Here is a 72,089-nt window from a genome sequence, read left to right as displayed (position 1 = left end):
TATTTGTGGTGTTATGGGTCCACAGCTCACTTAGCAAAGGCTGTTATTTAAATAAATAATCACCGCACTCGTGGCGGCTTCGTGAGGGGACATAGTAGTCGTAGCAAAGGGTGATCTGCGGTGTGGATGTTTCTCACCGTGTGCACAGGTGAGGGACTGCCCACATCCGTGATTGTTCCCGTGGCTAATGTGCTGCAGCTGCTATGACCCCTCAAAATATAAAAAGAAGCTCGAGTCAGTTGGGAGAGATCAGAAAGATCAAAGAAAAAAAAATGAAACGAAAAAGACGGAGGTTACAGGGAGCGCGAGAGGAAGCAGGTCAGTGCGAGAGAGAGAGACACACGGAGTGTGTGGTGAGCGAGCGAATGAGCGCTCATGGGCAGCTGCAAGGAAGCTGGGTGTTAGGCCGACACTCAGGAGTTGGAGTTGTAGTCACTCCTGCTGAGCGATCATGTAGCGGGAGTGACCAGTGAAGGCGAAGACTGTCCGCGTAAGGCCAGGGCAGCGGCGGAAGTCGGGAGACTTGGAGTTGTAGTCCTTGGTGTGGGCGTCCTGGAGACTAAGGAGTCCAAGTCTCAGGCCTGGGATGAGTGCCAGACCGAAGCCAGGATTTGGAGGTCTCCAGACCTGTGTGTGAGTGGAAAAGGGCAGCTGCAGAGAGCGTCTTGCCTGCTGCAAAGCCTAGTCGGGAGAAGCAGGTGTGACGCTAACAGAAAAAAAGCACCAGGCTTGTCGTTGTTGTTTCTTTAAAGACTGCTTCCTAAGGAACGTTTAACCTCATTTTTAAAAGGATTGTTTTTTTTCTATTGTTTTTAACCTCCACATTTCTTTTATGGATTATTTATTTAATGAAGAATTTTGAATAAACTGCACTATTTATTGAACACTGTTTAGTTGACTATTTTTAATAAAAGCACTTTTGCACATTTGAACCATCCCCTTGCTCAGTTGTTGCCTCCACTGTCTAGCTCAACTCGGTTATATCTATCGACGGTGTTGGGTTCAAGGGCTCCTGAACAGCGATGGGAGCATGGAGTCGAACCCGCATCGTCACAGTATTCATTAGCATATACAAGTAAGAATTTGTCTGTAGTCTGTGCACATGACAATAAGGACCCTATAAACCTTTAGGAGTAGCTGGACCAGTCAGTAATATATAGAGCACATGGTGAAAGGCACAGATAACGGGAGGGGACGACCAGAGGCATGGTGAAGGGATATAAACTAGTGATAGGAAGGAGAGTCTCACATTATAATTCACCACAACAAGTGTTTAAGTGCATCACACTTTATTTGTTAATCCCTTTCATCTGATTATACAGAGAACTGGAACTTACTTGAGCAGTAACAGATGCAAGGTAAGAATTAGTGTTGAGCAAAACAGGCAGCATTTGATTTGCATGCTGTTTCATGAGACTGGCACTAAAATTTGTTTACCAGGTGATTCAGAAGTTGCAAAATGAAAAAGTCTATTCAAAGAGGGTTTTTTGGGTTGTTTGGAGAGATTTTTTTTTTTTTAAATGAGGAATACTGCTCCCTGAACTCTTTTTCACACTTTGTTGACCTGTGTGCTTCTCTGCAGCGGTGTAATGCATGAAATCTGTTACACACCAGCCAGATCAATTCTGTTTATGCCAACGAGGAGTGCATTAGGTTTTATAAAAAGGTGACATATTTCCCTCACAAAAACATACCAAAACTAACAATTGCACTCATTACTGTTTCCACCACTAAACCACTATCTGCACAGGAAGCCCCTCTATCTGCCATTACCTAGAAACCACCCCTTTCTGGTCTTTGATTCCTGCAGAAGTGGCTGAGGATATGCACACTCCAAGTGCCATAGAGTTTCAAGATACTTTTCTGTCTCTGATGCATCTTTAGGATTGTGATCACCCAGATTGTCATCATAAGTGGGAAAAATGAGGATCATGCAGCCAGATTTTTTATCACTAGATATTTTTGTTTAAAAACTAAATGAGATGCAGAGGCATGCACAATTAACACATGGAAAAGCTTCAAGACAGGATTAAATATTTTTCTTCCTGTACCAATAGCATGAATGTTGCTGAAGGTGAAACTCAATTTGTTTAATGAATTTTTGGGAGAAGTTCAGAGTCTCACTACAAACTCAGTTTTGTTCTAATACCCTAAATGAGATGTGACTCTATCAAAGGGCACACAGCTTGTTATCACACTTTGGGATTTGAAAAAATAAGCTATTTCAACAGAGAACGAATATACAAAATTCTCTGTGGCTTTAAATGACAGATTGTTTGGTTTAAATCCCCCTTTCAACTCATTGTAAGACTCTGAGCAAGTCAAGTAATTCAATGCTAGAGCAAAAAATCCACGTGAACATTTGTACTCTACCTTGACCTTCTAATTCATCTCAAATAAAGGCATTGATCACATATACAGTAATAATAAAGAGCTGAAATGGTGTCCAAATGGAATCATGCACAGTTTTATGGCAAATTATAGCTAATATAAGTAGCTTAACATAAATGTGATGAAGTAAAGGACTAACCAGGGTTCCGATGTTATTCCAGCCCAGGTCAGACTGTCACAATGATAGTTTGTGTGGTCTCTTTGTAAACTATCCAACAAGAAAATGCTTGTTTTGGTATGAAGTGAAATTAGCTGTTAAAAAGACACCAGAGTGTGCAAAGGAAAATGAGTGCTTAGATTGCTTGGTACTGAAATTAATTTGCAGTGACAGGACATTGTTGCCTTTATCATAAGATGAACTGTTTATAGAATTGTTTGAATATGCTCCTCTGTTTAAAGTGATATAATTTGTTTTTGGAAAGCAGAAATTTTTGTTTTAATGTAAATCAAATTCTCTTGGGACAGAACTTGGAGGGGTCACCCTTCAGCTGACACCGTGGTGAAATACACCAAATAACATGTTTAATATAATAAAAGGGTGATAAATCTTACGAAAAATTCCCAGCAGAGCAAAAATCCTGCACTGTTTTGGGACCTTATCTTGCCATTAGGGTCCTACCTTATTGAAGCCCCTGATCACTCTTTCCTTTCTGTTGGCCTGCCCTTTCTCTCGTTAGGTGAACTTGTGTCTCAAATGCTCCAAACTCACCTTGTTTCATTATACTTTGCTTGACATTAAAATTTCCAAAACGAATGATATTTTACTTTCCATGAAAGTAGTGTCATTGATACAGGAAGAAAGCACCTTTTTCTTTTCCTTTTCCTGTCTCGTGTTGAGATTTCATTGAGCCATCAAACCATGTGTTATGTTTCTGCTGGCAAGAGGACGTCCACTTTGCCAATTATGATGACAGTCTATTTTATCAGAATCCGATGCATTGGAGAGAGAAATGAAACTTGAAGCTCCACAGTGCATACAACATGTATGCCTTCATCTGCAGGAATCAATAGACCAGAAAAGACGATTATTATATAGGAGTAGAGAACAGGTTGGTGAATGCAAGCGGCTTTCTTTATAGTGAGATTTCCTTAGAGAAATCACAGTAATATGAACGAGGTTTGTATTTTGCAATTGTGAAAATCGACTGAAAAGCAAATTTTATCAAAAGTGAAACTTTCCTATTTCACTCATTCCTATCGATTATCTGATTGAAATACAGTGAAACCAAATAAAATTAAAAATTCATTTTACATGAAGAATAATTCCAAGAAAATGCTTCCTGATAAATTTCTGACAAGAACAAGAAAGATTGTACTGTATATTGGGCGATTTTTTTGAGCATTTTGGCTTTAACTTCTTTTTTCACCAAAGTTCGAGTATCTCCAACCCTTTTTGATTTGTTGAGTTAAGTATGGTCCTAGTGGAATATGTGCACCATGTCACATTTATAAAAAACATACTGCACCACTGCCCTGATTGAATAAGAGGTTAAAAATAGAATTGAAATTCTGTTGTGCAGCCATCTTACCTGCATTACACAGCTGTGGAAGCAAAATAGAAATATGACTGAATCTTTAGACAGCAATATTCCTTGTTTTTACCGCAAAAAAAAAAAAAATTAAAAGCCTGAAAAACTAATTTTAGACATTTTCACATTTTGCAATTGTGAAATCAGCAGTGAAATTAATTATTTGCTGTTTCGTGCATCTTTAACTAATCCAATCCTTGTAACAGAGGCAGGAGACCATTGCAGAGGTTTGGAAATAAGCCCATCTAACTGAACCACTTACATTACCGTTAACAATTGATCTTTGACCCATCTTGAAGAGTTCATCTCAGTGGTCTTCAGCAAGAGTAATTACTTAATAAATGGAGACCTGGTTCAATCTAAAAATATCTACAGATAGATAGATAGATAGATAGATAGATAGATAGATAGATAGATAGATAGATAGATAGATAGATAGATAGATAGATAGATAGATAGATAGATAGATAGATAGAAAACTTTACTTATTCCCAGGGAGAAATTTGGTGTTTAATAAAATCTCTTTAAATAAACAAAAATATAAATAGGTAAATCAATAAATAAATACATATATACACATACTTTGGTCTGAACATGCACCAGAATGACTATATAGCAAGAAAATTCAAAATAAAGAAAGGTTCTGACTTGGCTGTCACAGTCACAGTGTGACATCATGCAGGTATTTTCCCATAGGTATAAAGGAGACCCAGTAATGTTTCTTGGTACAATTCTGCTGAATTAGTAGTTGGTTGAAAGTCCTCAGTGTTAGTGTGTCAGAGAGAGGATGTGTTGCTTTGTCCATAACGGTTTTAATACTTTTTTTTTGCTTGTATCACCAGGGGCTCCAAAGTGTGTCCTATAACTGAACCTGCCCTTTATTTAGCTTGTTGGTTCGATGGGGCTCTCTTGAAGTGATGTTACCAGTCCAGCACATCACAATGCAGAAAATCACACTGGCCATCACAAAGTTAGAGAAGATGTTAAGGGAGTCACTTCCCACATTAAAGGAACACAGTCACCTAAGGAAAAAGAGTCCTTTCTGTCCTTTCTTATATGGTGCTTCTGTATGTCCAACATGTCATTAATGTAAACCCCCACCAAGAACTTGTATGAATGCATCGCCTCTAAATCCACTCCTTGAATAGTCACCGGACATAGAGGCTCTTTGGTGCGGCCCAAGTCAATAACCAGCTCCTTGGTTTTGCTGATGTTAAGTTGCAGACAATTCTCTTTGCACCAAGAAACACACTTTTCCACCTGACTGCTGTACACTGTCTCATACCCTTTATCGATACACCCCATAAGTGCAGAAGTCTCTAAGAATTTCTGCAAAACATGACTTGGTGTTATATTTAAAGTCTATGGTGTACACTATAAAAAGAGAAAATGGAGACACGTCTGTTCCTTGTGGTGCTCCAGTGTTGCTCACATTCTCATCAGAGATACTGTATAGTCCTTGAGGGTCACAAACTGCAGTTTGGCCGACAGATAGTTCATTACCCAGGACACCATTGGCTCATTCACCTTCATATATCTGAGTTGACCCCTTCACAGGGATGGCTGGATGGTACTGAAGGTGCTGGAGAAATCAAAAAACATAATCCTCGCAGAACTGCCAGCATTGTCAAGGTGAGAAAAAAGCTGTGTGGAGATGACAGATTATTGCATCCTCCACTCCAGTCTTTGTTTGACAGGCATACTGCAGTGGGTCCAGGTGGTCCATAACAAGAGGATTCATAAAGTCCAGGCCCTCAAAGGTTTTCATGATGTGAGAAATAAGTGCCATTGGCCTGTAGACATTAGATGAAGAACCCCCTGCCTTATTCTGGTACAGGAACAATGCAGGATGTTTTCCACAGCAGTGACCCTTTCTGAAGCCATAGGGACAGATTGAACATAGAGAACACCACAAAGTTGGTCACCACAGGCCTTAAGAACTGGAAGACTGACTCCATCTGGCCCTGCAGCTTTTCCTGTGTGTAGCTCACTCAGTTGTTTCCTTACTTGATCTTCAATTATGAATAGTCCACAGTGATGGTCAGAGATTAACTTGACACTGACCATTCCAGTTGATGTGGTAGAAGCTGTTGATAAAGCAGGGATGGTGTGAAGAGACTGTTCATTAGAAGAAGGTGGCAGTGCTGTGAAAATCTATTAAAAATATTTTTTTTTCAGGGTATTAGTTTTGTCCACATGTGTAAAGTGTGAGATGTGTAATAGGACATGGCAAAACAAATGCGCCATCTCACAGCTGTCTTCCCCTCACTCTGCAATACTCTATGGGCTCCTTTGTTTACCACAGCCCCTGGAAATCCCCACTATGTCTTTCTAGTTTCTTTTGGTGCCAACTGGATGTGAAACACTCCTTCAGGCAGGACGGAATTCACATTTGAAGTTTCTGAGGAGATCAGAACATCCCCCTAAAGGCTTAAAGAAATGGAAATGGTCTTGTTGTAAATTTTGATAAGGAGGCGGACGAGCTTTAGTGTAGGAGGTGCACACACTGCTGCTCTCAGGAAATAGCTTATATTATTACTGATATTCTGCCAGTGCTGCTCCAGCAGTATTTGTGCAGGTGATATGTTTTTTTGCAGAAACTGATACTTACCGTTTGCACATTGTGTATATTTTTAAGTCTTGGCAAAAGGTCCAACCAGCCTTCCAGCAGCCTGTAAAACAAATACACTTTTCGGACTGCCGTGACACTGCTCTCCAAGGGGCAGTTTTAGCTTGACTTACTGGAATTACCTTGTGGAACTTTAATTACCTCATCAAAAAGAGCCTTTCAAGAACCTGTTTGATTCTTTCAGAGTCCGTTCATACACCACACATCTTTTGGTTAAACCGGCGCAGTAGCCAGTCCTGGATATGACGCTAGTCCATCAAAAGGCTCACACTCATACTTATAGCTAACATGGTAAAAGTAAGCAATCAATGTTGCAACATGTCTGAGTGGTGGGAGGACATTCCAATTAGTAACTGAATTAAGGTTCAAATGGTGCTATAGTACAATAACTCTGTCATTCACTTAGAAAGCATATTCTTTATAAATCTTTTTAAATGCAGCTCATATTTATATATATATATATATATATATATATATATATATATATATATATATATATATATATATATATATATATATATATATATATATATATATATAGGGTATATACGAAAAAGTAGCCCGCCTCCCTGGCGAAAAAAGGCACCCTTCCATAAAGAAAGAAAGAACTTGAAATTCCAAAATCTTTACTCACTCTTTACAGAAAGTGCTGAAAATGATCTCCTTGTGCGTCAATGCATTTTTGGCCGTGCCTTAACATGTTGTCATATTCGCAACGCAACTCTGGGGCGCCAATGCTCCGAATTGCATTACGAATATTGTCTTTCAACTGGTGTAAAGTTCTCGGGTTATTAGCGTACACTTTTCCCTTCAAATTGCCCCACAGAAAGAAGTCACAAGTGCTTAAGTCCGGCGATCTCGGCAGCCACAATCCTTTGGTGACAATCCTGTCTTCTGTAAATGTCTCCCGAATTCGTGACAGTGACACGTGTGACGTGTGACAAGTCGCGCCATCCTGTTGGAAGAAGGAGTACTCGCGTTCTTCCAGCGTCAACTGTCCGTAAAATTCTCATACTCAAACGTTTGCACTACGTCTACACAGCTTTCGTGATATGAGGGTAGTCAATCGGCGCGACACTCTGGCAGGAAGGCGGGCTACTTTTCGTGGCCACCCTGTGTATATATATATATTGTGACGCTGGCCCGGACACAGGCAGATGGACAACATAGTTTCACCACACACCCTTTATTATATACAATATTTACAAACTTTGTGCACTACCAACCCCAGTGCCTCCTGCACCGATCCCCCAAAGTCCAGGCCACACAGTCCTTTTCTGGCCGCCTCCAGTCCTCACTCCAGCTCCGTCTTCCTTTCTCCCGACTCTCGCCAATGACTGGAGGGAGGCGGACCCTTTTATGGGAACCGGATGGGCTCCAGCTGCTTCCCAGCACTCCTCCATGAACCGCCCCTTGTGTGGCGGAAGTGCGGCTGCACCCGGAAGCCGTCTGGGTGTCCCCTGTCGTCTTCCCCAGCACTTCCTGGTGTGGCGGAAGTGCTGGGCTCCAGGCTGTTCAGGCAGCGGGGTGCCGCCTGGTGGTGGCCACGGGCCCCTACAGGGCTGGGCTTCTATGCCCCTTATCCGAGGCCACCAACATAACCAGGGCGGACACCCCTCATGGTCTGGTGGAGGTACAGGCCCACCTCCGGTCCTCCTGGGCGTCCCGGCCGGGCTCCTGCCTCGGCGGTTTTGGCAGATGATGGTCTGGAAGTGGGGCACCGCCTGGCGGTGACCACGGGCCCCTACAGGGCTGGGCTTCCATGCCCTCTACCGAGGCCACCAGCGTAACCAGGACGGGCCCCTAGCGGTCTGGAGGAGGTACAAGCCCTCCTCTGGTCCTCCTGGTATATATTCTGTATATATATATATATATATATATATATATATATATATATATATATATATATATATATATATATATATATATATATATATATATATATATACAGAGAGAGAGAGAGAGAGAGATTGAGTTCATGGACAGATATCCTGACATTTTCCTTTACAATTCTCTGATATAATTCAGAATTCATTGTTCCATCAATGAAGGCAAGCTATCCTGGCACAGATGCAACAAAACAGGCCCAAACTATGATACTACCACCACCATGTTTCACAGATGGGATATGGTTCTTATGCTGAAATGCAGTGTTTTCTTTTCCAAACATAAAGCTTTTCATTTAAACCAAAAGTTCTATTTTAGTCTCATCCGTCCACAACATTCTTCTAATAGCCTTCTGGTTTGTCCACGTGATCTTTAGCAAACTGCAGGCGAGCAGCAATTTTTTTGGAGAGCAGTGACTTTCTCCTTGCAACCCTGCCATGCACACCATTGTTGTTCAGTGTTGTCCTGATGGTGGACTCATGAACATGAACATTAGCCAATGTGAGAGAGGCCTTCTGTTGCTTAGAAGTCACCCTGGGGTCCTTTGTGACATCGCCGATTATTACACAACTTACTCTTGGCGTGATCATTGTTGGTCGACCACTCCTGGCAAGTTTAACAATGGTCTTGAATTTCCTCCATTTGTACGCAATCTGTCTGACTGTGCATTGGTGGAGTCCAAACTCTTTAGAGATGGTTTTGTAACCTTTTCCAGCCTGATGAGCATCAACAACTCCTTTTCTGAGGTCCTCAAATCTCCTTTATTAGTGCCATGATACACTTCCACAAACATGTGTTGTGAAGAGCAGACTTTGACCGATCCCTCTTCTTTAAATAACACAGGGTGCCCACTCACACCTGATTGTCATCCCATTGATTGAAAACACCTGACTCTAATTTCACCTTCAAACTAACTACTAATCCTAGAGGTTCACATATTTTTGCCACTCACAAATATGTAATATTCAATCATTTTCCTCAATAAATAAATGACCAATTATAATATTTTTGTCTCATTTGTTTAACTGGTTTCTCTTTATCTATTTTTAGGACTTGAGTGAAAATCTGATGATGTTTTTTAGGTCATATTTATGCAGAAATATAGAAAATTCTAAAGGGTTCACAAACTTTCAAGCACAACTGTAAGTCATAGGAGCAGTACTCTGTGTCTGAGAGGTGAGAACCAATGAATGTTCAATCCACATAATTCAGCAATGAGGAATAGGGAGCATGGCGTTTTGGACCTCACAAACAGAACAGAGGACAGTCTGTCTGATGTACCATGGTTTATATTCAATGACAGAACAGAAAAAAGAACAAAAAGGCAGAGATTATAGCTGAAGTCACCATGCCTGGAAAGCAACAGTTGCTCTGTCAGGCAATATACTACTGGCTGTCAGAAAATAGGGGTTTGCAATAAATGTGAAATAGTTCTGGAAAGTCATTAAGGATTTGTATAGCATGTCATTCCCTGCAATTCCTAGTTTTGGAATTTGACATTTTCAAGCAAAGAGACTGGCAACCACAATCACCAACTTTGACTTGCCCTTCAGCGTAAAGTCATGTAATATGATGCTGGCTCTAATTTACAAATCTTCACATGGATCTTCCATTAGACGATTCACTCTCCTACTTTACAAGTAGGCATTGACTTTGTTAGTGTTTTAACTGGGACAAATGAGCAGGATTTTCTTTACCAAATCAATACCTATTTGATATGGCACCTTGAATCCACCTACCAAGACCACTTGCATGTAACATGACAATGTAGCCTACCTTGGATCAGGCATCAAATCCTCTTTTTTAGATTGTCAAAGACCATTTCTTGGCGCACAAGATGTGATTTTTGATCATCAGTGAATGAAATATATTATGGTGTGTTTTGGAGACTTTTTCCATTCTTTGAGTATTAGCTTTATTTATTGTTTCTGATCTTTTGATATATACACAACATCATGCCATGTTTGCATTGCATTTCACATCAAGGATGCTTTTTAACTGCAGTATTTTGTTCTGCATATATAAATCAATGATTTATTAGACAGCAAAGGTCAGTAAGATTCTGCATCTTGAATTACTGTCTGGTATTGGTGTCCCTCCATCTTTCTCACTGCTTTGTATTACTTGCCTTTTTTCTCTGTTCATGTGTGGTTTTTAATTGTCATGCTTGATGAAATCACCACAACATCATTGTATTTTCTGGATGTTGACATTGTACTCTTGTCTTTCATGGCCATATTGTTTACTGTAAATATGCCCATTGCTGGTCAAATGATGTACAACTTGCATGATATTGTTGAAATTGCAAGCATACTTTGATCTGAAAAACAAACATTACAAAGCAACTTTTTCTTTAATATTAGTTAGGGGTGTTCAGTTCAGATCAGTGTTAGAACTTAGTGCTTTTTGACAGTTTTTGAGTATTGAGTTTTGACGATGGGTATTGTGACTGCTCTTTGGTGCTATGGCTTTGTTTTACTGTCTCTAACAATTACTAACCTTACTCTTGTTTTTTTATTATTCTTTCTAATTTGTCTTTGGGCATGTTGAGCCTTTAACAAATTAATAAAACCCTGTCAATACTTTACCTAAAAATAAAAAATCAGTCTTCAAAAACCTAAAAAGAACTTTTCTGTTTAAAAATTACAGGTTTCTGACAGAGCATTGGTCTCATGCAGATATTTAACTCAGTATTCTAATGGGTGTAACCTGAGCCCATTATATGTTGGAAGGGCTCCTCAAAGTCTAAACAGAATTTTAACAAATTCAAACAAGCCGTCATCTGTGGAGAAACAAGTCATTTCACAACTGAATTCTTCAGAGAAGACATGCCAGTATCCTGTTAAGTAAGTGTGGTATTGTAATACAAGAGGCTTGTCCCAATGTTGTCAATGATAAAACCTCTACATTAAATTTACAGACATTATTTGGTTATTTTAATTGAGTCAGTTATATTAGGGCAGCGTTGTGATGCACAGCCGTCTGGTTATAGCACCAGATTACACTCTTAACCTTTTGAATGTATGATTACTTCTAGACAACTTCATGCTTGTGTCGTTCTCTATGGACTAATACGTACTTTTGCTGTAACAGAAACCATTAGTATGATTTTCCTTTAAACCTGAGGAAGATTTTGTTGTAAAAACACACACCATTTGAAAAAAACAGTGTAAAAGCTCCATTTGTTAGACGTTTTTGTATTATGAATGAGTGATCTTTATCATTCTTATTATGGGTTTTATAAGTATTCTAAAGCCATTGATGATATAAAATGTATTTAAATTAGTTAAAATATTTTCACATCTTTTTCAGCGTCATTTTGCCTATGGTTGCGATAACATCATTAGAGAAATGACCTGGAAGTGTACAACTTATGACATCAGCTTTGTGATGGGAAAATTTGGTCAACACCATTTTCTTCGTCATCTGAGAGTGTGGAAAACCCTTTGCAACTTTTTGTGTGAGATTTTCTTTGGTTCTGTATTTTTAAATAGACTTTCTGGCTACAGTTGTGCTCTTACAGTTTCTTTACATTTATTTTTATTACTTCATCATTCTCTTGATATGTATTTGTAAACAAGGACATTTGGGGCTTAAAAATAGACAAGCTCCTAGGTTTTATTTAGCATTTAAGTTATTACTTTTTTCCTTCTCTCTTTTTCATCTGGCAGAGGAATTGGCGTCATGATCTTTGAAACATAGAAACACTGTAAGATGAAGTGTGATGATGAGAGATGAGTGACAGGGATGCTATTTTAAATCATTGGTCAGAATTGTAGTTTTATCATTCTAGTGATTTCAAATTATTACCACCCTTATTTTTTGTTTTAGGTTTTGACATTATGTTCAGAGTGGGTTCTATATTTTTGTCTCTAATGTCATTTTGTTTTTGGTATTTAGATAAACTGCTTCCATCTTGTTTACATTGGTAACAACTGTTGTTGCCATCCCATGACAGATATGTATCTGTATCTGTGTGTTTTCTCCAGTTATTTCAGGTTTTTTCCATTATCCCAAAACACATGTTAGGTTAATTTCAGTTTGCCTTACAATGGACTTGTCACATGATTCTGTCAGGATGGATTCTGCCCTGAAACCCCAAACTCATGAATGGATGGGTATACTATGCTGTGAAAAGTAAGTAAACCCCTTAAAATTACATAAATCTAACTTGGATTGAACAACAATATATAACAGATTTCAATTTGTTATTAATTATTCACTGTGGTGGGCTGGCACCCTGCCCAGGGTTTGTTTCCTGCCCTGCACCCTGTGTTGGCTGGGATTGGCTTCAGCAGACCCTGTGACCCTGTAGATAGGATATAGCTGGTTGGATAATTGATGGATGGATGGATGGATTATTTATTCAAAAGAAAATAAATCAGTTACATTTATTGAATAACTTTAATGCAGATTTGGGGATGTCTGTGTGTATGCTTGAGTACATGTGTTTACTCAGTGACCACTTTGTGAGGTGATCTATTTAGCACCAGGTGTGACACGGTTTGAAACCTGAAAAGCCTAAATTCTCTGATACTTGGATTCAACAAGGTGCCAGAAGTATTCTCTTGGGATTTGGTCCATGCTGACTTGACAGTATCAGACCATTCCTACATATTTTTGCCGTACATTTGCACTGTTGGCGTCCATGTTATGTTTCAGTTGGGGTCCATTTCCTATTTCCTTCAATTATTATTTTCATTTATTTTGATTTCATATTGTTATGTTATACTAGGAGGTTCTCCCCTGCTCGCTTACACCAACCCCTGGCATGCGCTCGCTCAGCCACTTCTCATCTCTGCCACTCGTTTTGTGAAGAGGGGGCTGAATGCACCCAAGGAAAAGTGGTCACTCCTCCGAATCCCTCTCTTAAATGGTGATACAATGGGAAACAAATACAGATTTTCTTTTACCTCCTTTTTCATTCGATCAGCTACTGGCTTGCTGCTGCTGCCATGCCATGTGATCTGCATCTCGCACTGCTCTTGAACATTTGAAAGCCAGTACAGCAGCTGTCCTACTCTTTCTGTTTTATCTCTGGCCACAGGGGTGGTTAAATCTATTGGCACAAAGTCTCGTATCACAGGTCGTGTGTTCTTGATATAGCTTAGTTTATAACTTATAAATGGAATAAAACTATGAAACTCTAACAATGTCACACTAAAATTCGATAAATTCTGAAAAGAATGATATCAAACATGTATATGTAGGTTTTAAAATAAGCTTGATTTAAAGCGTGACAAAAATGTGACATAAAATCATTGCACAAAATCGTTGCATTTTCAGGCTTAGGATTTTATATATATATATATATATATATATATATATATATATATATATATATATATATATATATATATATAATTGTCTTTCAACTGGTGTAAAGTTCTCGGGTTATTAGCGTACACTTTTCCCTTCAAATTGCCCCACAGAAAGAAGTCACAAGTGCTTAAGTCCGCGATCTCGGCAGCCACAATCCTTTGGTGACAATCCTGTCTTCTGTAAATGTCTCCCGATTCAAGGACAGTGACACGTGTGACGTGTGACAAGTCGCGCCATCCTGTTGGAAGAAGGAGTACTCGCGTTCTTCCAGCGTCAACTGTCCGTAAAATTCTCATACTCAAACGTTTGCACTACGTCTACACAGCTTTCGTGATATGAGGGTAGTCAATCGGCGCGCCACTCTGGCAGGAAGGCGGGCTACTTTTTCGTGGGCCACCCTGTGTATATATATATATTGTGAACGCTGGCCCGGACACAGGCAGATGGACAACATAGTTTCACCACACACCCTTTATTATATACAATATTTACAAACTTTGTGCACTACCAACCCCAGTGCCTCCTGCACCGATCCCCCAAAGTCCAGGCCACACAGTCCTTGAGAGAGAGAGAGAGAGAGATGATATATATATATATAGCTAGATAGAAAGAGAGTATATATATAGCTGTATATATACAGTATATATATATACTGTATATATATATATATACCGTATAACAACAATAGCAGAAATTACATAAAAAATTGAAAGATTATTATTAAAAAATAGCAAGAATAAAAATTAACAGCCTGGTGGGAAGCCTGTTTCAAAGACATACCAGTGAAGCTCTGGGGCCTGTTCATATTTCTTTGCCATTTTGTGTTGGATATCACATAATGCCTGTTGCATCTCATCCTCTATTAGACTACAATCAGAGGATGCTGTAGAGAATTAGAATAAAATGAAGTTTCCATCATGTTTTGGAACCAACTTGAGCTTAGTGTATGGTGTATTCTCCTGTTTTAAGTATCGACTTTAAAGGGTAGCTAAGAGTATAAAAGAAGGCAAATGCCTTTTTCCAATCTGAAATGTGTCATTATTACAGGAGGTAGCAGCCTGCATTAATATTGCAGTGTAAGCTGGTGACTTGGACTTTTTACACTACATTGTGTGTGTTGCTACTGAAGTGGACATTCATCACACAAGGTGACATTTTCCCAGTCTTCAATCATTTCACTGATTGGGTCCTCAGGGTTGCCACACCTTCCTGTTCTTAACTAACAGCAGTGTAACTTCACAATGTCTGCATCAAGGTTGGATGTGTTGTGAGTTCAGGGAAATGTCCTTCAGCATGCCACAGAACTGTTATTTGAGTGTTGGTAGCCTTTCTGTTAGTCTGAATGACTGTGGCCATTCTCTGACTCCCTCATTAACTTCCACTCACTGAACCTTGAAACACATGGGAGTGCAGCTGTTTCTGAGATCCTGGAACCCCCACATTTGGCACTATCTGTCATACCACTGCCAAAAACACTTGGATCGAACACTTGACCTTTCCGTTTGATTGAGTAAAAATGTGTAGTCCATGACCGTGTGTCTGCATACTAAATATACTGAGTCACAGCTCTATGATTGGCTGCTTGAAGCAACAGGCCATTGAAAATTCAAGTGTTGTCACGTGTGCAGAGTACAATGAAATTCTGACTTTCATGTCTGACCAACATGCAGCAAATAACCACTGCTTGGCAACACAAATTTGTGTGAATAAACACGAACAACTAATAAAGTGACTTCTGAGTGAATATATATGAAACATTACAAGAGATTTTCACTTAAACTTTTCAAAATTGCATCTATTATTTTATTATTTATTTATTTTTGTTTTTTTCTAAAACTAAAGCACTTCACATTTCTGTCTTCTAGAACTAAATGCTGATACTGTATATATTATTTTTTTAAGGCATACACTTCTTCACCTAATGGCTTCAGACCAGTGGTACTTACATCTCACATCATGACATTTGACAGACTGGTCCTGGACTATATGAGTCCTTTTGTTGTAGATCACCTGGACTCCCTGCAGTCTGCCTATTGGACAAAGATTAGTGTGGAGAATGAAATTATTTATCTGCTCCTCACGGCTTATTCTCACCTGGACAAAAATGGCAGCACTGTTAAGGGGTAAACTCAGATATATACAGGTGGATGAGCCTGTGGAGTCCTGGGTAAAGTAAAATCTGTAGAGCAGTTACAGTTATAGTCATTGCTACAATTTGTGACACTCAAGGACTGTGTTTCTGATACAGGTATGAGAAACAAACACTGTGTAGTATATGTACAAAAAAAATTAAGGAAATACTTAATCATCACAGTCTAACACCAAGTCAATTAAGCTTCACAGCTATCAGTCTGTCCAATTAGGAAGCATAAGCAATTGTGAATCAGCTTCACCTGCTTTGGTGCAAATGAAAGTGACAACAGGTACTGGAGAGGCAACAGCAAGACAACCCCGAAACAGGAATGGATTTAAAGGTGGTGGCCATAGACAATTACTCTCTCCTTTTCCTTTCTGACTGATTCTTCTCTATTTTCGCATTTACCAGTTTATCCTTGTCTCTAATTCATTCATATGTGCCATCACATAAAGTTTTGTTGTGTCTCCCAGCACAGTCTCAAGAACATAGAGGAGATACCAGGAGATGGGTCGTTACATGAGGAGAGATGGACAGGGCTATAGAAGGACTGTCATTTGCTCCTTTGTGTGAGGAGGAACAGCCCTACAAAATGACCTCCAGCTGGCTACTGGTGTGCATCTTTCTGACCAAACTGTCAGAGACAGACTCCTTGAGGGTGGTATGAGGGCCCTACGTCCTCTAGTGGGACCTATGCTCACTGCCCATCACCATGCAGCTCAATTGGCATTCACTAGAGAATAACACAATTGGCAGCTCTGCTATTGGCACCCCATTCTCTCCACAGATGAAAGCAGGTTCACACTGAGCTCATGTGACAGATATAAAAGATACTGGAGATGCCATGGTGAATGTTATGCAGCCTGCAATATCATCAATCATGACTGGTTTGGCGGTGGGTCATTGATGTTCTGGGGAAGTATATCCTTGGAGGGTTGCACAGAAATCCACATATTAGACAACTGTACCTTGAGTGCTGTTAATTACCAGGATGAAATCCTCCGAACCACTGTCTGACCGTATGCTGCTGCATTGGGCCCTGGGTTCCTCCTTGTGCAGCACAATGACCAGCCTCATGTGACCAGAGCATGATGACAAAAGCATTGATGCCATTCACTGGCTAGCATGTTCCCCAGACCTGAATTCAATGGAGAACCTCTGGAACCTCAGTCCATCTAATATTACCAAGTAGCATCACAGATTGTCCAGGAGCACACTGATGCCCTGGTCCAGGTCTGGGAAGAGATCTCCCAGGACACCATGCACAGCCTCATCAGGAGCATGCCCAGGTGTTGCTGGGAATACATACAGACACATGGGGGCCACACACACTAGTGAGTTACATTATAAGTTGCTGTGATGAAATTCACACAAGTTGGATCAGTCTGTGATTTCAATTTTTGACTTTGATTTTCAGTGTGATTTTGAATCCAGCCTCCAATGGTTTGGTGATTTTGATTTCCATTGTTACATGATTTTGTTCTCAATGAATTACATAGCATTACTCAGAAAACATTTTCCATTTGAATATTTCACTCATCGAGATCCAATGTGTGATTTAAATATTCACTTAATTTTTGATCAGTAATTTTTAGCCAATTTTCGTCCAATTTCCCAACTGCCATTTCTGGCTAAAATTCTAGAAAGAATTATTTATAATCAATTGTTTGATCACCTTAACTCCAATAATTTATTTGAGCTCTACCAATCTGGCTTTAGGCGTTATCATGGTGTTGAAACGGCAGTCCTTGTCCTCCTTGACCATGAGATATTGCTGTTGCGGCTTGAACATCTTGTTATTCTTAAAGGGGCTGTCCTTAACTGGTTCAGGTCTTATTTAACTGGTAGACACTTTTCAGTTACTTAAAATTCCTCTCTTTCGTCTACTGCTCCTCTTAAATATGGTGTTCCTCAGGGATCCATTTTAGGTCCTGTTTTATTCTCTATATACCTTCATCCCATTGGAGCTATTTTTTGGAAATTTAACATTTCTTTTCACTACTATGCTGCTGATACTCAGGTTTATATTCCTGTCTGCAACTCTGCAACAAAACAACTCCACAACTGTCTTTCTGAACTAAGATCCTGGATGGCTAATAATTTTCTTGATCTGAATCAAAATAAAATGGAGGTGTTTATAGTGGGTCCATCAGCTAAAGCCCAAATTGGTCTTGGACTTCTCTGCTCTTTCTCTGTCTTTTCCAAACCTCAAGACCACAATCTTGGTGTTACCTTTGATAGTAACCTCTCTTTTAAGAAACAAGTAAATTCTGTAGTCAAGAGTTGCTTTTTCCAACTTCGTCTATTAGGTAAGATAAAGCCTTTTTTATCTTCTAGGGATCTTGAGAAAGCTACTAATGCTTTTATTTTTACCCACCTCGATTACTGCAACTTGCTGTATTCTAGGATTAACAATAGTGATGAGCATGCATGCTCGGCGGAACATGTGTTCGGCTCGAGCATCGCTATGCTCAGAACATGGCGCTACTCGGACGAGCACCACATGTTCTTGCGTGCCATGCTCGAGTCTCCGCCCCGCACATTTCGCGGGTTGGAGACAGCCAATCAAGGGGCAGGTAAGTACTGTCCTCACTGTAATGCCAGTAGCCATGTCAGGTGCTGGCATTACAGTGATTGGCTGGCCGGAACACGTCATCGGGTGCTATATATGCAGGCACTGTCATATAATGTATTAGAGCGTCAGCTCACCTGCAGGCACTGGCATATAATGTTTTAGAGCGTCATTTTTCCTGTAAAATTGATTTTGTTTGGGGTGTTTTGGGCGTGTTTTTGTCAGTCTGTAAATGTGGCGTACAACTCGGACAAACTGGTTCCCAGAAGCGACTTGGGAGTCCAAGATGCATCCAGACATCGTCCCCATGCTGTTGCCGGTCCATTTGGGTAGTGTTTCTGTCACTTTCTGACCTTTTCCTATGGACCAGGCACCCTCTCCTCTTCAGAGCAGGGGGTGCCTGATTGTCTTCCATTGACTTACATTATACTCGCTGCTCGGTAGAGCACACAAACATTGCGATGTGTTCGGACGGAACACCCGAACACTTTGGTGCTCGCTCATCACAAATGAACAAATTTCTGATACAAAGGTTACAGTTGGTCCAAAATGCTGTCGCTCGCTTTCTGGTTGGGGCAAGAAAGTATGACTCTGTTTCTCCTATTTTAGCTTCTTTACACTGGCTGCCTGTCAGTTTTCGAATTGATTTTAAAATCTTGTTGCTAGTTTTTAAATCTTTACATGGGCTTGCTCCTGCCTATTATTCTGAATTGTGTGCTTACATCAGCCATCCAGAGTGCTTAGATCTTCTGGTCAGTTGTCTCTTGTTGTCCCTCATATCAAGTGTAAAACTAAAGGGACAGACAGGGCTTTTACAACTGCTGCCCCTCGCCTGTGGAACTCTGTACCTCATCACATAAAGGAGTCGTCTACAATTAAACGGTTCAAAACAAGATTAAAGACTCATTTCTATTCACTTGCATGACCTTCAGTAATACTGATTGTTTCGTCTTTGTGATTATATAACTTTATTTCTATTTATTATGTATTATCTTATTTTATGTTCATATTTTATTTCTATTTATGTTTTTATGTTAAATGTTTTGTTTTTCTTTTATTCTATTATTGTAAAGCACTTTGGCCATAGCATTACTATGTTGTTTTAAAAGTGCTATATGAAAATAAATTGGCATTGACATGACATTGACATATAGGGCTACCTCTATATATAATCTTTATTTGGATCTTGATCTTTGTTTGTCCGCGAATGAATTAGAAGAAGAAGCACTAGATGGCAGTAGAGAGACAGCTAAAACATAGGCATAGCATTAAGAATCTCCTCCAGGCTTATACCACTTAAGACTGTAGTACTCCAGTCACACCTCAAAACACAGACATTCAAACTAAACAAATTGTTGTGCTTTAAATTAACTAAAGAGATCTTCATTTAGATCTTGATCTTTGTTTGTCTGCGAATTCCACGCATGCGTAGACCACCTTCCAGTTTAGTACATTGTTGTTACTCACGGATGTCAACAATGTGCCGGAATAACGAAAGGGGTGGTGAACAGTGTTACGCTGGTTAGCTCCTGAGGCCTGGTTAGAGAATGAGATTGCTGAAGATAAAATGTACATGCCTACGTAACATATGAATGAAAGAAAGACAGTGGGTAAAATGAATGACAACGCAACAGCACATTCCGGAAATTATTATTGTTACGTTGTAGCCGGCGAGTGCTACGCGTCTTATAGCTGTACCGTGGCTTGCTCAAATGTCAGTGAAGTGATCCCTATTTATGCTTTAAAGAACCTGGATACCTATGTGTCCCCCTTTTATAACCATTTCTCCGTGTATATTGCCTTACTCTTTGGATTGCCACAAAGCAACCTGCGAGATTGGAGAAAGGTTGAGAAGAAATCGTGAGAGGAAACGACAGCGTCGTGAAAACGAGACAGACTGTGAATGGACAGAAGCAGAAATGCTGCTACACCACCACATAATTACGGTTCGGACAGTGATTCTGAGTAGGCTGTTCCTATCCAATTAATATCCAAGGGTTTTCTTTTGTAATTTTGTTTCCCTTGTAAAAAATCATAATGCGGTGCGACGAAGGGCCCAGTTCACGACTGGCAGCCACGTTTAAACAGGGAGCACTTCACAGACAACTTTAACACGCACAACGTAGTTAGGCGAACATGGTTAGCATACAATAAAACTACAAGGAAGAGTCCTGATTCTTTTTCCCTCTCCTCTGTACACGTCAGACTCTAAATGAAACATTATGTAATGTCACTTGCAGAAATTCTCTGATGACTCCGTACTACTGGGGTTGATTGACAAGGGAGACAGAATATACTACTCATGTGGAGAACTTTGTTTCTTAGAGTGGAAAGAATTTCTTGAAATTTAACATCATCAAAACCAAGGAACTGGTCATTAACCAAATGGCTACCATGTCCGATCTTTGTTTTTCAGTGAGTGGATGCCCTGCTGCAAGTACTTGGGGGTCCACATCAAGGACCGGCTGGACTGGTCTCGTAACACAGAGGAACAGTATAAGAAAGGGAAGAGCAGACTTTTGTTTAATCAGGAGACGTCACAGTTATGGGATGTACTCTTGACTTGTTGGAGAAGAAAATGAAGACAAAACTGAGTATCGTTAATGACCAATGCTGTACATCTTCTCTATAGCATTGATGACTTTAACCTTTTCAACTCAGCCTCATATTTGTCTGTTTGATTTAATTGGCTAGAACTTTAGCACACTTCACTCAATATTCATGTTCTACCCTTCAAAAGAAAGGTCAGACATTTATGTCAGAATTGTTATGCATGGAGAAATAGTAATTTTGTGCATATATGTTGCTGCAGAATAAGTTGCAAAATTCAGTAACATTTTTACAAAAAAAAAAAACCCACTTTGAAGGTTATTTATATTTCCAGAGTTGTTGGAAAAAGGTTCCCAAACATTATAAATGTGTCAGAAACACCCAGAAAAAAATATCTACAATTAATATGTCTAATTTTACCCTTTTGAAACAGTACAAAGAATAGAATTCTTTTTATCCATTTTTACTGTTTTCAAATAAATATCCATAGCTAAATATACATTATTGAAGAGTCACGACCATCATTCTGAAGGGCAGATCTTTCTCTGTCAGAATATAAGCTTTTGTTAAAAAATGATACTGTCTATCCAAATTACAACAGCAATAGTTGCAAGATTCAAAAATGTCTTTATTAAAAAAAATTCAGAAACATAGGAAATGAAAAAAATAGAAAGTGAAATATGATGTCATGTGAAAGCTGAAACACTTCTCTCATTTAGTAGATAATAGTCTGTCTGTCAAATTGTACACAATTGAATTAGGGCGTACAAGAAAGCCTTGGGGCGAAGGCTGTGGCAGGTGTTGCTATGGTACTGCAATTTGGCCATCTTTGAGGGAAGCAAGCAAAATATTACAATGTAGTATCAGAACGTGTGATATATAGCAAGAAATGCTGTACTTTAATTATAACATGAGGAACTGAATGATTTAAAACAAAAACACATTATTGTTTGGTCCCACTGGTGGCTCCAAAGCAATGGGTCTGAATTTAGAGGGTAAGCCAATGAAGTTCCTTCATACCTATGAAAATATGTCTGCGTAATGCCACAATGTGAGTGTGACTGGCTAGTAAAAATGTTTTTTTCTTTGCAATTATTCTGGTATGTATTTGACAGGGGTTTGTTATTTTTTATAATATAATAATAATAATAATAATAATAATAATAATAATAATAATAATAATAATAATGGCAGTAAAAACCTCAGACAAGTAGGTGCAAATCAGAACTGCACAATGTTCAGGAGGAATTTTAAACAATTCATCCTTACAGAACTGTTTTAGCTTAGCCATAGTCTTGGGATGTCTGGTGTGAAGGCTTGCTTGATTTAATTCCATGGAATCTGCACTGGGTTACGGTCTGGGCTCCAAAATGAGGATTTTCATTTTCTGAAGCCATTCTGTAGTAGATTTACTTAAGATATTTAGGGTTATTGTTTTGCTACATCATCCATCTTCTGCTGAACTTCAGTTGCTTGACAGTCATCCTGACATTATCCTGCAGGGTACCTTGATTTTCTCCTCAGTGATGGTGAGGTGTTCAGGCCCGAGTCAGTGAAGCAGCCTCAAATCATGATGCTCCCTTCATAGTACTTCACCATTGGGATGTCTCTATGTTGGTATGCTGTGCCCTTTTCATGCCATATGTATGGCTGCATATTCTTCCTGAACAATTCAAAGCAGCACTCCTGGGTTCAGATTCCAGGCCAGGCATTGCCCACTTAGAGTTAGGCTACTTGGTGAATTTACAGCGGGGAAAATAAATATTGAACGTGTCAACGTTTTTTTCAGTAAATATGTTTCTAATGGGGCTATTGCCATGAAATTTTTACCAGATGTTGGTAACAGCCCAAGTAATTCACACATACAAAGAAATCAAAACAAATAAGTCCATAAATTAAGTTATGTGTAATAAAGTGGAATGATAGAGAATAAGTATTAACACACTTACAGAAATGTATTTAATACTTAGTATTGGGTCATTCTAGCAGCTTTATTTTCGTTCTCTGAAACCAGTTGAGAGTTTCCTTGGCTGTGTGTTTGGGATCAGTGTCTTGCTGAAATGTCCACCCTCCTTTCATCTTCAGCATCCTGGTAGATGGCACCAGATTCTTATCAAGAATGTCCCGGTACATTTCTCCATTTATCCTTCCTTCAATTATACTGTATGTTGTTGGTATGGCGTTTTGGGGGTGATGTGCAGTGCCATTTCTCCTCCAAACATGGTGTATGCAATGACATCCTAAGAGTTCAATTTTGGTCTCATCTGATCAGACTATATTCTCCCAGTATTTTATTGGCTTGTCCACATGTTGCGCAGCAAACTTTAAACAAGCTTCAACGTGCTGTTTCTTCAGTAGTGGAGTCTTGCAAGATGAGCGTGCACAGAGGCCATGACAGTTGAGTGCATTACTTATTGTTTTCTTTGAAACAACTGTACCTGCTAATTCCAGGTCTTTCTGAAGCTCTCTGTGAATGGTCCTTGGCTCTTAGACAACTCTTCTGATTATTCTTTTGACTCCTTTCTCAGAAATCTTGTGAGGAGCACCTGGTCATGGCCGGTTTATGGAGAAATTATGTTCTTTCCACTTCCAGATTACGGCCCCAACGGTGCTCAATGGAACATTCAGAAGTTTAGAAATATGTCTGTCACCAATGCCATCAGTATGTTTTGCAATAATAAGGTTGTGAAGATCATGAGAGAACTCTTTGCTTTTACCCATCATGAGATGCTTCTTGTGTGACACCTCGGTAATGAGAAACCTTTTTATAGGCCATCAATTAGGACTAAACCAGCTGATATTAATTTGCACTGATAGGAGGCTATCAGGATTGCTTTCTAAATACTGACAGATTTCAGTTGGTTTCTTGGCTTTCCATGCCTTTTTGCACCTCCTTTTCTTCATGTGTTCAATACTTTTTCCATGTCATTCCACTTTATTACGCATAACTTACTTTATAGACTTGTTTTCTTTGTATGTGTGAATTACTTGGGTTGTTACTGACCTTCCATGTCAATAGCCCCATTGGAAATATATTTTCTTAGAAAAATGTTGACGTATTCAAAACTTCTTTTCCCTGCTGTATCTCTGTACCTAATTCCAGGCTAAATAGTCCCTGGCTACTTCATCCATTCACACCCCTTTCTGGCAGAGGGCATCCTGACAAGTTCTGCAGTTCTCAGTTGAGCTCAAGGTGCTGGTGTCACTTGGTCACTTGTCCTTCACCATAGACACTGGAATGCTTCTGGCCAAATGCATGGCTTAAAGGAGACTGGTGTCTCCTCAAGGTTTACATTTATCCTGGTTTTGCCAGGGTTTAGCAGCACTGGCATTGGGAAAGACTCCTGTTCAGGGTATTAACCAGTACATCTTCTCTTCACATATGAGGTTATCCAATGCTCATCGTGTCAGCCTATTTGCATTTTACCACTGGCATACCATTTGCCAGAAGTGCATCCAATTATTTTATATCCAGAATGTTTATGGAAATGTAAAACTGCTCTGAATTATGGTTACAAGTTGTGTAATTTGACATACCCTGAGATTTCTAGATGTGACATATTCAGGTGATGACATCAGCAACTCCGTGGTTACATCTGTCCAACAACTCCCACTGACTAGAACTTGTGTATTATGACATCAGCTTTACTGAAAAAAGTGACTTCTACATTGTAAAGAGACTCTAAAGGTAAGCACGCAGGCCCAGTCCTAGGGCTCATCCTACCATTAGATAATATTTAGTGTTAAGTGTGCTACCTCCTTGCACGAAATCTTGGTAGCCACATTCAGGGAGTACAAAATGTGTCTACCCTCCAAATATTGGAAAGCAGAAATGATCCTAACCCAACTACTCCCACTGAAGCACTTAATGAGAAATTAAATATCAGTATTATGATTTGTTACAAGAAAACCACTTCTCAGACAAAATTAAAATCACTTAAAAAAAGAATTTTAATATTAAGTAATAGAACATAGTAGAATGCATCAATATGAATACAATATGTACAGAACAGAACAGAACATGTCTTCAGAAGACAATCCAGCTCAACTGTGCACTGCCACATGCAGCAGTCAAGTACTGGGGAAGGAATCCACTATTTACATTAGCTTTTTTAAAAAGACAACTCAAGCTTTAACATGGAGGATTAAAACCTTGTAAAAGATTTTTTTGCAAAGAAACAAAGATGGCAGACCTGGGTATACCACAAAAGTACTGCAAGAAAGGAAAAAAAAAGGGAAAACAGAACAAGCCTTTAGAATGTGGTATAATCTTCAAGTCAACCACTTGAAAAAACGCTTTAGCTTATTTGACTCAAAAGTGAAATCACTGGCACAGGCTCCTTAATTTAATCCTGATAATAAGCACACTTTTGCATCTGAGATGAATAAATAAAAATTACTAGAATGGTCTCCATAAAACTGCCTTGAGATCTCAATGAAGCGAGAAGCAGTCTGCCTCACAACTGTGATTTTCTGGTACAAGTACTGAAACATACTGCTTCTTTAAACCCATTCTTTAAGGGGTCAATATGCCATGGACACTATGCTCCACAAGTGCTTTATGTTTACACAATCCTTTTTAGTATTAATCAAGGTGAAACAACGGAACACTACTGGCTTCCCATTAGCTGGACATGATGGGCATGTTCTCTGATCAAAAGAGAGAAATGTTTAACTGGGGGACGTGCATCTCACCTTGCATTTTTCAGATGGTAACCATGCTAATCATACAGTAACCCATCTGCACACACAAAACAGTCATCAGAGTAGAGGCAGGAACCCGATACAATAATTTTGGTATTCATTTTATTTACATGTACTGTAAGCTGTATCTAAAAAAGATACAATAACCACCATTTTTGGTTAACTTACTCAAGAGCTGCAGCCAAGCATTAAAAATAAAAACAAATCTGATACTGTATAGATTGTGCACAAGTACGTTTACAATGACTTGTAAAACACAAATGCTATGAACTGCTTTTTCAATAACATAAGCATTTAGGCCTAACAGATAATCTGCACTGCTGGCAATGTGAGATGGTCCCAGGCCAATAGCTCTATAACAGAAATATGTAAACTGAAAATACTGCAAGGAGTTTTGAGAAATAAGGTAACCAAAACAACTGCTCAAAAACTATGGTCTGCCAGAAGTTTGATTTCAGTAAAATGTCCATATATGTTGGTACCTACAGCAAATCTTATTCTTATCAACAACAGCCAAGACAGACATCTTGGTGTTTTTCTGAAATTTCCATGAACAATAAAAAACCAGACTATGTTCACCAAATAAAGGAATTCAAATTACCGTTTGTCTAACATGCAGCCTTAAACCAAATAAACTGGAAAAAATATTTCAAGGAAGATTCTGAAATTCACCTTCTCTAAAACAGCATATAAGTTATAAAATGAGATGGCACAGATCTCAAAATGTGCTTATAGGTTTGTTATTCACATTACACGCAATACCCTCCATACACCTTCTAAAAAGTGATGTAAAAGTATATTATGCTTAAATGAGAACTTATTTTATGGAAGAAAAAAAAGAACACCGTGTGTACGACCTGGTAAACCTGAGATATCTGAATCATGATTAAAAAAACTAAAATCAGAATGAACTCTTAATCAAACTGAATTCACACATTAAATGTCAGCTTAATGTTAAGCGCTTTGAGTAGTGAGAAATGCACTACACAAATGTAAAGAATTATTATTAATAATGTGAAAAAACAAAAATAACTGAAGTTACATCAATTTCAATCCCCTCCAAGTACAAAAATGCACAAGTAAATCAAGACTTGTTCTGCCACCCTGAATTGCATTAACCTTGACCCCAATAAACCTTTCTGAAATTATGCTCAATGTAACACATTTTAAAATAAATAAAATGAATTAATTTATGTATTTTCAACAAAAGCAGCAGATTATTTTCGATTTTCTTTTTGACATCTGAGGAATGGTGTCTCATATCAAAACGTACTATGGAATTTTAATTTGCCTTTTACAAAACATAAATATTTCTGTGAACAGTAAGATCTACAAAGAAATATAGAAACTCTTACAATATAAAACTCATTATAAAACTATGCTTTTGAAAACAAATAATAATCAACTAGAGTATATAAAATTCCAACACATATACAACAGTCTGAAAATTGGGATAAACTCCCAAACCTGAACAGATAAAGCAATATAATATTTGATAGTTAAATTAACAAAAAGAAAATTTCTACAAAACTTAAAAAAATAGCTATAAAATTATTTACTTATGCTTCATTCCTTATTGAAAACATCTGAGCTATGCCAGGGTCAATGTGTGTGATATAAACGTATAAACTGGCCAAGTCTCTCCCACTCCCCACCCCCAAGTTCATAAATACATTTCAGTGAATATTGCCCTTTACACTTAACTACAATAAGCCACTAAAAGCAATGCATTTTGGCATCTTAGACATTTGGTATGTACTGTGTGTATGTGCACATTATACACACAGACACACACATTTATAGATAGATAGATAGATAGATAGATAGATAGATAGATAGATAGATAGATAGATAGATAGATAGATAGATAGATAGATAGATAGATAGATAGATAGATAGATAGATAGATAGATAGATAGATAGATAGATAGATAGATAGATAGATAGATAGAGAGAGAGAGAGAGTTTACATACGTAACTATAAATATAAAAGTCAATAGAGGCGAAGATACACTGCAATATCAGTTCATCTGAACAGCACCTCTTATGGTCCACCCCCCTAGGGGATAATGTAGCACTTGTCTCACCATCTCTAGCACCAGCATTAACCCTAATCTAAACACTGGTCTGTGTTAAATGCAAGCAAGAGTTCTGTACACTCTTGGTTGGATATCTGAGGTGCATGGAGGGGAGAGGGCATTTGTCATTTTAGTGTTATGGCCAAAATTGCCCAAGGACCCAGGTTTGGGATACTCATTAGCATTCAGAGTGACAGTTAACACTTTTTCTTTTTGAACCTATCATAAATGCTACTGCCTATACTCTTTTGGCAAAAGAAAACCAAAAAAAACCAAAAAACCAGAAAAGCAAGAAACGAAAACCAAGATGATTCTATATAGATCTCTGTGGTCCAAAAGGGCTATTTTATTTCCAGTTTCTTACTGTTATTTCTGTTAAAAACATACTCAGTCTTCTGTTAAACTCAACTTAGGGTGTGTATGTGCATATATGTTGTTATATATATTTGTATCTTTACATACTGTATATAGAGAGACAGAGAGAGCGTGTGTGTAATAAAGTCTTTCCCAAAACAAACTTTGTTTTCCCCAACAGGAAAATCATTTTAAGCACATTTTCTTTCACGCATAGATCTCAGTCGTGGGAGCCTTTGTGTAGATAGGCTTTCTCCCTAGGTCATAGCTGCCTTCATCTTTTTTCTTCATGCGATATATGAGCAACAGGATGAGAAGGCTGGCAAAAAGCAGTCCTACGGCACCACCAGCAATCAGAGCTGCAAGAAACAGAGTTTGGTATTAGAGCCACAGTATGTCAAGTACAAATCATATAAAAAAGTAGAATATGGAAAATAAAGTAAAACTAACATTTGTAAATATAATGCAATACTCCTGACCATGCATGATAGGCACAACTCTTTAATCCAACCATCTACCCAAACCAACTTATCCTGAACAGGGTTTTGGGGAATCTAGAGCATATCCCACCTAAATAAATACAAAACAGGTAAAATACTGTTTTGAGTTGTCACTTTGATTTATGTTTGTAGTCTGAACAACAATCCTTGAAAGAAACATTAGAGTAAGTTCTAAAACCAGAACATGGTAAGCAATGCTTTAATCCAGTGGCATAGCCTCAAGGGTTATGGGCTAGATCCAGTTCCTGGACCTTCATTCCAGTATTTAATACATTTTACATATGGTCCGTGATGACTGCTAGTATTCTATGCAGCACAACACAGTTGTTACCCTGTAGTTATAATGGAAACTGGATGTCTAGAATGACCCAAAAGGAAAAAGCAAAAAGATGACATACAGTATCACAATGCTGTAAAGAACTTCTAAGCATAGTGCCAAGGATGCAACACTCTCATGAAAGAGATGGTAGCTTGACTTCACACACACCACTGCTGCCACTCGCCAATACAGCATTAAAAAGTGAGGTGTCAGGGCTGGCCAACCTTCTAGCAGCTTACATGACAGCTGCCAATGTCCTACACAATTATTTTGTCTTTTCTGTAGACTTCAAAGTTTTATGTGGATAGAAGATGCATTTGCGTTAAATATGATTGCTACTCTTTTTTTCACTTTCTGCTTTGGTTCCCGTAGTTGTTGGTAGCTTTCCTAACCTGCTGCAATGCTCAAGAAAAGAAACACTGATATAAAAGGAAGATAGTATGAAAAGAGATGAGAGGCAGAATATACACATTTGTTACGAGTAAGCAGGTATCATGTGTGTGTGTGTCTTGTTTTTAAAGAAAATGTGCAGTAGCAGTTTATCGATATATTCCGGCTCAAACTGGGAAGTGTCATATCTACCCAATATAGAATAGTTCAACACCCCTGTTTTAGTCTCATGTACAGGATATATTGAGCTAAAAATCTACTCAGCTGTTTTGGAAACTAGTTACCTGCAAGGACTTCTGTTTTTTCAAAAATGTTCTCAGTGGCAACTTGGGAAATTGGCATGACTTTATTAGAAGATACATCCACATCTTGAAAACCTGGTGGTACCACTTCATTATTTTCTACAGTACTCTCCTGATTGGCATCGTCAACATCCGTGATTACATTCTCTTCTGGAATGTCATTGCTGTCCGAGTCAGGCTTTAACAAACAAGTAGAAGAACAACAAAAATGTTTATTTCAAATAGAAATAAAAATATGGTGAAATACCACTAATAAAAGCATTAGGCAATTCTGTTATTAAGAACATAATGGGGTTAAAAAGCTAAAAATATTAGGAAAAAAATACCTGATTAACCTTTGTGATCTCTGCTGAATTGTCATCATCATAATTATCATCATCTTCTTCATCAACTGAAAAATTAAGCAGCAAAAACAAGGTAAATTAATATAAATACATATGAGACAGCACTATTAAATAAATGAGGAAATGGGTCCTGTTCCTCAAAAAAGGTTCAGCCAATATTAATTGTGACATCCCAATGAAAAGTCCATCTGCTTCAATATGTATACTTAATTAACAGGTATTAGTGTCCTACTGTCTCTTTAGTCATGCGACTCAAAAGGAAACAATTTACCATTTAAAAAAAAAAATAGAAAAGTAGCATAACTTCCAAAGCAGTTTGAATATACAAAGTATTAGAGCCAAGTTGTAAAACATGTTGTGGTAAAGTACAACCAATCATATAAAATAAACACACATCCATTGATCTATCAACACGCACACCATCTTATGTTTCCACCATTACAGTCTAGTTTTGGTGCATTCACTTATAACATTTAGCTTATTAAAATGTCTCTTTTCCACAATGTTAAATCTAGTGTACCTGGACTACCTTCTCCAGAACCGGAGATGCCATATTCATCACTGTCATCATCATCATCATCATAATCTTCACTGTCTAATGTATTTCCTCCCTGGAAGGAAAAGTCTTTGTCATCAGGGAAACCTCCAGATCCCTCAAACTTTGAAGATGGACTTGATCCTGGTGGCACCCAGGTTTCTGTCTCCCTCACCTGCTGATCAAAAGAAAGAGATAAAAAGAATTAATACAATTTCAGGACTTTGTAATGTTACATAATAATGCTAAAGGGAATGCCACAAAAGCCTTTCTCACAAGGTGATAGCAGAAGCTAGTGACTGCCTAGTCACTTTGATGTGATACTATATTGCAACAGTGCTCAACACAGGTTCAGACAATGGTCAAAAGAGGCTTCATAAGAGGAAGACCCATTGCATAGAAGTAAAAAAAATAGCCATAAAATAAAACATGGCTCTTTCCAGAAGCAAATGGAAAACACACACACAAGACCAAGAGAATAAATCTTTGCTGACGCAAAATAGCACCTGAGAAGTGAAACATGGGATAAACAGACTACAAACATTCCAACTATATGAGTGTGTGAATAGTTTTTTTTTACCTTTTAATTAACTCATTTTTTTAGGAAATGCCTAAATTATTTTAGAGAGTAAACAAGCTAATATTCTCAAAAGCGTGTTCTTGTCTTTTCCTTTAAATTCTAACAGCCTATCCACAGTTTAATTAAAAAATAGAGAAGACGGTAGGAGAAAATGTCTATCTGCAAAAAGAAAAGAAAAAATGCTTACAGGAGAGGGTCACTGAAATACAAAGTAAGTTCATTTGGTGTTTGTTACTAGCATATGTGTACTCTGTTAAGCTCCCAGGGGACATTCATGAAGGCCTATTTGATAGGAAAATTGGAAGGTATAGCACACCACAAGCATTCTATAGTCATGCAGGTATATCTAATAAATAAAGAGGAGGTGGTCAATAAATTAAGTGCAAACCTATCCATAGGTTGTAACATTTTTTGTATATATTTTCAAGATCAAAATATGTTAGTCATTTTATTTCTTTTCTTTTCGAAAACAAATTTCTTCTTGTTTTGAAATACCCTACAACAGCTGAAACCGGTTGAAAAACCTTTATGCGAAAAGTTAAGAAAACACATTAAACAATAAACAAAGATGTATTGTTTGCTTACAAATGAGCTGTCAAAGTTGAGCAAAAGCCTCAGCACTTGAAATAAGATAGGATCTTGACTTGGTAATTAGGGCAGGTGCAAGTCATGACTGCACTGTACTGTATCAAGAAATAGTGCACCTGCCTAGGTCTAGAAACTTCGGCCTACACACTCATTAATAGAAAAGCAACCACGAATTTTCCTGTTTTCGCATCAGCTGGGCTCAATTTAAAGAATATAATAGAAAAAAAAAAATTATAACCTCTCTGATGCCATCCCACAGTAAGGAAACAGAAACACATGTTATTTTTTTTAATGAAATAATCAAGTGATCTTAAGAAAGCCTTAATGTTGTGCAGTTTGTTGGAAAAAGACACTATATATGCTTTAAAAATCTGAACAGTAGATTTTTACTGAGATACACTCGTACACTGCTTTGAAGCTCTTTTCATACAACTGTCACCCTGATATGGCTGGTTTAGAGCTGCCTAACAATAACTATTCTACCACTGGCACAAGGCCCTAATGCACAGTGCTGGAATTAATCATGACCCAAGTAAAGTGGTTTAGTTATCATCCCATCTCCTTTGCCATCACAGTAGTGTAAAAAAAGTGAGAAAAGAAACAGGTTACCATACCATACCATACCATATTTATTTGTTGAGCGCTTAAAAACACAGCATTACAACTGACCAAAGCGCTGTACAGTTACAACAAGCAGGACTAAAAGCAAAATATTAATAATAAACATTAAGAGAGAATTAAAACAGAGATACTAAAAACAGGTCAAGGGACCAAATAAAATAGAGAAAATAGCAAAAGACAAGTGGAAAATGAAACAGGTTAAGAATTAAAAGCCAATGTGAAGAAGTGCGTTTTTAGGCGAGATTTGAATGTGGCGACTGAAGCGGCTTGCCTAACCACTAAGGGCAGGGAGTTCCAGAGCCTGGGTGCACAGACGGAGAAAGCCCTTTCACCACGAGCTTTAAAACGTGCCTTGGGAACGGTTAGGAGCAGCTGATCTGTGGATCTAAGAACACGAGGGGGATTGTGACAATGGAGCAAGACACTCAAATAGGCGGGGGCTAGACCGTTTAATGCCTTATAGGTTAGGAGGAGAATCTTAAAATCGATTCTGAATCTAACCGGCAGCCAGTGAAGGGTTTTCAAAATTGGTGAAATGTGTTGGATTCTGCTACTACCAGTTAGAAGCCTTGCAGCCGCATTTTGAGCCAGTTGGAGTCTAGAAAGTGTGGCTTTACTGATACCAAAAAGGCAGGAATTAGAGTAGTCAAGCCGGGACGTAATGAATGCATGAATTACTGATTCCAGGAGGTGGTTAGAAAGAATAGGCTTGAGTTTGGCGATTCGCCTTAGATGGAAAAAGCAGGATTTTACTGTGCTGTTGACTTGAGCATCCATTTTCAGGAACGTATCCATTTTGATTCCAAGATTGGAGACAGACGAAGTTACTGGAATGGGAAGAGAAACAAGGCCAAGGGGTGGAGCCTGTTTGCAGTCGGGACTAAAAACAATGACCTCGGTTTTTGAATCGTTCAGGTGAAGGAAGTTTACAGCCAGCCAGTCCTTAATGTCAGATAGGCAGTCGAGGAGAGGTTTGGTGGAGTCAGTTGGCTTGAGGGAGAAATAAATTTGGCAGTCTAGTTAGAACTAAGTGACTGCATCACAATGCAGACTCAAAACAAATGCAAAAAGTATGTTTCTGACACACACATACAACAGCCACAGGACAGGCTTCGTATGCGAGTAGCATGTCTGTACTTTCCTTACACTCATCCAAGAAAATGTGTTTTTCTGCTGATCTGATCAAGCAAATGATGCCCATTTCAACTCATCTTAATTATCCTTCCAAGTAATGACTGGATTAGTAAAAACAAATCAGTGAGTAAGGATCAGACAGCAGGGTAAATGAGCATTAAGCCAATTTTACTGCCTTACGACAAAAGCAATTACATGTGATAAAAAAGTAAATCCTTCTGGCCACAAGCCTCTTTCAATATATTCCATTTTAAACTTCAATGCCCAAGCGTTTCTAACTTCAGCATTTACCTGATCTACTATGACTAGTCTTGGCAGTACTAAATAGATGAAGCAAAACATTAACAGGGATCTTTCAGTTTTCCAGAGCTACATTATGCATAGAAAATCCTCATTACATCCACATGCCTGCACTTACTTGAATATGCTCCATGTGCATTTAAGTGACACTCTAATGAGATGGTATGTATATATTAAAGCTTTACTATAAAAGCACAGTAGTGTAGAGGTTAGGGCTACTGCCTTACAGCTTCAAAATTTTAACCCAGTCTGTGTACACACTTTCCTCCCATGTTACAAAGACATGTATAAATAAAAATGGATGTGTGCAAAAATGGGGACTTTGATAGCCTGGTGCCCCATCCAGGGTTGGTTTTAGTTTTGTCCTCAATATTGTAAAGATGCACAACTGCTTTCCGTGACTCTGATCTGGTTAGGCAGGTTCTAAAATGAATGACTGGATTACAATTAATTGCTTCTTAGATTTAAGTGAGCACGCCATATTGACCTGGAAAAGTTTTACTTTCACAATCATGTCATTGTGCACATGTACTCATGTCTGGAATAGGTGACCCAAGTTTAAAAAACAAAAAACATGTATAGAGATAGACGAAAACTGCATACCCAACGACTGTCTCAGTCTTGCATACAGTTCTGCGATTTTCAGGCCGATTTTTTAAAATTTAATATTTTTTACATATTTATTTCCAAAGAAGTTTTAAATGTAGGTGAAAAACACAAAGGCAAAAAAAAAAGTTTGTAAAGTGTTAACTCTACGTCGACATGGTCTGCTTGTTGTCTCTGCTGTACACTGGGTGGGTGGATCAGGCCAGACCACATTCCTGTCACACACAAACCTTCCCAGCCGACATCTTAGGAAACAAAAAGCAACTGGCTCTAAGTATAGCTGCTTTATGATAAATCTTAATACACATATTCAAAGGATTACCCATTTGAAATGACTTGGTAACATTTTTGGGGGAATGAGAACAATAAGTGTGGCACAAAAATAGGGTTAATCATACAAAACTCAGTGTACTGATGTAGAACTCCTCAAAAATCAAAGAATAAGTATTTTCTGGACAGTGATGGAGAATCTTCTGATAATGGGAAGGGATTCTATTTCCAGCTCAAAATGTGGATTATTAAAAACAAATATTCTACAGAGTCCATGCCCCAGATGACCCTTACCGTATACAAAAATGTAGACAAAGAGACTGGAATACAGAAAAAGAATCTGCATCAATTAAAGTACAGACACTTGTCAAGGCGAGAAAAAAACCAAAACACATTATTTGCAGCACCATTTAAAAAGTAGCTTGGTGGCAACAAAAGGCTCTCTTAAGATCACTTGTCTGTCATCTTGTGTATGCTTATGTTTGAAGCCAATTATTAGTCTAAGACTAAAAGAAACCTGTTTGCAAATTTCATGTTCATGTAGAGAACATTTGAAGCAGGTTCAAAAACCATGCACGTGAGAAAGTATTGAGCAGATTTAGACCTCCATTATGTTTACTGCTCAGATATAAACTACTAATTTTATGGTATTACAGCAAATAAAGCATTTCTATTCCCTTGGTCAAAGCACATGAAGACAAATAGCTATCTAAACATGAACTGAGTTTTTTTTTTTTGTATTCTTTGTTAAAACAATTCCTTAGGAATTTAAATGCCTTTGTCAAATCAACATTTACATGAAATGCACTGAAGAGACACAGTAGGCAGCTCATGCCTTCCACAACACTGAGGAACTTTTAATGCATGAAGAGATTTTTGCAGATGCTTGCCTAATATTTGTTGTGGGCCCAGAGGTCTAGTGGGGCGGCTGTTGGCAATGGCTGCTTTTCAGTACTCACCAGGAAGACGGGATAGAACATGCTGCCACTGCCCAGAATACTCCACTTAAAAAAATGTTTTATTATCTCTCTTATTACACTTTAACACCCTGACTTTAAGATTTCACTAAATATCAATGTGTCTGCCTTGTCTAATGAGAAACTGAAACAAAGAAAAGAGAACATTTCAGAGAGTTTAAGATGCATCCTATTCATCTCTATAATTCTTTAGAGTAACAGTTTTTAAGATTACAGCTGTGTTTGTTTAACTTCCTCTGTCATGGTTATCAAAATCAATGTGTTACAAATATATGGATAATCTATGGTGTCCATATCAAATTCTAACCTCTAAAGTGTGACTTGTTTAAGCATCTTTTTTAAGGCATTGCTTTTCACTGACATGCAGTTAAGAGCGTTTCGAAAGGTGCTCATCATCCGCAATACCCCGTTACCCGCAAAATACTGAACACCTTCAGTTGCTTAAAAACTGACTGTACGAAACTTGTAAGGAAGGCCACATACTAACACTTTACTGGAGTGTACCAACACAAACCAGCTTATTCTAACCTCAGAATATAAGCTATACTCCATCTGCCTTTAAAGCTACCAGCATCTGCCTGTTGAGGATTTCGATGTATTTAGGAAGCTCAGGTGGAGTAGCCGACACATATTTTTTATACATAATCTGCTTTTAGAAATCACAGCCACAACACTGCATTTAAAAAAAAGATGAACACCTGTTGAGAACTGCCTTTTCACTTTTAGAAGCTTGATTGCACAGAAAGTTGTACCAATGCAGAAATGTTAAATCTCCAAGGCAAGGATGTATAAATTGCAAATCCAGACTATTATTAAGCCTATAGCATGCTTAACAGAATACAGTTTTGAACATGGATTGAAATTCTCTACCCCTATTGACTATATTCTTTCCTGAAGCTCAAAATATGAACTTATGCAGTCCAATGGTGTCTAACAAATAATAAAGTGTCTTCATTGGTATAACAGGCAGAAGACCACGCGTTTGAAGTAGTTAAGTGCAATAAGAGTACATATACTGAACAATGCTACAACAACAGCCTTTCATAAATCATTTTGTTTTCTTTTATTACTACCTAAACCATTCACTCTTCCTAACTTTTCTTTGTAAAGATGCACACTGATAAGGTTGGGTTCAAGGCTCATAAAAAACCAATTCTCATGTGCCCTTTGCACTGTAGCTCAGCAGTAATTATCCAGAACTGTACAAGTTGAAAGGACAGAGGGCTCAATTTCCCAGAAAATATACATTGTCAAAAGCTTATGGAGCAGATTTTAAAGAAATCATAATTTATCTTTAAGTGAAAACCACTAAGGTACAAGGCTATCCCTTGGTAAGAAGTTAAAGATATTGAGTTCAGTCCTAAATTAGACCCAGCAATATCCACTGGATACTCTAGCTGTACGGTCAACACTGACTGGTAACTCTTAAACTTAGCCTTTGATGAATAAAATAAAAATGCATTTAGCATCTAGTATGATTGATTGGCTGCTATTGAGCAGACATACAAAATAATGTCTGTGTGAAGAAAATGTGGTCTAATGAGGCTGCTGTTTTAGCTCCCATCATTGGCTCACTCTGTGACCACCAGTGAGTCATTTAAACTACCTGTGGTCACACTGATCACCTATGTACTGTTATTTATTAGTTAATTTTGATGAAAGTGGAAGCCAAGTAAATTAAATTAACATTCACTTTCTTTGTAGGACTGGGCTACTTGGGCGGTGTTATACTATTTAAATTAAAGGAATACCCAATGTTACACAATGTAAAAATCGAACTAAGAGCCTCTTCCCCCTTTAAGTAACTAGATAAGCCATAGGGGTCATATGTTAAAAAATGTTGATTAGCCAGTTGCTTTATTGGAGGGGTTGGGGGAGATTAGAAGCACCAAAGAAGGCAAACTATCAAAGTTTGGGATCCACAATACAATATGACAGTGGTTTTACCTGCTGACATTAGGAGACTAATTGGGTAAGATGTAGGGAGTTGTTTTTGACAACTGACTTGTGTGACAACATTTACTCACAATTTTTAAATTGCTTATTTCTGGAGCTTAAAGAATATTCACATCCCCTGCACCCTTTGGCCTAAGGCTGTCAACACAAATATATAGTACATCTGTTCAAATCTGCTTTCAAAGAAACACTCCAACATTGGATGCTGTATCCCTTTTTCAGCTGTGGTTGTGACTTTTTGAAAAGCAACATATGAACCAGGGTTCAGAATTAAAATGTGGTGCAAATATGATCTCAGCAGGTTATAGAAAGTCAGGAAAACCTTGTTTATCAGTATATGACTAATCAAGAACTGGTTAAGAACATTTATGCTAGGCAGAATGTCCAGTGCAGAGTGGGTGGTCTTTTGGCCTGAAAGCCCCCTGAAGATTTAGTTTTTTCTCCAGGTTAACTGAACTTTTTTTTCATTTTTTCTAACCACCCTGGCCATCTGAATTTGTCATCAGACTTGCATTTAGAGACTTAAAAAAAAGATTATACTCCTCGTTAGGTAAATATATAATAAGTGTGTATTTCTTTTACATACTATTTATTCTTTATTATTCTTATTCAATTTTTTTTTCTTTATTCTATTTCTTTGACATATTATAAAGCTCTTTGAGCTAAATCCTTTGTATTGAAAAGGTGGTATAAAAATCATTGTTGGTGTTGGAACATGCTCTTACAAAAACTGTTTATTATAATAGTGCATGCTGACTTCAATCCATCAACATACACAAATTCTGCAGCACACCAAAAAGTTTTGTTAATATTCATGTAGGAGGTGATAAATTTACTATACTGTACTACAAATGTAAACACATACTTGAAGTAGAGCCGGTGTTGTAAAACGAGGGGATACACCACCTTATCTGCATTCGTTAAACAACCCCCCGAACTCTCAATCCTAAAGAGCTGTCTACTGAAGTAAAACCTTAGCAGCAGCAATCATTACGTTAGGATTGCAAGAATATTGCCAAGAGACATAAATCCTTGTTACTAGAAAAGTCTACACAAAAAACAACTGAACTAATGTGCAATATTGACCTGAAGTTTGAAAGTCCTGTTTAAGTCTACAAAAGTACACGTAAACTAATAAAACAAATGCCCAACTTAGACTTCACACAACAAATTGATTAGCCTTTGAAAATGCCATCGTCATTAACCCTTTTGAATGGGACTTAATTCACTGTACTTTGTGATGCATTAGGAACAAATTCTTCTGCAAATGTTTCTTGCGAGATCTTCTTGACTCGATAAATTTCAAATATAATGTAGCATTGTGGTCTACTATGTAATCCAATCAAAAAGATATTATCTTCTTGACCCTGTGTTAGGATATCGCGGGTTGGATAATGGACGGATGGATGAACATTCATTTCCACCATTCAAGGCAGCATTACTATGTAGTGTTTCTAGGCTTTAATATCAATGTTTTTGATGCCCTGAAGAACAAACGAATTGCATTTCTGAATAACAACGGGAACCAAGTAACAAAACCATACAAAATAGGTATAGTGGGTTGGCTTCAAGAACACTACAAGATTTTCTGATCTCAACAAGTCTTCAGTAGAAGAACCCCAAATTTACATTTTAGCATTCTCCACAAACACCCATACATCTGGCGAGTACATTCCTATAGTTTTGAGACCAGACACCCGCACCCCCAGCAAAACACTTCTTGCATGTTGTGGGGGTAGGGGACATAGGAAGACAAATTAACACCATTAATCAGAAGGTATTTCAACACTAACCCCCCCCTTACACAGGCTCAAATTCCCACCCTGGTGAAGTAGTTAAGGCACATTACACGGACTCCTGAAACATGACTAATTCAAAATCAGTTCAGTTAGACAAATGCTGACTTTACATCAGAATGAACAAGATCAGTACAAATCTTTCCTAATCAGCTGGAACAAAATAGTGTGTACCAATAAATTCACTGTTATCAATAAACTAGTTAAAGGAAAAGGTACAAGCTGGCATACTACTCTCCATGAAATGAGGGTGGGATTCTTTTTAGGTGAAATGGAAGACACTATGCATGTTGTAGAGATCACTTGAAAAAAATGTACTTCTAAAAATGAATTCATTTAACTTGTGTACACATTATAGTGTTTACTACATTATATTACACAATCATTCAACGCCAAATCAACAACAAGGTCTTTGATGTGTGACATTGCACAATTTATCCACTGAACAACTGTTCATTGTACGAGAATGCAAAAGTATTAGTTTGTGGGTGAGCCACTTTGATACATTTCTAAAGCCCAGAACCCACCCATTGCATGCTACTGCAAGGCAACCAGAGTTGCTTCAATGGGATTTTATAGCCGAATGGACAGCAATGCTTTAGTCATTATTACGTCCTGCTGAAAAGTATTTATCACGTTCTCCTTACAGCTTTTCACTTGTATTGAATCCAGTCCAGTGGGTTTTATAAAGAGGCCTAATTCGAGTGCAAATGATTTCTCATAAATCTGAAAAGCTCTGCATTCCACAGGAGATGAGCAAATAGTACAGTGGATGGTGCTAGCAACCAAAAAAGTCAAAGGCATGGTGTATGTGTGTGTTGGTTGGGGGGTTGGTATTTTGCTTTAAACTGCTCATCTACTGCTAGTGGCAGGGTAAAATACACTTCTCAGTTTTAAAATGCTGACAGAATATCCCCTGCAAGCAATTTATTTGGCTTTAAGAGTAAAAAATATGTTAAAGCTCTTAAGTAGCACTATACAAAAGTAGACTACTAATAACACTTTTTAAGATCTTCTCCAGCAGTTTACAAGTATTGTTTTATTCCTGATCCTGTTCTGTTTCACTTTTAAAAATAAAAACCTGATGTGCTGTTTTATATTAGAACCAGTAAGCATTCATTGTAGTAAACAAAAGCTATCTTTCTTTCTCATTAAACATTATAGGAAATAACTGCAGTTTATGTGTTTCCTTATATGGCTTTAAGACTGTCATTTTAAAGAGTATTTTCAATGGTAAGAAAGCATAGATAATTCTTAAAATTAAGGTATACCAAAAATACGTATTAAGGTTACATGTGCTAGATTTTTGATGGATCTCTAAAAGAGGACAAGAATCACTAAGTTTAGTCATGTATATTATTCTTTGAATACTGGACACCTGCTCTAGCAATTGTACTGACATCATGTCATTTGCACTCAAGGATCAGAAAGGCACACTGTGGAGAAGAGGTGTGGAGGAGAAAGCAGGGTGTGGTGGAAAAGTGGCAAATATTTTGAACATGTTTAAGTAATTAGAATTGACTTTTGTTCTCATACGCACACAGACACGTGAAGTTGTATGGTTCCCATTTTCTCTTTGGTCATGCCACTTTCCACTCACAGAAAATCAGGTTTTATGATTGTCTGCGTATTAAAGGGAAGGCTGCTTAAAACAAGAGACATCAGTGCTGCATGTACTATTGCTAAGCAAACAAGGGCATGTTAAGTATAAATGCACATGTAATAGCATTTGGAACTTTTAATCTCTTTTTAAATATATCCAAACATTTACTTATTTTTAACAAGTATTCAGATCCTTATTTTTGTTTAATTTGATAACTCTACACAATCTTATTATTATTATTATTATTAGGGTCTTTATTTATTCGTATAGAAATATTATCTAATGATTCACAGAGTCCAAAAACTAAAAAAGATGAACATTTCCTTACCCTCGAGTGAAGCTGTTTGCCATGCGTGTTGAGAATAGTAGGCTTTAGTACATGCAGCCACCAAGTAGTTTATACTCTGAACAACTGACTTTAAAAAGTGGTTAACGTCTACCGTAACATCAAATATTGTAAATTTGTCATGCAAACGGAACAGAAATTAAAAGATATGGTGCTATACTTAACATTTTTTTTCAATTTTGACAAAAACAATGCAGATGTATATATTTTTGCAGTATTCAATTCTTTTACAAAACCTGTTTTTTTGATGCAACAACAACAACAACATTTATTTATATAGCACATTTTCATACAAACAGTAGCTCAAAGTGCTTTACATATTAAAGAATAGAAAAATGAAAGACACAATTATAAAACAAAATAAATCAACATTAATTAACATCGAATAAGAGTAAGGTTCAATGGCCAGGGGGGACAGAAAAAACAAAAAAACCCCAGACGGCTGGAGAAAAAATAATAAAATCTGTAGGGACCAACACAGACTGCAGCCACTGGAATATGTTCAGATGAAATATTTTTTAGGACAAAAAACGCACACAAAAAGTAAAGTAACATCCATCCATCCATTTTCCAACCTGCTGGATCCAAACACAGGGTCACGGGGGTCTGCTGGAGCCAATCCCAGCCAACACAGGGCACAAGGCAGGAACCAATCCTGGACAGGGTGCCAACCCACTGCAGAGTAAAGTAACATTTAGTCTACATTTTTGTGTTTGCTACCTGTAGTGTAACTTTTATGACATGGAAGACTAGGTTTTCTACTGTGTAAACGAAAGACAAAACACTGAATATTTGCTGGCAATTTGCTAAAACTGATTCTAGTCAAACTCAGAAAACAATCCCTTGACACTGGGTTTGCTTACAATATGTACACAATGTATAGATTTATTACTTAAGACCAAATAAGGCTTACCTAATAGTGTCAAAGCTGGTGTTTTCTCAACTGCACTTACTTCTACTCTGGGGATCGCACTGTTTGTGTGAGCACCAAAACCAGTGTGTTTTTACAAACTCTTGTCGCACAAAATGAAGGCACCTGATTGGACCCTGATCAGCATCAATTCTGCCGAAGCTGATTAATTCATTGAGCCCCACTGCTGGCTGATCAGATCTGCTATGCAATTAATTGTTTGGGCTCTGTTTATGGTGTGCTGTAACAGATTTTAAACGAGCCTCTAACATGTACATTATATATTATATGCACTGCTATTCACAAATCCATAATCTCTGTCCTAAGGTTCAGCAGTTTTGTGCCACCATTCACAAACTAAATGTTGCATTCTTTTTGACATTTTAAAATATTTGAGCAAGGGCAAAATGTTTTTTTTATAAAATCCTGAAAAGTTCCACATAAAATAAGCACTTTACTGAATCCATAAAAACAATACAGTAGCTTTAAGAAGTACAAGAAAAAGAATATGCACCCATAAACTAAACAGTTTAGTTTTTGTGCAATACTAAATTATTCTTATGTGCATATAATGAGATATTATGGAATAGTCTCATGGAAAATTAAATATGATTTAGTTTGCAAGAATATTTTTACTGTGAATACCTGATGCCATTTTATTTGTAGTTAATCAGTTTGCACAAATGTGCACTCTGTAATATAAAGTCTGCGGAAACAGTAATCACAGACTATTTCAGCATCTGCGAAACATTCTGTTAACAAACTGAATAAACAGCGTTCCCAGTTTGAGTACATTTCTAAAGAAAGGTCTGAGGCTATACCAGCGTCTCCAAGTGTGGTAAACTTCTACAAGGCAGGTCAAGGTCATCAAAGGTCAAATTCCAACAGAATATTGCTAAACAAAAAGGAAGGAGCTGCAAGGGGGTGTGGCGAGCATACGTTTCTATGCAGCTCTAAGGAATGCTGAAACCTCCATGTTTAGCACAGCGGCCCTTGAAAGTTCAGCTAAGCCAACCCCCCTTTCCTTTTGATGTGTCTACACATTCCTTTGAAAGCCACAGAAACCGCACAGAGAAAGAAATCGAAAAAGGGGGAAATACGCTTTTTCTTAGGAGCCCCAAGCACATAAGACAGGGAGATGAATGTTTACAGCTTTCAGCATCCTGTATGCTCTCCAGTTTATAGTGCTTTTTGCTTTGTTGAAGGATAAGATGGTATATTTATCAAAAGCCTGACACTGTCACACTTAATTTGTGAGTACTCCGATTGGGGAACTATGTAACATTCCTATGTTGCCTTTCTGTCACATTTGCTGTATCCACTCTTGTTGCGACTGAACTGTTATTAAATGTCTATATGCTACAGGGTAAGGTTTATTGGATAAGATTTTGTATAAAATTAAAAAAGAAAGAATTACTAAACTTAGCAGAACAATAGCCAGACTTTGCATGTGTGTAGGTGGGTTTACCTGTCACACGCTCAAGGCCTTGAATGTTAACTTTGACAAGAGATTTCAAATTAACCCTGCAATTGACTGCCACCCTGTCCGGGATGGTTTCCTGCCTCAAACCCAGTGTTTCTGTGATAAGGCTCTGACTCCAAAACTTCCAACCACAAACACTAAGTTGATTAATCAGAGAAAAAAGCCTATACAAATGCAGTACTTGTTAGCCTTACTGGTAATATTTTAAAATGAGATTTCACACAATTTAATTTCTATTTAAGTCAAAGCTACTGCTTTTGGTATTACGTTTTTAAACTCTAAAAATTAAAGTAAACCATCTCTAAATCTGACCTAATTCAGCCATTATTTGCTACTATGCATTAAATGCACAGTTATATTTAAAACATTTAAGACAAAACTCTTTCTGACTCTCAATAAAAACGCATCTGTTCTGAACAGTCAAGGCTTGCATATTTCATTCTTGTAATTGGTGATCGTCCCTGATATCAAAACAGTTTTGAATATAGGAGTTATTTAATATTGAATTTAAACCCAGAAAAAGTTATTTTTAAAGTTCTGCACGTATCGCACATTTTTTTTTTATATCAAGGACAATACAATACAAGTAACAACTGATGGTATAATCAACAGTTTCCACTTACAATTATTTAACCTAAATAAAGATATACAAATAAAAACTTTAAAAATAACTTGCTCTAGTACTGCAGAGAAAAAACATAATCATCTGCACCTAAACCGTAAATAGTGTTTCCAAATCCCTTTGTAATTATGAGAAATACACCTTATTGAAGCACCTTTTAAAATGTTTATCGTTTTAAACTTTAACAAGAGGAAAATTATTTGGCTTCCATATTTAAAATAGGCTTTTTACGATGTTGGGCTATACGGCAAGGAAATGCTTTAAGAAAAATAAAAGTGAAGATCGTGGACTTCGGGAAAATATTCAATATTAACGTGGTTTTCTCATTGTTGTTTGGTTCAAAAAGGACAAAATAGCAATAATAATAAAAACTGGAAAACAAAAAAAAAACGGCATTTAGGGAAGTTTTGGGAGAGGGGATTTTCTGAAAAGTTTCCCTCCCGATGCGTCACGCCACTGACGTCACCAGCTACAAAGGCATTTTCCGCGTTTCAGAAAGAACTCTACCTCCCCCTAATCCCACGAGTCTAAAAAAACATGCTACTCGTATACTCATCGTGGGGAACAGAGACAAGTATACACATATCACGATATACCCACTTTTCGGATAGTTCCCCGGTATGACACCTGGGTCTTTCAGTGACTAAAATGAGACATGGTAAAAGTACGAGGCTCTCCAGGATAGGCGTCCCAAACACATGCACTATCTATAAAAACTGACAGAAATGAACTCAAATCCACACAACTTGACCACTTTAAAACACATCATATCACACATGACGGTTTTGACCATTGTAAATAAACACTGAATATCACACATGCCGGTTCTTGAAGCCAATTTACTATGGTTGTTGTATATTTCTTCATCGGAACAAAGCTAAAGTCACTGATATTTGCCAGTGTGACGACTCCACTGCCTTTTTATGATACCGAACTATGGCAATACTGTACCAGATATTTTGATATATGGAAAATTGTTTCTAATGGCTAAACATACGTGGTAAATGTCCATCTTTGCAATTTGTAACATAAAGCTAATCTAACCCTAAAGTCACAGCCGAAGAAACGCGATCCGCATGCCGCGAGCCACTCAACTCTAGTGAAGTGGCCAACCCCCCACTTCTACCCCCGCCCCCAAACTAAACAAATAACTGGACAGCAGCCGTCTAACGACTATCCGAAAAAAGGAATACCGTCCGACACGGTCAATTTACAAGCCGCTATTTCCAGCCTTCGTTCACTTTTCTTCTTTGGCAAACGTGTCAAATTTCTTAAAAGGCTACACAAACAAAGGCGACCGTCGCACGCGTCGAGAAATGACGGCGTAATCCACACAAATTCACGCGGCTCAACAGTATCACGGTCACTCCAACTCGCGGTTGACGATGGGCACTTTTTACTGTGTAGAACGCTTATTTCCAGAATTCTTACTCCGACCAAAGGATCATTTTTACTGTTCCATCCCGACTCCCCTAAGCGTTTACGTTTATACTTCGGGTCTGATTAGGTGTTGACTTAAAACTCGAGCACGACCCTCAGCAACGTTAAGCTTTAAGAAAGAGTTCTCAACACTGGGTGGACACATGCAGCTCACTGATGAAATCTCACGCCGTCTACTTACCGACTCAGAGGACGCAGAAACGATGAAGATGACGAACAGAGAGAAGACGAGTTTCATCATTATCCCCGATAAGTTCTTGGAAATGATCCTAAGGTGACTGCTAGTAAAACAAAGTACAGGTGAAAACCTATTAGTAAATGTTTAGCAATTTAAAATAGTCCGATGGTGTTTCACTACGAATGGTTCTTCTTTCTTCGAGTTGGTTTTTCTTAGTATTACTTTTCGTGCCCCAGTCTGTAGTAATCCCTCACTTAATGCTTCTCTCAGTCATTTGAAGCCCGTGCGCTGTATAAACGCGTCTACTCTTCGTAAACTCCTCCCACTCACTGAAGCACACGCAGCCAATCAACGGAGGCAATGAAAAGTTTTTTTCTTTTCTCTTTCTTTCAACAGAAAACGAAAATATAAGATGTACATTAGATAGCATTTATAGACGTTTATAAGTCATACCAGTTACTTCAGAAAAAAATACCTCTGTAAGTAATACAAAAATACATGTTAGAATATTTCAATTTTTAACATTGAAAAAATGATGTAACGACAAGTATTTTGGATATACAGTATGCGTTACCATAAACAGGCAGTAACATTCATGTTTTCTTCCCATTTTCAACAATGTTTTTAAATGTCGTAATACAATTTGCCGTTTGGTCTTTCTGAATCAACTACCCCACCAATCCAACTAATTAATTTTTGAGAAAACCTATTATTACATTCACAGCTATTAATTCTTTCATCCATTTAAATATTTTTTTAAGTTTATGATTATTACAAAATAATTCAATCTCTTAAATGGATCGTGATTCCCTAAATAATAACTAAAATGTTTTTTTGTAATCTTTCAGCATTAGCCATATACCAGGTTGAGGGATAACATTTGCTTGTTAGGGTAAATAATGGCTAGAAATGGTGGGTGCTCATCTGAGTGTATCATGTTCTAAAGGCTGCCAATGAGCTCCCGTGATGCTAGATTAAATTAATTACATGTGAAGATGATTTGATAAGTAGATATGTCTTCTAGGTGTAGTGGCTATGGCTTTCGGCTTAATGGTTCAGGCTTCAAACCCCAAGGTTGTTGGTTCAAATCCTGCTACTGACACTATGTGACCATGACTAAGCCACTTCAACTGCCCATGCTCCAACTGAAAAAAAAATGTAAACAATTGTGTCTCTTAAAATACTGCAAGTAGCCCTGCATAAAGGTGTCACACAAACAATAAGTTAAAAAAAATAATAAAGCACAAGGCTTCCAAATCTGTTTCCACCTGTGACTTTTCTGGAGACTCCAGCAAATGATTTAATTTGCCAGTGCTCCACAAAAAATGGTGTAAATAATTAGCAATTGACTTTAAAAATAATATAAATTGCTTCAACTTGGTAAAAGTGTCTTATTATTAATTTAAAAAATGCTTTATATATTACTCAAACAATTATGCAATACTCATTTTATGAGTGGGAAGTGTGGACTAGTAGCAAAGCATTCTACTGTAAAATTGCTGACACCATCTCACCACTGAATCACTTGGTTAACCTGAGTTAATCATCTGGTCCCTTTATACTCACACTGTAGTAGCAGGTGAACCACAGTGGCATTTGGAAATACTGTTGTGTAATCTATAATGGAATCAGTTTCAGAGAAAGTAAGAATCTCTAATTAAAGCTTGTTTGAGTCTGACAGCAAACTCTGCATTTACAATATAAGAAAAGCTGGGAGAAAAAAGTAGCCAAATGATAATTCCATACTAAAAAAAGTGTAAAGAAAGTCAGAAACATTATCAAACAGTGTGACCTAGTTTTTAAGGCATTGAACTGTGAACACCAAAGTCCCCACCACAGTCTGATTCAGTCCCCACCACAGAAACACTGTGCTGCCCTAATATGTAAGCAGTTGTACTAAAAAACAATATTTGGCAGTAATTCAGCATAGAAAGCTCCATTAAATCCACTTATTCAGTAACAGAAAGCCAATGTGTATCCTAGCAGTAATGATCATAAAGCTGGGACCAAGTTTGGATAGAACTATGCCATTGTAAGACAAGCTCAATCATGCTTTACTAAAGCCACTGGTATAAAAAAACACACTTCTTGGGAATGTGGAAGAAAACTGGGCTACCCAGCTGAAAACCCATACTGATACAAGGGGAACGGGAAAACTCCATAAAGGCAGTGCCTTTGGACTCAGGACTCTAAAGCTGGGAGGCAGCAGCTCTCAGCACTGTGCCACAAACTACTGAAAGATGCCATATAATAGATTAATTTTGGTATGTTTTATAGTATATCTGAAATGTGTGCAGAAGCAAAACATACTGTATGTATATATATGAAGTTTATGTGCAAGAGTGAGTACAAGTACTTTCCTTAATGGATGTCTAATATTTCAAAGCATCTTCAAATTTAGATTTAAATTGAAGGTCATGTGTTTATTTTAATAACTTTATTGTGAATTCCTAGTAAGAAAATCTTAAGTTTTGGTTACATGTTTTAACCAAATATCATGTACCAAATATTTCCAATCAATCAGTCATTGTTTAAATGGTTTAATGAATTAAAAAGTTCTGCTTACATCAAGTGATGACATAAGTATCAATCCACTTTAAATCAGAGTGGCATAATGGCATAGTGCAGTGGCTAGTGCTACTGCCTCACCGATCCTGAAGCCTGTCTGAATCAAGCAGTCTGCGTGGGTTTACTAACAAACACTCTGGTTTTCTTTCCAAATGACCATTCATTTAATTAGCAATGCAAAACTGACTTTGCTGAGTAATGTGCAGAAACTATTAAAAAGGCATAAAATATTAAATAAAATATTAGGTTATATCATAAAAAAATGTTAATAGAAATCAAGGGATTTTATGCTCAGACTATATAATGCACTAGTAAGAGTGCATCTTGAGTGCTATGTGTGGTTCTGGTCACCACCCTACAAGAAAGACATAGCAGCACTTATTGCCATGTAAAGGAGAGCAACTAGGTGTATCCCAGAACCTAACGACATCTGACAGAGAATTAAACCTGTTCACTCTTGAGCAGAGAAGATTGCATGGGGATCTAATCCAGGTCTTCAAAATTATCAAAGGCATCGGATGCAGCAGAATTCTTTTAATTTGATAACAGTGAATCATATTGTTGAGGACACAAGTGGAAATTAAAGGGAAGAGCATTTAGGACTTAAGCCAGAAAGCACTTCTTTACTAAAAGAGTTGTAGGAATCTGAAGCTACTGAGACATGTTGTTGAAGCAGAATCATTAACAATCTTTAAGAAGTGTCTGGATTAGATGTTTGGACAGATTAGCTATAAAACCAATAAACGAGCTTGGAGGACTCCATTGTCACATGTCTTATGTTCTTATGAATGGGCCCTTTAATAGCACGGCACCTGGTCCAGAATGATTTTCCTCTCTGTGCTAATTGGTGCCGGGATAGGCTCCACTCTGCCCTTATCCTGGATTGGATTAAGCAATCTGGGAGAGGATCTTTACATTCAATCGTTAAAGGAAGTAACAAACGGTGTTAAGTGGAGATCGTAAAGCATTAATCTATGACATTTTTCATAAAAAATGTGATACAATTTATAAACCTGAACTGCAATTTAGAAAAAAGAAAAAAAAACATACAACGAGGCTTCTTTGCTCCGTTTAGGATAAGGAATTTGCATTTCTGTGCTTCATTAACACACAGCGGACGTCATTTAATTTATCTGTTTTCATTAAAGTCCTGCCTCCATTCCTACTTTTGTCTTTACGTTTTCTCCTTTGGGACCACTTTCAGCTGTTGAAACTAAACTGCCCGTGGGCTTTTTTCGGCGCATTTTCTAAAATAGAAAAATTCCAACAAAAGCAATCTTTCCTCTAGGACTTTCCATAGGGGCGTGTCGATTGCGTCATTCGGCAATGACGTATATCGTGCTGGAAATCCGTCACGTGGCTGTCTTTTTATAGTCATACTCTCACCGGAAATGTAGCTAGAAATCTTTTACGAAAAAGGAAAAAGAATGTTTTTCTTTCAATCAAAATTTCTTAAACGAAATATTTTCTGCAGTTAGTTGCAATTATCCTGGAAGCGAAATTATTTTTTATGGCCAACAAATGCCTGTTTTGTATGTACATGGGAAGAACAGCAAGAGGCGGCTGCGCTGCTGTTATCCTTCTATACATCGCACTCCTTTACTGAAGTTGTTGTTTCGAGCTGGTCCGTCCACCATTCTTAGTTGCTGGTCTTGTATCAAACCACTTTAAAAATTTCTTAATAATTAATAAAAAAAAAAACGTAGTTGCTCTAGCTCATTCTATTCCCGTTTAATGCACGGGCGAACAAATTGCAAAATAAGACACAATAGTAGGTAATGTACTCGGGTATAATTTAGAGAACGAGAAGCAATCATTTGGCAGCTGATCATTAAACAACAGCAAATGGAATTTGGAATACAATATGGAATTTAATTTTGCACCGTGTAAGGCCTTATAAACAAATCAATTTAACTAGGCAAAAGTGAAATCAATATAAAATGACGTTTGATGTTTTGTTAAAGTGTGAAACTAATGTGATGTGGCTTTGATCGTAGCCCACTATTATTTCATTAAACCTGATTAAGTACAATAGAATGATATGAAGTTTTTTTTTTTTTTTTTTGCAGGTTCTGAGATGACTTGCTCATTCAAGCGAAGAGAAGAGTTATGAAAATTAAAAGCAGTAACCAAAGCTTAAAGTTAGCTAAAAAAATCCTTTGCGGTCTTTAAAGAAACTTAACCTTTCCTTTCGGTATATTCATTAATCTAGCTGTGCTCTTTAGAATGCCAAAAATAGAATATTGTCAGTAATACAGCATGGGAATTCCCCCTGGGGCATACTGCACAGTCACAGGTCTGTACTTTATTACTGTCGCAGTGGTCTTGTGGTATTAAGGCTACAGTGCGGTCATGGTTGAAATCCTGAGTAGTAGACCCACCTGCATTGCTACAGTGTAGCAGTGTTTTATTTGTGACCTAAATGAGATTAGCCGTAGCAAATCTAGATAAAACAAAATGGTTCCCTCTGGCATGTGACAGCACTTTCAACACTTCACCAATGTTCTTCAAAGAAATGGTTTCTACTTTTCACCCTGTGCTACTGAAACTAAGCACCAGCTCCTTACAGAAGAAATCAATATGCAGTTAATATATGGATTTGCTTATGAAAAGTTAAATACTCCTACAACCTTTGGACTAAAATATGGATTAACTCCGGGTGACTGCTTTTGTGGTTTATTAACTTACTATAGGCTTCTGTCATCTCCTGCTAAGAGAGTAGTTATACAAACGTTTGTTGCCTAGTTCTTCCTGCTCCTGCTGTGCCAACTTGCTTTCTAGGATTTACTCCAAGAGCTCTGCTTTAGTATCATTTTCATTGCTGTTTAGAGTTGTATTTTAAGATACTGGCCTCCAGCCTACATAATTTAGAGGAAGGGTGGGCGGTTATGATATGTTGCCAGTCTTGTTTCACATCATATCTTGAATGTCACAGTTATTATATGCTTCAACAATAAAGCACCCACAATCAGCTGGTTGGCGTATACACAGAACACACTGTCAACGGCATTTCCATGGGCAAAATAAAATGCTCGTATGGCTATAGTGAAAATAACTAGAGAATCTGACGGTCAATTGCCCTTTTATTAAAGTAACCACTCACCACTTATCTAACCTTCTCAGTCTAATACAGGATCATGTGTATTGAGCACCTATCTAGGCAGCATCTGACATTACAGTGGTTCTCCATCACCATCCAATTTTATTTACTCCTCAAGAACACCAATATGACAGCAGGAAAATTAAACAAGGAAGAGTCACTGAGAGATAAAGTTAAATATACCGTAGTGGGTGGGTTATGAAATATAAAGATGCTATGGATTCAAATTTCAAAAAGTCTGGCTACTGCTCATAATTAAACAAATTAAATCAATTACTGATAATATTCACATTAGTAGTGAACTTTAGTAGACAGTCTGTTTTATTTTATATAGAGTTAATAAATTTGTGGTTAGCGCTGCTGCCTCTCACCTCCCGAGTCCAGGGTGTGAATCCTGGCTTGTGTTGATTTTGTATGCCCTTCACATTTCTACATGAGTATTCTGGTTTAGTTCCAATATTTCAGATGTGTATGGTAGATTAAGTGGCAACGATGATGAGTAAGTGGGGGTATGTGAGTAAGTCCTATAATAAATGCTGCTGTGTTTCGAACTGGTTCCTGTCTTGTGCCCAGTGCTGCTGAGATAGACCCCATGACCCTGATCTAGTTTAGTATCTTATGAAATGAACAGATGAGTTTAATCTATTGAACATTTTCAAACAATAGTGTGAAACACTCAATCAGTATGTACAGTATGCATGTATGCAACTGAAGAACAGGCAGCTAAAGTGACATGCGTGGGAACTGAAGTAGCAATATTATGGTTTACAGTTCAAAGCTTTGGCCACTAGGTATTGCAGTCTACTTAGAAAATGGCCAACAACTGAACAAGTTGGGCATACTTTTGGGCTGTGACAGGAAACATACAAATAGAACTGGATTGCTTCCTTTTACACCAGGCTGTTAAATGGATCTGAAGATAGTAAAAAGCCAGACCAATGATTCTACCATGGAGCAGTGAGAACACTTTCACTATTAGCTGAGATGTTTAGATGGATGTGTAAATGTTTTTTATAATTGGGCATCTAGTAGCTTCCCACTGTATTTCATTCTCCTTTATGAAACTGGTCACTATGAGTGACGTTGTGTATTTTAACATTGGATAAATGAGTATTAGTGTGTGTGTGAACATGCACTGCAGATTGAGTGGTTGGTATCTGTCTAGTGCGTAGTGCTGCTGGGATAATCCCCTGAACTGGATAAGTGAGTTTCAAAAATTGATGGATGATTGGATGATTGGTCGGTCACTTCGTTTATTAAAATGCTGTGCAGCTGGTGTGGATGGCCTCTCTCTCAGCCGTTTGTATTCCAAAACAGTTACTCTTTACAGTATCACAATACCTAAATGTGTCATTGCCTTTTTTCTTCTTTTACAATCTCTCCAGTTTAATGAGTGGTTAATGAAGTTTATTTAAATGTCTTTCATAAATGTTACAACAGGAAAGTAATTAACCCAAACTAAGATCCTGGATTACTGAAATATCTACACAGACCACCTTCCTTAGTGTACTAGAGCAAAGGTTAACAATTATAAGAAAACACCATTTGACATTTAGCATGACTGTTTATGAAATTTGTAAAGTTTGCATTGATCTATTGCATGCTTTCAAAATAACCCATAGGGTTTAATTGGACAAAAAGGATATTTAGCAGTTATATAGTACAGTACTTTTGTAGTTTTAAAATGTCAATTAACATTCACAAATCTTTGTCAATTGGCCATAGTACAACTTTTAATTAATGGACAGATATTGTTGGGTTACATTTATGCATATCAGTTTCAAGCCAAACTTGAAAACAAAACAAAACGCTGTTTGTTTCAACAAATCGGTGTCTTTATGTGTGCTCGTTATGCAATTAGCAGTGTGAAAAGTTTGTATTTGTATCGAACTGTGAATTTGTCAAAGCACTCTGCTCCTGCTCCTGCTCCTGCTCCTGCACAGGAAAAAAAAAACTGAATTGAATTAAACAGAAATTCTCTTAATCCAACTGAGTGTCACAATGGCCGAATCCTCTCCTAGCACAGAAGGCAGAAGGCAGGAAGCAGCCCTCGACAGAGCACCAGTCCATTGCTGAGCCCATTTATGCACTCAGTCACACAATGTTAATTTGGAATCACAAATTTACTTAGCATGCACATCTTTGGGATGTACGAGGTAAAGCAGAATTTTTAGAGAAAAATATCAACTTAGACACAAGACTATTTGCAAACTTCTCACTGAAAATGACTAGAGTTGGGATAGTTTTAAATAAGGTATCTCATGAGTATTGTGAGAGAAGAATTAAGGTGAAGGTTAAAGGTAAGGTATTTAAGACAGTAGTAAGACCAGCAATTATGTATTGAGCTGAGACATGGCCAGTAAAGGTAGCACAGGAGAAAAAGTTAGATTTAGTAGAAATGAAAATGTTGAGATGGATGTGTGGAGTTACAAACTAAGGACACAATAAGAAATGAAACAATCAAAGGTACAACAAAAGTGAGATTGATAGGTAAGAAAGTACAAGAAAATATGTTGAAGTGGTATGGATATGTGATAAGGAAAGACAAATAATATGTGGACAAAAGAGTGATGGGAATGACATTTCAGGGAAAGCAAAAGCGTGGGAGATCAGAACAGAGGTGGATGGGTAAAAGAAGATGTGAAGAAAAAGGTCTTAACAGGAAAGGAGGTGCAGGACCAAGTTGTTTGGAGAAGGCTGATAAAGCTCATCAAACCCACATAGAAATGGGAAAAGATGAAGAGGAGGAAGAAAGAGGGATAGTTTTAAATGTTTAATTTCTTTGTATGGTGAGGACAGTGTGCTTTAATTGTGCTGTTTTAGCAAAACAGTTTGAACATTGCAGCAGTTTGGTGGTGTTCTGGTTAGACCTTGGCTCTATTGGCTCATTCTGTATGTTCCCCCAGTGTCCCATCACTTTTCTTCTTGTTTTTTTTTTTTTTTTTTTTTTTATTTCGCCTTGTACAGTTTCTTGTATTAGGAATTTGTTAATTTTCACATGCCCCTTGGGGTCAAAGCGCAGGGTCAGCCATTGTACAGTGCCCCTGGAGCAACTGAAGGTTAAGGGCCTTGCTCAAGGGCCCAGCAGAGTAGGATCTCTTTTTTTTGGCAGTGACAGGGATTTGAACCGGCAACCTTCGGGATACCAGCACAAATCCTTAGCCTCAGAGCCACCCCAAATCTCAAACCTGTTTCTATGAGATTAACTGGTAAATTATGTGTATGACTTAGTTTACTATAGGATGGACTGGTGTCCCATCCACGGTTAGTTCCAGCCTACTCCCTGATGCTTTTGAAATAAGCACAGTCTGAAACTTTTGTATAAAACTTGCTGCATGTGTAAAGTGATACACCTTAGCTTTATGCTCAGACTGCTTGTCATGCAATTCCAGTTAGGCTGCATTATGTATGGAGTTTACTAGTTCTCTCCATGTCTGCACTGGTTAGGTTAATTAGTGATTATAAAGTAGCCTAATATGAGAATGTGTTTGAGTATGGTTTGTTTCTTATCCAGTGTTGATTCCTCATTTTGCACCTTGCATCTTGGGATCTGAAAAGTAGCAGGTTTAGCAAATTATTAGTATTTGGTGCAGATACCTTTACCCTTTATACCTTTAAACTGCAAGATATGTTACATTGGTTCCTGTTTTTCTCACACATCAGGCACAGACAGGTTAAGTGAGTTGCTCAGAAATATTTGGTCAGTCAGACCTGAGAATGGGCAATTTTGAGACATGATCATTTTGCCACAGCCTGCCAGAACAATCAACAGAGAGGTCAAACACTATGGAAGTAATACTTATTATTGCATCCATATTTTTAATACTCTCATCTAACACTACAATGACAATAGTGCCCACCTGTAAGGGGTTGCAAGTGCAAGGCCACCACCAGGTTGGCACTTAGCTAAATCTTGCATTTAGTCTCCAGGGCAGAGAGAAATAGACACATACTGGATTCAGGAGTGGAATTGCATATGCCACTGAGGGAATGTAGGAGTATCAACTCTTTTGAGTGTCTCAGAATGTTATGTTTTCCTTAAGATGCTAGCGGGTAGGCAACCCAACTATTGACAGGTATTCCTTGTCATCCTCTTACAGAAAGAGAAAGACAAAGGTGAAACTCCTGTCCATTTGAGGGCACACAGCCCCAGCAATGAATATATAGGACAAGGCTGTCCCTCAGATAGTGCAGGCAGACTGTGCAAATGCTTTAGACACTTTGTCCTTTAGGACAAATTGAACATTTGGGGATACAGATGTGCCAAGAACATCTAGATGGAATTTTAGTTTGGTGGTCCTGGAGCAAATGAAAGGGATCCCCATGCCCTGGAAGTCATTCTTGAGTAATTCTAGAGTTTAACAAGAAGTAACCATTAGAGAGTGTTTAAAACTGCCTGATTTCCAAAGACAAGTTGAGTGTCAGCTTAGGAGCAGAGTGAACAAACAATGAGCTGATGTGAAAAAGAGAGTCCAGGGTCTGAGAACAGTAGCAAGAGACACAAAGTGAGAAAAATGATTAAGCCACCACCCAGCAATAAAATAGATTGGGTTGCGAGATCTGTTTAGTCAGGCACAAGAGGCTGCATGTTACTTTTTTTACTTTGGTTTACTCCCTTTTTTGTAAGCCTTCATTTAGTTTATTTTTTAATGAAAGTGTTTTTTCCTTTGCTTCCTGTTTATTCTTCAAGGTCCAGCGAGCTGCCACAAAGGCCCTCTTTTAACACAGAAATTTTGGAAAAATGATATTTGGCAGGTGCCATGCTACACACATATTGTACACAACTCTATTTGCCTCATGGTCCTGACAAAACAACATCTTCCTAAATTAACATTTAAAGGGGTTGTATAATTAAAGACTGTTTCATTTGACAAATATATTAAAACTGGATGACTTACTAGATAAAATGCATCTCAGTCTGTTGCATGTATAGGTTTACAATTGAAGCACACTAAAGTTAAGCGCTAGCTTGGGGTCACACCTGGTGTCAGCTGCAGAGATAGAGCTGCCAGCATTGTGAATAACAATCAATTGCCATCATCACACAAATAAGTGACAGAACAGGGATGAGACTATATGCTGCATATACAAATATGTTTAAGTGTAACATCTGGAATATTTAGTGTATTAGAACAGGGATGAGCTTTGTCATTCAATGGCAGAAAGCTTTGCATCAGATATTGTCTTGTCTGATGTTTCTTAAGCATTAGTCTGTGTGAGGTAGAGTAAACTCTATGTGTAATCTTTCCATAAATTAAGTTACTGTTCTTAATGAATGAGTTATTGGAGTTTTCTGATGTGCTTGTTTTTGGTTGAAGATGTCTGCTTTGACAAGGCCATGCTTATAGTTCTAGGCAGGTCAGCCATAAAAATACAGTGCTGTGAAAAGTGTTTGCCTCATCCTAATATCCTCTGTTTTTTTAATATTTTACACAATAAATGACCTCAGACATTTAGACAAAGTGCAGCATTACAGAAATGAAACTTGGGTAAACACTCAAAATAGTTTAGAAATTATTATTTTATTTACTTAAACAATAAGAGCTCCTATCACCCATGTGAAAAAATAATTGCCAATATAATTTCAATACTTGGTCGAAGCACCTTTAGCTGCAATAATCACAACTTAGCATGTCCTGTAATTTAATATTAGTCTTTCACATCATCGTTGAGGGTGTTTTTAGTCTGCTTTTTTCTGTAGAACTGCTTCAATTCAAACACAACGGCTTATTTCAGATTTTGCCACGGCATCTATATTGGGTCAACATTAGGACTTTAACTAGGCCACTCCAAACTTTTTATTTTGTTTCTTCTGCGCCATTCACTTGTATGTTTGGTTTTATGTTTTGTGCGATTGTGTTATAACCTGCATAAGCCAATAATGCTTCACCTTCATGTCACGGACAGATAACTATACATTCTCCTTAAGAATATTTTAGTAAAGTGCCGAATTCAAAAATAGCAAATCTTCCAGTCCCAGAGGCAGTTAAGCATTCCCACACCATCACATTACCATCCCCATGTTGTACTATGGGTATGCTGTTCTTATTCTTGGACACCAGCCATAGTGGGACTTGATCTTCTCCGGTCTGCAGATTGCAGTTCACTTAATATTCTCCTTCTTAACTTAAGTGCAACATCTGACACTGTTAATCATTAAAATCCTCCTCTCATGTCTCTCCACTGTGGGGATCTCTGACTTAGCCCATCAATGGTTCAAATCATATCTTTCTAATAGGTAACAGTGTGTCACTCTTGGCTAATATAAATCCTTCACCTTACCTGTGTCACGTGGTGTCTCTCAGGGTTCAGTCCTTGGGCCATTACTTTTTCTACTTTATATCCTTCCTTTGGGTCAGATCATTCGCAGTCATGGCCTTAACTTCCACTGCTATGCAAATGATATACAGTTACAGTATCTTAGTACACAATCCCCTACAGACTCGCCTCCCACTCACTGATTGCAGGTCCTTTAGTGTTATGGCCCCTCAACTCTGGAACTGTCTTCCTCAGTCTCTCCGAGATTGTTCCTCTTTCTCCACCTTTAAATCTCAACTCAGAACTTTCCTCTTCAACAAACTTTTTTCTTCTGGGTGATCTCTTTTTTTTCTTCCTCCCCCGCTGTATGTGAAGTGACCTTGGGTTTGTGAAAGGTGCTCTATAAATGTAACTTATTATTGTTATTATTATTGCTTTATCCAAAGTATTCTACCTTTGACATGGCTGTCCATAGATCATTATTCTAAAAGGTTTGGGTATATTCCAAGTGTTTCTTTGCAAAAGACAGTTGAACATTGATGTTTCTGTTGGATAGTAGAGATTTCCAGCTTGCTGCTGTGCCATTTTTACTCAGTGTCTTTCTTGGTTTCTTGAAGTCTGAATTAGCTGAGGTTAGAGATGTCTGCAGTCCTTTGAATGTTCTTCTGGGATCATCTATTGCTTCTTGAATGAGTCGTCGCTGTATCCTAGGGGTAGTTTTGGCACGTGTACCTTTTCTTTGAAGATTTTCCCACTGTTTCAAATCTTTACTGTTATGGGCTGAAGTCCCAGAATTGTAGGAATGGGTTTATAACTCTTTCTTGATTGGTGAGTTTCAGGAACTTTTGAAATTTCCTTTCATTGAGGAATAGTGTCTTTAAAGAAACCTTGAAAGAGTCAATATATGGTGAAGTTTAGATTCAATAGGGCTGGCATTAGGTTGGGTCTGGCTGTGTTCAGTCAGCTGTGTCTAATTATCAACAAACTCTGGTCAGCTGTTTGAGTGAGTTGCCAAGGGGGCAATCACCTTTCAAAATGGCAATATAGGTGTTTTGATAACTTAATGGCTTAAATATAAGTAGCAATTTAGAAAAAGTTTTGTTTACTTTGTTTCCCTTTTTGCATTTTGTCTAAAACAATTCATTTTGAGAAATTTACAAAAATAGACAATATCATTGAAAGGGCAAGCTCTTCTTCACAGGACTGTACATTGCATTCTTGTGGAAGCTTTTTGACTTGAAGTTGCAATTGCCTTGTATATTGATGTCTTGATTTGAGAGACTGGGAAATGAATCTCTAATTGTGCGCTCGCTCTTGCCATTTTTACCTCTGATAGCCTTAGTTGCAACAAGTCCAGCTCTATAGCTTCTGCAGTGAGGAAGTGATTACATTATACATTTTTATTCAAGGAGTTATGCAAATCTGATATAGTGCAATGTCTGCTTCCCTGCTTGGTGCACTCATTTGCCAATTTAGCAGTTACCTTTTGAAATGGAGGGCTGCAAATTTGCCTTCACGTTTCTCTTTCTCAGCTTGCTCAGGGTTAACTAAGCTTTCTATGTAAGGTTCCATTTTAGCGTGCGGCAGCAAGAAGTGAATCACCTTCTTTTATTATTTGAACTAGAAGAAATCAACTGTAGCTGGACGCAGATGCATGCCTCTGTGCAGGGCATGAGTTCCTCAGTCAGAAAACCAAAGGTATTCTAGTCAAAAAAAGAAATTTTTATTTTATATAGCACGTACCATTCCCAAGATACTTTTCAAATGTAGCCTGTGTTCTCATCATTTTAAATATACAATACAATGAGAGAAGAGATTCTCTCAAGTCTCACACAGTGTAGGAGGGATAGGAATGAAACTGGCTTAGAGCCCAGTTCCTTAGCAACTTGTCTGCTATATCTGGCTGTCAGCAGAAGAAGGAGCAGGGGCCTCATTAAACTCCATCATGCCTCACTCCATCTTCCAAGTCAGGTCTCAATAAATGGAAATTTAAGAACCATGTTTAAGATCAAATGGGCATGCAGACATATGGCATGACACAGAGTTCAGCAAAGTGTTACCTGTCACCAAAAAGCTCTAACTGTGGTGGGTGTGTTTTATTTTAATTCTAGAGCTTCTGGACCTGTAGCTGTCATTTATCACTAATGAACTTTGATCAAAGTGATGGCAGACTTTAAATTTTGCAGTGGGTATTTTGCAGAAGCAAACATTAGGTGGTCTGTAAAGCTGGCTTGACTGGGGAAGGCTGCAGAGCTTTTCACCTGTTAATCAAGAACTGCAATCATTTTTTTAGTGACCCAAATAAAGTCACAATCCCTTATAATAATATTTTCAAATCCAGCTTTACTCAGATATGCTGAAAGCTCCCTGCTTACTCAGGCTCTTACAAGTGCCAGACGGACAGCATAAAAAGGCAGTAGGCAATAGCTTTAGATTGCAAAGAAGCCTGAGCATCCTAACCTGCAGCAGATATCAAATTACGTCTATTTTCAGACTTGCCTCCTTTGTTCGTTATCTTTTAAGAATTGTACCCCCAAGTGATAGCACACAGAAATTTCCTCATAGAAATCTGTGATTATTATTTTCAGCACACTTCAGCCATCAGAAATGTACCTATATTGCATATTCTGGAAAAATATTCTGAAAGTATTGTGCTGTAATACTGCTATAGTATCTTGGAGTAATTCACATAAATATATATATTGCCACACACATGCAATTAGGTGGTAGCTAAACGGCTTAAGTAACAGTAATACATCAGACCAGGGGGTGGCAGAGTATGCTGACTGTCTCTCTCAGTCTCTTGCAGACCATTCCCAGGAAATTCTGCCAGGTTCTGGTGCCTTTGATGACGTCACTTCCAGTCGTGGTGCCTTTGATGACGTCACTTCCAGTTCCGGCATAGATGACATAATTTCCTCTGCAAGCCCTTAAAACCGCCATCTTACCTCCACATATTCATTTCTTTTTTGTACTCAGTCTTGTAAACACCTCACTCTTTACAAACCTTTTGCAGCTGGGATCATATTATACAGGTGGCTGCCCCAAACCTTTGTGATTGTCTGGAGTCTTTTGTGACAATATATACATCCTAAGCCTGAAAGTACAATGATTTTGTGCAACGATTTTATGTGACTTTTTTGTCACACTTTAAATCGGGTTTATTTTAAAACCTACATACTGTATATATGTTTGGTATCATTCTTTTATTTATTTATTGAGCTTTAATGTGATGTTGTTAGATTTTCAGATTATTCTGTATTTAAATTATAAACTAAAAAATATCAAGAACTCACATCCTGCAAGATGAGAGTTTGTGCCAAAAGATTTAACCATGCATGGGGATGGAAATAAAAAACAAAGAGTAAAACAGCTGCTATACAGGCTTTTAAATGTTCAAAGCGCTGTGCGTGATGCAGATCATGCAGCATGGCAGCAGCAGCAATCCAGCAGGTGATTGAGCAAAGATGAGGTAAAAAAAAAAAACTGCTTTTGTTTCCCATTGTGTCACTGTTTAAGAGGGGGTTTCAGAGGAGCAACTGCGTCTCCTTTGGGTGCGTTCAGCACCCCTCTTCACAACACGAGTGGCAGAGATGTGAAATGGCTGGTGCGTACGAGTGCACAACACGAGTGCAGGGGGTTGACAAGCAAATCGAGCAGGGGGAACCCCCTAGTGTATATATATAGAAATGTATTTATATATATATATATATATATATATATATAGTGCCCTGTGGTGGGCTGGCACCCTGCCTGGGGTTTGTTTGCCTAACCTGTTACATCTTAACTACAGGGTCACGGGGGTCTGCTGGAGCCAATCTCAGCCAACACAGGGCACAAGGCAGGAAACAAACCCCAGGTAGGGCACCAGCCCACCACAGGGGACACACACCCACACACCAAGGACAATTTAGGATCACCAATGCACCTAACCTACATGTCTTTGGACTGTGGGAGGAAACCAGAGCACCCAGAGGAAACCCAAACAGACACGGGGAGAATATGCAAACTCCATGCAGTGGGGACCCGGGAAGTGAACCCAGGTTTCCAAACAGCGAGGCAGCAGCACTACCACTGCACCACCGCGCTGCCCTAGATAAATCATATACCTTGCAAAGAATGTAAACATGTAGTTTTAGTATAAGATTGACTGTTGTTATATTGGTCATTGTAAATCATTATACGTGTTTAGTATTGTACAATTCTTGTATGGCTCTTGGGTAGAAACTGTTCTTAAATCTGTTTGTTCGCGATTGGATGGACCTGAACCACCAACCAGAGGGCAGCAACTCAAACAGGTGATGTCCAGGGTGGGTAGGGTCTTTCACGATGTTGGCTTCGCTGTTGAGGCAGTGAGAGCTGAAGAGTTCCTCCAAAGAGGGCAGTGTACATGCAATAATTTTTTGGGCAGAGTTTATGATCCTTAGAAGGGCTATCCTGTCTGCAGATGAGCTGCTGGCATACCACATAGAAATGCAGTTTGACAGCACACTCAATAGAGCAGCGGTAAAAGGACACCAGTAGCCTCTCCTTCAGGTTGTTTTTTCTGAGGGTCTTCATAAAGTAGAGTCTCTACTGTGCTTTCTTGTCTGCCACTATGGTGTTTATGGACCAGGGGAGATCTTCTGAAATGTGTATTCCCAGAAACTTGAAGGCAGGAACATTTTCCACAAAATCTCCATTGATGTATGTTGGGTTGTGGTCTCATCCAGGATTGATTCCTTCTTTTTTTTGTGTTCCTGTAATAGGTACAGGCTCTCCATGACTCTGTAGTGGATAATACGCCTACAGAAATTTGACAGATGGATGAGCAGCTAATTAGAATCTGATCCAGACTTTGTACCTCTCCTTAGAGCTTATCAAACTCGGGTTTCTGTGGGTCAGTAGCACTGAGAGAACAATGCTACAAACAACCTATGCTGTGGTGGGCCTGTAGGATCACTTCAAGAGTGGCCCACTAAATAAACAAACTATTAAAAAGGTAGGCTTAACCCACTGGAAGTAGTAGTGGAAGTGAGAATGAAGATAAAGCTAATGGCCATTATAAACAATGCTGCACATTGTCTTTCTGACACATTGGAGTTGAGGACTTTCAGCCAACACATTATTTTGCAGAAGCATGTCAACAAACAATCCTTTATACAAATGACAATGTGTCTTTATAATGCTAGAGTATAGCTGTGACTGCTCATTTTTTTCTTTAGACAAGTCAGAAATTTTCTTTTTAGCTATTCTGGTGTTTATCTGATATGTAGGTTGTCGTTTGTCATAATATAATACATGCTTTTTATTAAGCATCTGTAAAAAGTTAAATATACCTTGGTGACAACTAAAGTGTTATCTATCTATCTATCTATCTATCTATCTATCTATCTATCTATCTATCTATCTATCTATCTATCTATCTATCCATCCTGGCTTTCTTCCCTTAATATCAATAGTAAGACAAACACATTCTTCCTGAGGAGCCTCAAGGGAATCAATAAAAAGGAGGACATAATATGCTACATAAAGAGTGTTATATTATTTGTTTCATTCATTTTTCAAAATTGCCTTATCCCATACTGAGCACACAGGATTTACTTTGTTTGAACACAATGTTTGTTGTGGATTAAAAACACATTGAAGGGCCCAGTTCAGCTGAACAGTTGCACTGAGTAAATTATATGAATCCTGTTCACTTAATCATCTTGCTTTTATTTGTTACCAAATGACTGAAAAGAAAACCAAAAAACTTACCTGAAGCACACCCATGAATCCACAAAGCATACAAAATACAAGAATTCAAAATGTCAAGACAGAATTGAACATGTTTCAATCTGTTAGCAGTAGTGCAGCTACCAAAGTAACAAAGCAGAAAGAAAAACAGAGCTGTGTTCAGCCTACACTCTTACGTATATGGATTTCCCATCTAGTTTATGTACAATACCTCAGAGGTCCACTGTTAAATGTGAGGTTTTGTACTGTAATAATGTTAAATTCTCTACAGAGTGTTTTATGATAAACCTTAGGTATAAAGCAAAGGTTTGGTTTACAAGATGGCATTCAGATGAATAAGAGCCACAGGACTGCAAAACATCGATAGAACATTTAATCAAACATATCTTAAATGAATAATCTATCTGTGGTTTTCTGCATTTAGTCTCATATCTAGGTAAATATTTATTATTAGAACTGACATCCACTGGCAATGAGATCAGTAACTGCAGCTGTCAAGTTTGACATCCCCTCTGACTAGAAGTCATATATCAGCTTTACTTTCCCCTCTTGTACACTACACGGTTTTAACTTTCTGTATTATTGGGCTCAGATTTCAACTTTGTCCTTAGAAGATAGAAATTATCAGTGAGAGAATTAAATGGACCCTTTCAGGCAAAACTATGTTTATTTCTAGACACATTTCCTAATTCAACCTGTTAATTCCATACTGTAGGGACAAGTAATAGATCACTTACAATCGAACTACTCACACCTATTGATGATGGAGGAAAAGTCTTACCAATGGCTGACTGGCTGATACAAAATGATATTTGGTGTGCCTTTATATCAGCTTGTGTAAGCGAATACGTTGAAAAACATTGTATAAAAATAAAGATTAATTATGTTCACACAGAACACTTTACCCAGATTACCGTCGAAGAATTATATCTAGATGGGTAAGGCATGTTATTTATAATTATTGTGCAAATGATAAAAGTAATTAGCAATCCAAGGCCATATAGCATGCTAAAGTAATTTGATGGCATGTCAAGATGTGGCATGCTGTTAATGTGCATAAAGATAAGCTTTTTTTTAAAGTGTTTTAGTCCTGAGTTCTGTAGAACCGTTTTAATTGGGTTCCCTCACTTTTTATGTCCTTGGAGAGCAGCAGCCCACACAAATACTGCCTTTCACAGTAACTTGCTTTCTCTTAACTCTCCTACATTTAGCTCCCTTATACTGGCTCAGCTCTGCATTGTACAAATCAGTTTTTGCATTTTTAGTTTTGGGAACACAGCATCCAGTTTTATTTCTTTCTCATAAAATCTCACAGGGATTTTATGAGGGTAAAAATAAAAAGAGGACTTTTCCAGGAGCAGGATTGAATAGCAAAAAGATTACTGAAACTGGCAGTCCTGTTGGGATGAAAGTCAGCTGATCGGGGGTGGTGGGGCAAAGGCCAAACCCTTGGGGCCTAATTACTGTTTAACAAAGGAAGTCTGCTTAGTGAATGACTTTTCACTGATTGGCTAATTGGATTATTGGTTAATTGATTAGATTTGCATTAATGAAAGACACCATGACAGTCAGCCCCCATGTGATTTGTCTGGGCTTCCAGGTCTGAGAAAATAACGGACAAGCCTTTAAAAAGCAATTATAGTAATATGGGGGATGAAGTAACTCGCATCTATCAGTCTACTTTCTGAAATGTGTTTGTCTACTGGAAGATTCCAGGAATTTGAAACTTATATTGGTGGTATCAGATACAAGATTCAAAGAACCTTACACTGGGTTACAAACACACACACACACACACTTAATCAAATTCGGTCTATTTAGACTTATGAGTTCACCTTTGGGTGAAAAACAATTATTATTTACTTTTTTGGCTAACATATTTACTTAAGGCCACTTACAGCATTTGAGCTTGAAGTCTGTATCAGGATTTGAACCCATTTCAGGGATTGAAGCCCAAAGCCTTAACCACTATGCCACACTGCCTGCCAAAATGTAGTACCCAAAGAAATTCACAGTGACAACAGGGACAATATTTAAACTCTGTATAGTCAGTGTGGAAATGAACCCTGGTCCATGGAGATGTGACACTGAAGTGTTAACTGCTGTACTGTGGAGCTGTTAAACATAATGATTTCAATTTTATCCATTATATGCTTTTAAAGTCATTCTTCACACCTTACAAACATGACTAAGATGTTTTGTTAAAGTGATCCTGCAGTATTACTCCACTTTTTGTCTCCTGCTGATTTTTTCTGAATATCATAATCTTTCACCAATTTATGCCTCTCCTTCAACCACAATGCTTCCTTTACACTGCACCAGAATGCTCATGCTATTCTACACTATGTGTTACATTACTCCTTTAATAATAATCATAGTAATAATATGTTTTATTTATATAGCACCTTCTACACTGTTGACACATAACAACATAAGAAATTTGACAAAGAAGAAGAGACCATTCAGTCCATCAAGCCTGTTTGTTTAGCTAATAGCTAAGCTGTCCCAGTATCTCATCCAGATTCTTCTTAAAGTTTGTCAAGGTTTCTGTTTCAACTACATGTCATGGTAAATTGTTCCAGATTCCCATGACTCTTTGCGTAAAGAAAAGCTTCCTGGTTTCAGTCCCAAATGTTCTTCCTTTTAATTTCTGCTGATGTCCCTGAGTATGTGATTCACCTTTTAGCTGAAAGAATTTTGTTGGATCTCCATTATTAATGTCTTTGAGGATTTTGAGGACCTGGATGAGGTCCCCATGCAGTCTCCTCTGCTCAAGACTGAATAGGTTTAATTCTCTGAGTCTGTCAGAGTAGGACATGTCCTTAAAGTTCTAGGATACACCTGGTTGCTCTCCTCCGCACAGCTTCAAGTGCTGCTATATCTTTCTTGTACTGTGGTGACCAGAACTGCACACAATACTCCAGATACAGTGTTACTAGTATATAATATTGTTGGAACATAACGTCCCTTGATTTAAATTCAACAGTTAGTTTTTATGATTTAATTTACACGTCAGATATCACCCTGCTCCTTTGAAATGTAATGCACACTACCCAGACCTGCTCTGCTCTTCTCTAAATTATCTCCTAAGATTTTATCAATAACACAGTTCTCCATCTCTTTCCTTTAGTAGTGGCAGTGCATATTAAAAATACATACAGCTTAACGGAAATTACCTGCCCCTGCTGTTGTCATGCTTTTGTGAAACCGGGGGTGTAGTGACATAATCTGTGATGTATGAGTATTTAGTCTATTTTAAAGGATTAGACTTTTTTTTCCATTTTGTTAACATGATTACCTTTAAGTCTGATGACTTTGGCTGAACAGTTCTCATTTGTGATTTTCCCTTCATAGTCCGTGACAGACAATACCACCCACATGAATCAAATTAACATACTTAAATGCACTTTCACAATAGGTTTTGCATTAAATTACACAAATAGTCGTAAGTATCCCTGATATAAGAAATGTCTCAAAAATACATTATCAGCAGGTCAATTTGAGTACTATCTGCTTTGTCCGCTTTGCACAATGTGACATCATCATAATGGTGTTTGTAATGACTTCAGTGAAGCAAGACGTTTTCTAACTCTGCGTATTTGATTTTTTTTTTCTTTCAATAACAGTAATTGTTCTTTTGTTGGAGCCTTTAGCACAAGGTTAAAGTACATTATTACAAATACATTAGTATTTGGCTGCAGATGATGGAAGAAGAAAGCCAACTGAGGTGCTGGATAGATGGCTCTGATTACAGCTCTCAGAAAACTTGACATTTTGTCTAGGATGAACTTGAAAGAATTTGTGCATAACTAAGCTAAAATTCACTAGGCTTAAGGAAAATTGTAGTCATAAAAAGTCTATAGAGCAAAAACACTAGAAAAACAAAATAGTGAGAAGTGAACTACAAGGCTGACAGTGGAGTTGCAGGCAAAGTATAAATGTGTGTGTTTGCTAATGAAGTAAGAAGATATTTAGGTTTACAGTCAAATTTGTTGATATGCAACACTGTACCAACTGCACTAAATGACAGCACTTTGAGGGAAGAATGGAATTGGGAGAAGAGAAGGAGACTTGTAAACTTTCCAAAGTAATAACTGGAAAATTAATAATTCAGAAAAATAAGGTCAGGATGTGACACCAAAAATTGTTGCCAGATGATACTGTTAGGATTGCTGAATCAGAGGAAAAGCTACAGAAAATTGTTGATAAAATAGTTTGTGAAAGTGAGAAATGAGGCCTGAGGATCAGTTGAAAAAAGATGGAATGTATTGTTGTGTTCAATATGAAGTACGCTCCTATCTGCAATATCAAAGTTACTATTTGGAAAGTTAGACAAGTAAATAGTTCACTTGAAAAGTGAACACATCTAATGGGAAGTACGATTATGAAATCAAAAGGAGAATTAAGATGGCTAAAGATGTCATCATCAAGCTAAGATCAGGATTCAAGAGAGCTGTGTCTTCCTTGTTCTTGCAAGTAGAGGAGAGCATAGGACAAATTCTCCTACGATGGAAAAGAAAATTGCATCAGCAGAGTTGTTGTTCCTAAGGCACATTATGGAAGTCATTTGGACAAGCCACCCTTCCAGTTAAGTAAGTTCTGTTAAGATCTGGCCATAGAAGAATATTGCTACAGAACAGTGAGTTACGGAAGGCCATAGTCACTAATGTCCAGTTTAAATATGGCACCTAGATAGATAGATAGATAGATAGATAGATAGATAGATAGATAGATAGATAGATAGATAGATAGATAGATAGATAGATAGATAGATAGATAGCCAGGGGTGTAACAAGAAAGTCAAGAAGCAATAAAGGTATGTTAACTTAGCAAGATATGCAAGCCAAAGGAAAGAAAAACAGTCATAACCAATAATCACATTTAATGCAAAGATGTTAATGCTTCGGTTTTCAGTTGTATCAACAAACTTGGATAAATTAGGAAGTGCACAACACTGACCTTTTAAACCATTGTGGTAATCATGTTTCCTGCCATCTTTTCTGACAAATTTAGAGGAAGCATCAAAATAACTGACTTATAATTAAGATGCCCACAAGAAAAACAAATGACATTAATGCGCATCCATACCACAGCGATTTTGTGGGTTTTTAAAATGACTATCCTTTCTGATTTACTGAAGTATAGTTCTACATGTAATCGATGTTGACCTGCGGTGGGATGTCTCCCTGCCCAGGGTTTGTTTCCTGCCTTGCGCCCAGTGTTGGCTGGGATTGGCTCCAGCAGACCCCCGTGACCCTGTGGTTAGGATATAGCGGGTTGGATAATGGATGGATGGATGGATGTAATGGATGTCTGTCATCATTTCAGATGATTCCTACAAACTGATTAGAACAGAACATGCTGTATTTGTTTCTTGACCCCACCAACTGTACATTTTGCATCTGTTGTTTGTTTCATCAGTCAGCGCCCAAAACAAATTCCTAGTAAACTCTCTTGTCCGAACAAATACAGGTACAACCTTACCAAAGGTGAAGTTCAGGCACAACGTACTCTGCGCCACTGTGATGATATTATCATCATATCTGCAGACAATGGCGGTGTGGTGGTAGCCTGGTAGAAGGACCTTTATATTGAAGAACCTCCAAAATAACTCTCTAATAAAGCTGCCTGTCTTTCCTTCACACAGGATCTGACAGTTGATTACCAGGAGGAGGTAAGTTCTACCATGTCTCTTCTAATCACCTGAAAGGAACTGATTCTCAGTGCTAACCACCTTTTTGTTGAAAACCAGCAGATATCTCAATTTTACCTTCTCCCCAAATCCAAAAACCAAACAATCCTGGACATCCTAATTTTTTTGCATGCAGCTCTCCCAATATTTCAGCTTTCCTCAACAGTCTTATGAGACCACTGGATGAAGGTATCCCTTCCAAATTAAAGGTTTCATGGTCCTTACTGCTTTATCTGTAGATAGATAGATAGATAGATAGATAGATAGATAGATAGATAGATAGATAGATAGATAGATAGATAGATAGATCTATTTTATTTCTCCCCAAGGGGAAATTAATTTACAGCAGCTCAAGAAAAAAAATATACTGTCACACACCTGCACCTTGGGAACAGCTTAAAGGCTCTGGTGGAGGTAATTTGTCAATAATCTGCAAAATGACAGTGTTTACTAATGGCTCTTCTCTTCCTCCATCCAAAGACTTGATGATTGGCAGCCCTACTACCCCTAATGTCACATTATGGTGTGCATCGCCCTGGACCCACCTCTTCCCGTCTGATCTGTACTTAACCACAAATGTTGAACTATTGGAGAAGTCACTTTGAGACTTGTGTCTGTAATGACATCTTTTTCCCTTTTTCAATACCTTTATAACTCATGTTTATTTTCAGTAGTACAGGGCTTGCCGTCAGGTGCCCCAAACCTTTATGCTTGTCTGTGTTTTTCACTACTGTATACTGCATATATAAAACATTTACATGTACGTGCTTAGCAGACGCTTTTATCCAAACCGACTTACAAAAGTGGTAAACAATTGAAACAAAACACACTTAAGATCTTCTAGCTTGATTAAGAGAGCTGCTGCTAGTGACTGCAGGTTTGTAGGTGGCAGTAAGATGGTCAGATCTGCTCAGTTGTAGTGCAGGTTTCCATTTAAAGGTATTGACAATCACACAGAGCACGCCAATCTTGTTGTGTCCACAAATCCAACATGCTATTAGAAGATTGTTTGTTCCAGTGCCCCCCTTGTTAAGTCAATAGCGCTGTAAGGTCTGACTGATTAATTTATTAGTATATTAGTACAGGATGAATCACTTCTGTTCTTCAGTTAATAAACATTAATCAGGGTGACGGAACTTATCTCCCTAGCAGTAACCTGGACAATTTCAGTCAGTATTTCAATGACTGGATAGCACACTTTAGTTTTAATTGTGGTCATTTTTTCACTGTTGCTCATTCACTCATTTCCAGTCCTCCTTTACTTTTTCACTAAATCTGGCCATAAAAGGTGAAAGAAAACATCAAGTATTAAAATGGCATCTGAAATAAGAGGTTTATGCTGTCTTTCTTGCCAGTCTAAAAATCTTATTTATTGCATTTATTGTAGGAAGCGCCCAGTCATCTACATGGTGAAATAGGGAGACGGCTAGCAGACCATTTCAGAGAGTACATTCGAGCTGTTAAAATCAAAGTCCTTGCAACGGCCATTGTAGAACACTTCTTGTCCTTTGATCATAGCCACATTGATCTCTCCGTTTGTGTTCTCTCACAGGATTTCAAGGACACTTTTCAAAGAAAAACAGAAGAAGATAAGCATATTTTCACCCTGTGATCGCATATTTCTCCAGGTCTTAATGACTGACTAACTTTTTAATCTTTCCCTTCGTCTCCTCTAATTGCAGCTTTTTCTCACCTACACACGCCTTTGCTCCTTTCATCTGCCCTGGCTTTGTTCCCCCTTTCCTCTCTGATAGATGCTACATGTTTTTTTTCTTTTTAGTTGCACAACTGATGTTGGTTATACAGCTGAAACGTTATGTCCTTTTACCTTCTTTCCTTTTCAGTATAGAAATAATCTTTATTCTTTTTTTACATTGCAGTTGCACACTAGCGCAGCCCTACACCATCTCCATATTTAAAACAAATGCAATTAAATAGTAGCTGCTCCAACTTTTCTCTTTTTTTCTCACACCAGTATTGACATAGCATCCTAAAAGTCATGACAAGAAAGGCACAGTTTTAGAATTTCTTTAAGACAGCTATCTTACTCCAGTATGTTTAGGTGTGTTTGCTGAATATGAAAATTATGTATGTGGGTTTGTCTAACTTAATGAGATTTGTCTATCCATTTACTAAATTTGCTTTCTTCGTTCCAGAGCTACGGGTACGTATCAACCCTGGGGACACAATCAGAACCAAAACACACTCAGTCATTCAGGGCCCACTCAGAGTCATTGGTTTACCTGAAATGCATTTCTTTAGAATACACAGTGAGTATCCACATAGACACAAGGAGGACATACAAACTCCACACAGACAATGACCGGGGTGATATTTAAATGCAAGACTATGAAGCTGTGATCAGCAGTGCTATCCCTCTTTATCTTGCACTTCCACTGGGAGATTTTCATTGACAGTTTTGTTTCTCAGCTGCTGTAATGTCCTTGGAAAATTGTGCTTTTACAGTATGCTAAATATCGCTCATAATATTTAATTTGTGTGTTTTATTTCGGTATGTTTTTATTTTAGAATTATACAGATAATGAATCTTAACTTACGGGCTCAGAGCTAATAGGGGAATTCTTCTGTAACTGAAATAGCAGGCAGGCACAAATGCGCTCATTCATGAGGTAGTTTTCCAAGAGTGCCAGTTTGGGACTAGATAACATTCTGGGGTGTATGCAAAATGGACATAGACAGGAATTCTGGGAAAATAAGAGTGACATCATCATTTATTGGAATATATATGTTTAAGCTTAGATAAAGTGACCAGTATGTGTACCCTTGTAAGAATATGTGAAAT

At 37.9% G+C, this 72,089-nt stretch overlaps 1 protein-coding gene across 3 annotated transcripts; it reads right to left on the bottom strand.

Moving 5' to 3' along the window:
* Positions 1-27,935: 27,935 nt before the first annotated feature.
* Positions 27,936-46,221, bottom strand: sdc4 (syndecan 4). 3 transcript variants are annotated; one of them, XM_039735296.1, is made up of 5 exons: positions 45,954-46,221; positions 30,526-30,718; positions 29,988-30,052; positions 29,644-29,839; positions 27,936-28,509 (listed from the first exon to the last, which is right to left on the bottom strand). In XM_039735296.1, exons 1-5 carry the CDS (start codon positions 46,011-46,013, stop codon positions 28,358-28,360), a joined length of 666 nt encoding a protein of 221 aa, XP_039591230.1. In that variant the 5' UTR covers positions 46,014-46,221; the 3' UTR covers positions 27,936-28,357. The 3 variants fall into 3 exon arrangements, with proteins under 3 accessions (XP_039591230.1, XP_039591232.1, XP_039591231.1); XM_039735298.1 differs by having other exon boundaries at positions 30,535-30,718; XM_039735297.1 differs by having other exon boundaries at positions 30,526-30,715.
* Between the last annotated feature and the right edge of the window lie 25,868 nt (positions 46,222-72,089).

Source organism: Polypterus senegalus, chromosome 14 (genome assembly GCF_016835505.1).
Source record: "Polypterus senegalus isolate Bchr_013 chromosome 14, ASM1683550v1, whole genome shotgun sequence".
Taxonomy (NCBI): Eukaryota; Metazoa; Chordata; class Cladistia; order Polypteriformes; family Polypteridae; genus Polypterus; species Polypterus senegalus.
Note: the sequence above shows the minus strand (reverse complement) of the source record. Positions and strands in the feature narration are given on the sequence as shown.

Excerpts from the sequence above, each read along its gene's own strand:
- sdc4 (XM_039735296.1), bottom strand. The coding sequence starts at position 46,013 with ATGATGAAACTCGTCTTCTCTCTGTTCGTCATCTTCATCGTTTCTGCG. Across the intron at positions 30,719-45,953 it reads TTTCTGCGTCCTCTGAGTCG|CAGGTGAGGGAGACAGAAAC; the intron begins GTAAGTAGACGG and ends TCTTTTGATCAG. Across the intron at positions 29,840-29,987 it reads AGATCACAAAGGTTAATCAG|CCTGACTCGGACAGCAATGA; the intron begins GTATTTTTTTCC and ends TGTTTGTTAAAG.